The sequence below is a fragment of the Gossypium raimondii genome, chromosome 1, assembly GCF_025698545.1.
Source record: "Gossypium raimondii isolate GPD5lz chromosome 1, ASM2569854v1, whole genome shotgun sequence".
Classification (NCBI taxonomy): domain Eukaryota; kingdom Viridiplantae; phylum Streptophyta; class Magnoliopsida; order Malvales; family Malvaceae; genus Gossypium; species Gossypium raimondii.
In genome coordinates this window covers 20508909-20580997 of record NC_068565.1, presented here as the reverse complement: position 1 = coordinate 20580997, position 72089 = coordinate 20508909, and the positions used below count along the sequence as shown (strand labels likewise).

Here is a 72089-nt window from a genome sequence, read left to right as displayed (position 1 = left end):
ATTCCTTTCTGGTGTTTAGGATTTAATTAAGGGGCTGGTGGTTTTGAACCGATGCTGTGATTGCACAAAGTCGTGGAAACTCAAGCCAGGTAAGGGTTTTGTTAGGTTTTTAGTCGAGTTCCTTCCAAAATTGGTTGATTAAAAACGAATTAAGTGATTAATCTAGAGAATTGTTGGTTGATTTTTAGGTTCTGGAGGCTTAGGAGTGCTTACGCATCAGAAATGATACCAGATGTGTACCCGAAATGCAGAAAATACGATTTAGCAAAAAGCCAAAATTGTTTGCTGTCGAGAAATAAGAGAAATAAGACAGCAGCAGTAGTTTAACTTTGAAAAATCATCAAAAATAGTTGAAATTGAGTTAGAGGTTGAATAAAATATGAAATTAAATTTTATTGAGTCTAGTTTTTCATGGAAGAAACAATCTAAGCAATGAAATTGTAAGCTATGAGATATAATGAATTTTGTGAGACAAGGTCAGAATGCGTTTGGGTTCCCCTGTTCTGACTTTTGAAAAATCATCGAAAATTGTAAAAAATTAATTAGGGATTTAAATTTATATGTTTAAATCCTTAAGGAGTCTATTTTAAAGAGAAATAAACAAAAACATCATATGAATTCCGTACTAAGAGATAAATAATTTTTAGTAAGGAAAGGTTCAAGCTGTCAAACATTAGAATCGAGATAGATTTGAAGATTTTACTGTACTTATTTGATAAACTATAAAATCTGAAAATTTTATGGTAGAAATATATTTGAGTCTAGTTTCGGAAACATCAAGTGGATCTTAATTTAGAATTTTTTAGCTTAAGATATAAATAATTTAGTGACAATGACTCAAGTAGACAGCTTTGAATCAACATGTAAGTAAATAGTGAAAACATATATGAATATTTAGCTAGCTTGGGTTACATTAAAAATGGATCACACGGCCAAGGCCAATTTGGGCCGAGTGGTCACATGAGCACACACGGGCGTGTGGGCCCATTTTTACCGAAATGTTTCTAAGGTTGCACGGGTCGCCCAAGTCGACTGAATGATATTTGTACTAAGCATGTTAATATCTAAACCGAATATATGTACTGAAATTGTATAATAGCATATCATCCATTGGATGTTGCATTGCATTGGGTTTGGGGTTGTTATTCGGAGGAAGTGTACTGAAAGGCTTTAAGCCTAATTTACTGGCAGCTCGGCTGTAAACTACTGTTTTGTGCCGCATTCGGTACTACTTAGAGTGTAGGGATGGGTGGGTTGATTATATCCCCACATGGAGTGTAGGGTTGGACGGAGATGGTGTGTAGAGGCTGGATGGGTAGGATTTTGTTACTGCATAACTGTTAGTACTACTGATACTGTGATGGGCTAAGGCCCTACTGCATTTTTGACACTGTTCTGAGATGGGCTAAGGCCCAAATTGTCACCAATACTGAAAAGGGCTTAGGCCCAAGACTATTCAACTGTGCACTGTGAATACTAATTGTTTGTTTGTTTCTGCGGGATTACACACTAAGTTTACATAAACTCACCCTTTTTTTTAATGTGCACAGGTAATCCCCAGAATTAGACAGATCAGTGCGACGGAGGACTCAGCAGTGACCACAGAAATTTTTAGACTTCATGGTTTTCAATTTACGTTTTATGATTTAATTATTATTGATTATTTGGGTTGTAATTTAAGAACCCTCTGGGACTTTGGTTTTAAATTTTGGGTTTTTATTTATTTATTTTACTTTATCGATTTTTACCTACTGGTCGTAGGAAATTCGGTTTTCAAAAAGTTAAAGTAGTTTCTAAACGCATGATCACTTAAACTGTTTTATTAAAACTTCCGCAACGAGGGATGTTTCAAAACAAATGTTTTAAATGAATAAGGACGACTTCCTAAGTTCTAACAAAGGTTTACAAAATATAATAACATGGAATGTTTTCAACGTAACAACGAGCTTTCAAAAACACTATCGTGTGACATTGCCAGATACGGCCATAACGCCTAGGCTGGGTTTGGGGTGTTTCTTAAATGTAAGTTTAAAAACCTTTTAATCACATTGAAACTAATAGAAAAACACTTTAAAATCACATTTTTACCCAAAATCTCGGAATCCACCGTTAATGAGTCCATTTTCAGCTTTTATTAAAAACTTGTGATTCAATGGCTAATACTTCAATTGTAAGGACTAGATATCATGAAAAACTCATAAGATTTCAAAATATTACCTTTAATGGAAGATTAGACGAGTTTTGATGCAAACCTGAAAAACCCACATTTGGAGAAGATGATAAAATCTATGGAGATTTTAAGTGTTTTAAAGAGATTCTATGGACGTTTAAGGCTTGGGTGTTGACAGAAATCAAAAGCTTACAGTTTGGTAATCAAAATCGAGTGGAGAGAGCTAAGGAAATCAAAAGGATGAAAAGCACAATAACGAGGAAAAACTAATGTGAAAACATGTTGACGGGGAAGAAATGAGTTCAATTTTATAAACTGGTAAAACTACAATAGTCCTCTTTCAAAAATTGAAGGTTTCTAAAACACTTTTTCAAAAATTGATTTAACAATTATAATGACATAGTTGAATATAATTCTTGTTTACCATGCTAAGAAATTTCGAGCACTCTAGAGCTAAAATTTATAAAATACCCTTAAAACTCTTAGGCCAATTTTGGGGGTGTTACAATAACCTTTACCCAGCAACTATGTCGAAACAACAAACTAGTTTACACTTAGTTGTACTTACGCTTTCCAATTTGTGAGTTCCGAATGTCCAATCGATCAAGAACGTTTTTCCCTAATTGACATGGGTTTAAAGGATGATTATAAGGGTTCATGCACTCAAATTAAGGCTGAAATTAGATGGTCAAGATTCAAGAAACAAAACAACCCCCTTTTCTACACATATGCGCATACACAATCACCCATGGTGGCTAAAATTGAGGCTGAATTTTAAAATGATTTGAGATCTCATTAAAAGCTAGAAAAATACCTTTAAAAACATTAAAATTCCCTAAATTACATATATGGAAATTTATATTTTTAAATTGCAAGATTACCCAAGAAATTAGAATAAAAAGTGGTCTTGCACAAGCTAATAGAGATGGGCGGCAATTGCACTTTCTTGGCAAGGTTGGAGTTGATCTTGGAGTTAGAGGCTGATTATTTTGAGTAAAAATTATATTTATACCTAGGCTTACTAGGCTTTGACGATAGCACATTAAAAACAAGGGAATTTTGCATAAATTAATTTATTTTGCAAGAGATGGGACTTGAATTTTGGACCTCTAACTAACTTTCATACTTCCACATTTAATAACCAACCATTGGGCTAATTCCTTATTTTTGATATATTTCTACATTTTTATTAAGATGAATTTTGGAATGTTACAGCTCTACCCCTATTAAAGTAATTTCGTCCTTGAAATTACTTGATTCAAAAAGATGAGGATACTGAAGCCGAATTGAGTTTTTCTACTCCCAAGTAGCTTTTTCGATGCCATGATTTCTCCACAGTACTTTAACTACTGGAATTTGCTTTTGTCTTAACACATTGATCTCACATTCTAATATTCGAACTGGTTCCTCTTCAAATGAAAAATTGGGTCTATCCTCAATCTCCTTGACTAAAGTAATATGTGTGGAATCGGATCGATACCATCTCAACATCGAGACATGAAATACATAGTTAATACGATCTAACTCAGGAGGCAATTTGAGTTGGTAAGACACAGGACCAACCCTCTTAAGCACTCGATAAGGACCAATAAACCTAGGGATTAAGTTACCATTTCAACCAAACCTAAAACTTTCTTCCATGGAGAGACTTTTAGGAAAACCAAATCACCCACATTGAACTCAATGTCCTTACGCTTCAAATCGGCATACAAATTTTGTCAATCAGAAGCTACCTTTAGTCTTTCTTGAATTAACTGAATCTTATCTTCGGTTCTAGTGACTAACTCTGTGCCAATCAACTTCCTTTCTCCCACTTCAGTCCAACATAAAGGTGAGTGGCACTTACAACCATAAAGACCTTCGTAATATACCATTTGGATACTTGAGTGATAACTGTTATTATAGGCAAACTCTGCCATAGGTAAATGTTCTTCCCAACCACCTTGGAAGTCGATTACACAACTCCTCAACATATCCTCCAATATCTGATTGACCATTTCTGACTAACCATCAGATTGCGGATGGAAGGTTATACTGGAATCCAACCAAGTACCTAAAGCCTTGTGCAATTTCTTCCAGAATCGAGATGTGAATCTAGGATCCCAATCTAAAATAATAGACACGGGTACACCATGTAATCTCACTATCTCAAAAATATAAAGCTTAGCTAACTTCTAGAGAGAATAATCAGCACGAACAAGAACAAAATGGGTGGATTTAGTCAATCTGTCCACTACAACCCAAATCGAATCTTTCTTGGTAGGTGTCAAGCGCGACCCACTAACAAAATCCATTGTCACTCTCTCCCACTTCCACTATGGTATTCGAATCGATTGTAGCAACCCTGATAGGTACTGATGCTCCGCTTTAACTTGCTAGCAAGTTAAACATTTAGATATGAAGTCAGTCACTTCACATTTAAAACTTAACCACCAAAATAGTTCCTTCAAGTCTCGATACATCTTAGTACTACCAGGATGCATAGCATAAGGGCTGCTATGTGCTTCCTGAAGTATAGATTGTCTCAAATTCTGATCATTAGGCACACAAAATCACCCTCTAAAGCACAAAATTCTATCAAAGTTAATCCCAAAGTCCTCAGTTGATCCATCCTCAACCTGTTTAAATTGAGGTGCTAGAGTTCTATCCAAACTCTGCTTATATTTAATTTCCTAAACCCAAGTAGGCTTTACTTGCAATTCTACCAAAATACCACTATCACCAAAGAGAATCAAGTGAAGAAACAGAGCCCTCAAGTCAAACATTGGCTTTCTTCTTAAGGCATTGACCACAACATTGGCCTTACTAGGATGATACTTGATTGTACAGTCATAGTCCTTTAACAACTCAATACATCTCTGTTGCCTCAAATTAAGTTCCTTCTAAGTTAGGAGATATTTGAGACTCTTGTGATCGATGTGAACAATACACTTCTCACCATACAGGTAGTGTCTCCAAATTTTAAGAGCAAACACAATAGCTACCAACTCCAAATCATGATTGGGGTAGTTACCTTCATGTGGCCTAAGTTGTCTCAAAGTATAGGCTACCACTTTACCATCTTGCATCAAGATGCAACCAATTCCAACATGCGAAGCATCACTATACACAACATATTCCTTACCGGGTTCTGGTTGAATTAAAATGGGGGATTCTGTCAACACGAATTTCAACTTTTCAAAACTGACCTACTATTCGACTCTCCACTTAAAAGGATCATTATTCCTCAAAAGCTTAGTCAATAGGTTACTATCAAGGAAAAACCATCAACAAACCTTCGATAGTACCCAGTAAGACCCAGAAAGCTCTGAATTTTCGAAACATTCTTCGATTGCCTCCAATCTTGGATAGCTTTAACTTTTTTGGGATCTACGCGAATACCCTCAGTCGATACTACGTGATCCAAAAACATTACTTCCTTCAACCAAAATTCACACTTAATGAGTTTAGCATATTTTGTTTTTCATAGAGTATCTATAAAACCACTCTCAAATGCTCATCATGCTCGGCACCTAGCCGTAGAAACCAAGGTAGGTTGCCTCAACTCGACTCAATTCACACATTGAGTTGGTGCTCTTTGACCCCGATTACAATTCCTATTTCAATTCTGATTACGGCCCCTCTGATCATCTTGATTACCTCTCTAATTTTGATCCCCAACTGGGCCTTGATTCTAAGTCAGAGCTTGCATCTGATCTTGACGGTGAGGACAATCCCTAATCTTATGCTCCATCAAACCACATACCAATCAAGCACCCATCCTCCTCCAGCACAAACCCAGATGGCACCTCTAACAATACTGGCAAACCCCGAATCTGCCCTTCTCTAGGGCCTACTACTTCTGTAACACCCTATACTCGGCCTGATCTCCAAGCCCAAATACGGGATGCCACACCACTGCCTCATCTCACTCACAATAAGTGGAAAGCCTATTCTAAGCAACACGTCCTTTATTATAATATGCTTGTAAGTTTTAGCTCACTTAATTGGTTAATTATTATTACATGAAAAGCATACCATAAACAGTCCTCTCAATGAGTGTTAACATGCACAAGGTCCATTTAGCAAAATTTTCAAAATATGTTCATAGGTATCGATACTGACACTAGGGTATTGATATTTTCTCTGTGTGGAATCGATACCACCTGGAAAAATGATACCATGCTTGCATTATGTTTCTCGTCAAATTTCAAAACATCAGAAAATATAGGAACCTTTCGAAAGGTATCGATAATTACACCAGGAGTATCGATACTCGGGCCAAGATATCAATACAAAATCTCTATTCTAACTTTTTACACATTTTAAAACACAAAAGTATCAATTTTAAACCCCAAATATCGATTCATCTACCCCTGGGCATAAAATACAACATACGTATGCAATTAGCTCATTCCAAAATGGTTCCAATGCGTCATGCAACAAATACTTTGATTAATACTCATTCGATGGCTAAATTTAACAATTCAAATCATCAAAACGTGGCCAAACGAGAAACATTGTGCCAACATCTATGTTTATAGTCCTAAGCAAATATATATACTTATAAAACAAAGAACAAAAGCAAAACCATTAAATAGTCCAAATACATCATGGCAATAACCAATCATAAATCTACCACATTGCCTTATTCCCTAAAATGTAAATAAATAAACGAATAAACACCTACAGAAATAAACGAGACTTCCTTGGACAACCACACCGCTCACACCGACACACAACTAATTTGCAACAGTTAAAAAAGAGAGTGGGTGAGCTTAACAAGCTCAGTGAATGCCTCGAACAAGTACCATGCAAACAGTTCATCAAGCATTAACTAAACAACCATATAGCATAACAGTAACAGTTCCAACTTTAGTGTCATAATATACTTACTCGTGCATTTTTATTAGTTCTTTTACATAGTAAACATATTCACTTTTAAGCATATATCCTATTACACATTTAGTCACCTAACATACAAGCATATATCACCATACTCATATAATCTCATGACGTTTAAGCATATGTCATATTTCTCGTAAAATCACATAACATTCAAGCATAGACGACAATACTCTAAAGCATCTTTATAGATAAATTGCATAATGGTCACATGTCATATAAGCACACATCACAATACATACATATTCATAAGTTAAGATAATTTGGCACTTGAGCTATGAAACATAAAAGTGAGTTTTATCATCACTCATTGGATACACGAATCTACAATACACCAAACATAGACTCATAGAGTCAAACAAGGCCCAAAAGTGAAGCATAAAGCTAACACTCTCCTTATTTCCCTTCACATGTCCCGTTGAATGAAGCTTAGCTCACATTCCCTTATCCCTCCAACATGTCCTAGGGCCAAAACGCTCAAATTCACTATACATATAGGTGAGTACTTACAATCCTATGGCTTGCCAACTATATTCAATGGTTTCAGGATTGCAATGCTAAAATATCCGGAGTCAAACACATATCACTTACCGATTATCTGTACACAATCACTGCATATTTGCATCTTTTAACAAAACACTGTCAGTAACATTTAACATATACATAACATGTACGTATTTGCACTTTCACAACAGTTATCATAACCACATATCACATGTTATTGGATCTCATCTCAATTCACATATTAACAAGCACAAAAGTATTTCATTCACAAGATAACATAGGTATGAGAAAGCTTACACTCAGAATTTAGAGTAGGGGTTTAGGCTACTACTAAATTCCCAAATAATGCATTGAATCATGTCCACAAATTATTCCAAACACTCTCCAATTATGCTTTTGCTGAAAAGCCGAAAGCTTAAACTAGTTTTTCTTTGCCTTTATATCTACTCTTACTAGGTCCTATCGAATCTAAAATTTCGATGGAAGCAATATGAGCTTTGACACAAATCTGAAAAAACCCACGTTTGGAGAAGTTGATGTAGATGATGAAGTTTTTTGGGTGATTTTCTTGGTCTTTATAGAGGTTTATAACTTAAAAGATGATAGAACTCAAAAGGAATCAGGATTTGAAGTTCAAAATTGATTAAAATATCAAAAGAGAATCAAGGGATGACAAACACAAATTTTGGGTACTTTTTACGTGAAATAACTTGGTGAAGAGAGGTTATTTAGCTTGGATTTTAAAACCTTGTTAAATTGCTTCATAAAAAATCTCAATTTTGACTCTTTTAGAAAGCAATCCTATTTTAGAAATTAAATGGATTTAAAACTCATTTTTAGAAATTGATTTGATTTTCTAAAAAATCATAATTGAAACATTACCAGTATACCCTGTCACAAAATTTTGAACACTCAAGTTAAAATTTCTGAGCCCTATTTTGGAGTGTGACAGCTTTTCTATTCTATAGTGTTTTAGCCTCTCTGGCCCGCTTAACAGGTCACAAACTTGGGCCAGTAGGGCCCGTTTCTCTTTTGGGCTAATCTCTATGTTTCCCTTTCTTCTCGTGCACCACTCGCTTAATCTCGTCAATAATCTTGGTCTCTTTGACCAAAGCCTCAAACAAACGCTCTTAGTGTGGAGCTACCTAAACCTTGAGATCATACCTTAGGCCCTCCTAAAAACAAAAACTCTTTTCCTGCTCAGACGCCACCATACTAGGTATATAGCGGCTCGACCTTAGAAATTTTGCCTCACACTCAAAAATTATCTTGTCTCCCTGTTTAAGTTCAATAAATTCCAAACAACAGGCCTCCACATAATGAGGGCCCAAAAAATTACTCTAAAAGACATCCTAAAAATAAGTCCAATTAATTCACTCTAGGAGTGTACCACCAATCACTGATTACCACCATCGATAAGCCTCATCCCTTAACAATGACACAACCCCCTTAAGCTTCTGCTCAAGAGTGTAGTCCAGATCCTCCAAAATCCATTCAATGGTTTCTATCCAATACTCAAATACTGTAGGAGTAGCTTCAGCAATACGCCTAAACAATTCTGCCTCACTAGCAATTGTCCCACGACTAACTCCTCCTATTGGAGCCCCAGCAACCCTATTATCCTATTCTGGCCCTAATGATGCAATCAATTCAACCGGAGCCCTCAGAGGTTGCCCCCAACACCCCTCCTACCAAGAGTTATCATTCCACGTGTGCTCATTTCTATGTTTTATGAATCTACAATTTTCAAGTAAGAGCTTTTAGTACTTTGTTTAGCCTTTTACGCACTCACATTTTATAATTATTTCATTAAAGTATTATGCAATAGTCTCTATACTCTTACTAAAGTTTCGTTACTATTTTTATAAACTTGGCATTGGACCTTTGGACTCTGTCATCCCCTATAAAAGGTATTTTCAAAATTTTGTGGCTTTTTTCTTAAAGATATGCCTTTTTCATGTATGCATACATATAGACCCGTTTTGAAAAGGTTTGAAAATTTAGTCTGATGTTTTGAACCTAAGCTCTGATACCACTAAATGTAACCTCCAAAACCTGGCCTAGACGTTATGACAGAATCGTGAAGGCCAGATTCGACACCTTAGTGTCGAACCTACTCTAATGACAGTTTCAAACCTTCAAGTACTCTTTTTTTATAAAATCGTGGTTTATATTCTTAACTTTGAAAACGTTCCTTTACTTAGTCCAACTATGCTTTAGACAAATTAGCGAATTAGGTAAATTTTCATAAAACCTAATTGTCAACATTGCTTTAGAAAAACCATTTTGAATACCTTCTTAGCAGCGAAAAAATATCATTACTAGTACAATTATTAACTTAGCCATGTATCATGCATAGTCCAATTTCGATATGCAAGATCCGTAAAACTAATCCAAGTATGAGGGTCATGCATGCATGCTAATCCCCAAAACACAAATAGTACCAAACTACAGTTTTAAATAACTTACAATCTAAAAACCAAATAACAAAAATAATGAGAAAATAAACCAAAAATAAAATTAAAGTAATATAATGAAATTGATTCCAAAGTCCGTCGTACGTCCACATGCCAATTTCGATCCTAAGGTTGTTCAATACCTGAGAAGTTAAGGTAATGGGGTGAGCTTAACAAGCTCAATGTGGGACTGAACAAATATGCATTAGGCATTCATTCAAGCAATTTTATAGAGATACCCATAGCACATTCAAACATTATCAATAACAATCTAAATGCACAAGATCGTGACAAATGCACATGTGAGATCCTACCCATACCACCCGCTACACACCACGAGTTCCTTAAAACCCGTCTGCCAAACTCTAACAAATGTGAGCATAGCTCGATGTGGCAAAACCACCAATAATCAATAATGTAGAAAATCTGTCGAATATCAAATAGTGCAATAAAATCGCCAATAACATATAATATGCGATAAAATCGCCAATCCCCTCGATACCAAATGCAGTGCACTGACTACTAATATATGTGGACTTAATATACCGTCGATACTCCACGAAACTCCTCCGTCAACCACAATATATCCAACCCAAATGCATATGCAATATGTCAGACAAAGCCATACATATTCATATTTCAATACTTTTCATATTTATTTGACATGTTCAACATGTCCTCAATAATCACATACTTTCAGTAAAAGGAAAAAGTGTTCCAACTTTTAAAATACCATCAAGATGGTATCTATCAATATCATTCAATTTCACATACTTTACGAATTTCATTGTGCATAAATAGCAACCCCATGAATATACATCAAAGCAAATATTTCATGCATTTAAATCATGCATAAACCTAATATCTCAATAATTCATACCATTCAGTCAAACATTCTCATATCACATGATACAATTATGCATAACAATCTCAATCACACATTCATACTATCAAACTAGCAATTTTTTCAACACATTAATCTTTTAAGGCTCGAAATGTACCTGGTTTGGCCAATCACAAAACTAATATTTTGGCTATTAGGCCAATCCAATCAGCAAGCTAATTTATCAAATATAACATGAAATTTATCATTATCAAACAAATTTACGAGTTTAGGACCCACGACTTATTTCTCGCTTCCTCGCAGCACACTAGCAAATCTTCTAATTTTCCTTAATAAGTTCTTATACAAAACTAAACCAAAATTCAATATAAATTCATTGAATTTACCTTTAAACCAGGCCCAAAATATCCCTTTATGGGTTCAAACCAATTATCAAAATTATAACTATTTTACGAATCCAAACTAGTTAGATTTCTTACATTGTTTTGATGCAAATCGTATGTGCAATCGTCCTTCGGCTTTACGGTTGATTTAGGACGTTTGTGCCAGCACCTAATTTAATAATATACTAGAAAATTGGTAGCTAATAATGATTAAATTCCTTCATCTAATCAATCCATAACCTTTACCCCACAACTATGTCGAAACAACAAACTAGTTTACGCTTAATTGCACTTACACTTCCAAATTTATGGTTCGGAATGACCAAATGATCAAGAATGTTTTTCCATAATTTACATGGGTTTAAAGGATGATTATAAATTTAAAGAACTCAAATTAAGGCTAAAACTAAATGGGCAATATTCAAGAAACAAAACAGCCCCCTTTTCTACACATATGCGCACACACCACCACCCTCGTGGCTAGAATTAAGGGTGAATTTTAAAATAATTTGAGGTCTAATTAAAATCAGGAAAAATACCTAAATTAAAAATTCTCCAAATTCCAGATCTAGAAATTTAGGTTTTTAACTTGCAATATTACCCATGAAATTAAAATAAAAAGAATCTTACACAAGCTAATGGTGATGGGCAACAATAGCACTTTCTTTGCAAGGTTGGAGTTGATCTTGGAGATTCAAGATTTTAGTTTTAGGGCTACTCTAATTGAATAAAAATGAAATAAAGGTGGGGATGAAGATGATGCTCAATCTTGAAAACAAAGAAAGAAAAATCAATAGTTAATGGTGGTGATAGGTGCGACGACAACAATGGTAGGAGAAGGAGAAAAGAAAAAAAATAAAGATCAAGAGAGGGAGAGGAGGTTAGGGATGGCAAAGGTAGGAGAAAAGAGAGTTAGAGGCTGATTATTTTGAGTAAAATTTTTATTTATACCTAGGTTTACTAGGCTTGGACGACAACACATTAAAAAATAAGGGAATTTTGCAAACATTAATTTTTTTTCCAAGAAGATTGGACATGAACTTGGGACCTCCAACTAACTTTCATGCTTCCATATTTAATGACCAACCATTGGGAAAATTCCTTATTTTTTATATATTTATACATTTTTATTGAGCTAAATTTTGGAATGTTACAAAGGAAGCTCTGCATGTTGTAACAAAGGCGTGAATCTAAGCCTGGTGATGGAGAAAATTTAGAAACTAGTAGGTTTCCTTATCATCTTCTATGTTTAAGAATTGAGGAAAGAAGTAGAGTAAGACTCTCAAAGCTTTTGTATAAATTAAGATTCTGGGTTTCTAAGAATTTACCTTATTGGTTTAACCACAACAGAGTTGTCATGCTTAGCCGCTAGGACAAAGGAGGTTTTTTATTTGGATTATCTAAGCTATCAAGGATGAGAAAAAAATGTGAGTAAATTCACTTTGTCCTCTAGTTGCTATATGCAATTATGAGAAATTACCATGTTAATGTTGATAGTAAGAGCAGATGATTGTTAAATGAATATTTGGTGTAGTATATTTCTTAATGATGTTCTGTATGGTATGTATGATTAGAGCATGTATAATATGAAATGGGTGACTAACTATGGGTTAGGTAAAGTTAGGAATGGAAAAAGGGGATGGATTTGTTAGATACCACTATACGATCTTACTGAGTGCAAACCGTGATTTGCAAAGCCCCAAGCCTTGCAGAGGGAACACTGAAGTGTTCGAGCATCAACGTATAAGACGGTGAAATGGAGGAATGGATGGAATGAAATGGGAAGAGCAAAGATCATGGCTAGGCCACAAGACCGATCAGATGCTATACGCCTAAACTGAGTAAGACAATAGTTGAAAGACGCTATAGTATCAAGATAAATATGAGTAAGACCATGGCTAAAAGATGCTATGGCATTATGGTAAACAAGACTAAGACCATAGCTAAAAGATGTTATGGCATCCTTTGATAGTCCGCCGGGACAGTAAACACGGGAAAACATAAGGTGTAAACTATAGTTGGACTATGGCTTCTAGTGTAGTCTACCGGGAAGTTAAACACGGGGTTGTAATGTGTAAGACCCTAGCTGAAAGACACTATGCCATCATAGATAGTCTGATGGGATGAGAAACATAGGATAGTCCATCAGGATAGAAAACACGGTATGGTCCATCGGGACTATAAATGAAGGAAATCCTATAAAAACTTAGACATGCGAATCACACTAAAAAAATCCATTATTTAGGAATGATGTCAAGGGTGAGAGTAGATATCGCCTTGTGCTTGGAATGACAAGTCATAATAATAGATGCATTGGTGCGTCTAAGAAACATAGACTACTGGATGAATGGGGGTGTTGGGGATGTGGCTTTAATACTCGGACTCGACGAATAGGTTGAACAACGGGGTTACAATTTAGTGGTATCAAAACTTCAGTTTAGTTGATCCTCTCGATGTAGGTGTTATGAGATAGCCCCTATACACATGCTTGCAATATATCTGGCTTAGTCCTTCGAATGGGGATAGGCGATGGTAAGCATGACAAAGATAAGTACAAAATTAACGGATTATAGTCAGAATGATGAAAAATATAAAACAAAAAAATAATGAGAATGAAAATTTTTATTCCAATAGGGAAAACTAGTACAAATGCCAAAAGGCAATATGATATCCTCCTTAGAAAGTGGATCAGCTCTTCTACATTTTCCTCCCCTCATCAATAGCCTTTTCGATTGGAGCAGGAATAGAGGGCTTAGGATCGAGTGAGAAAAAGAAACCACCATAATTTTTCCATTTGTTCTAAAACACTTCCCACTTGATGCCAAAAGGATTCATTTCATTAAATCCTGGGTTCTCGTTAAGGGCGCGGGTAGTTGAAGTCCACTCGACTCACATCAAAGGGGCCCACACTAACTTGGGCATAAAGAATGTAATTGGACCTCAACTTGGAAAGATAATCTACAATCCCAGCCACAATCATTACTTTGTATTGCTCCAGAGCTTCAATGTTTTCCTCTTGGACCCTCTCCAAATCTGCCAAGTAGTGCTCCTCTTGCACCTTCAGTTGGTCATGCATTTGATGGACCCTATTCTCAAGCTCTTTTTTTAAGGAGTTGTATTAAGACTCCTAGCTAGAGGCAGATTCGGCGATCTCCTAAGCCTAACAAACTGCAACCTCCTACGCCTAGTGAAATTGAACTAGTTCATGATTTTGAGAGGCTAGGGTCACCTCTAATTGAGCCTGATTTGTTTCACTCTTGTGACATCGATCACGGAGGGCCCAGCCAAACAAACCAAATTCTTTCACCATGATTTGGTAGGTGTCTAGCAACTCTAAGAGAGTTATTTTACGAGCTTTAGAGGAATAGAGGAGAGTATATTCTTTCAATTCCTGGGATAGGTCCCTCTCCCAACGTTGGCTAATTCCAATTGGGGAGAAAGTAAGTTGACTTGAAGAAAAATGGCCCCGCCAAGGGAGCAGACTTGACGTCCTGCTAAAAGAAGTGGGATTTTGCCTTGGCCCAACATAGAGAGATGGCGGTGTAGAAGGGGCAGTTCGAAGCGTGGACTCCTTAGGCGGTGTAATGTCCATAGAAGTAATGGACTCAGTTTGAGTCTCTGGGTGAGACGAGAGGATAGGCGGAGTAAGCTCCCTCTCGAAATTGATTAGTCTCTTACCCCGCTTGCTATGAACCAACGCACTAGATTTCCCTTCAGTCCTCGGCCTATTATGGTTGCTACCACCCACCTGCACCTTTGTATTTGCATTGGCGATGAAATTCTGTACTTTCTCCATAATGACATTCACGTCCATACTGCTCAAGGTTTGAGATAGGGTGGATGATTAGATAGCACTTGCAAATAAATATTAGAGATTAGTCATACAAGGAATAAAATCTTTATTTAAGAGACTTACCAGCAACCATTGTTGGTGGATTGGACCAATGATTCACGCGTTGCCGATAATAAGTATAAAAGAAATTAAGAGGTTCTTCCTTCCTCCCAACTAAAATAGCAGCTAAATCATCAATAGCAATGTAAGGCCACACCTTGTCAGAGGGGTGTGCACCTCGAAAGATAGTCTCAATACCAGAATCTGAGGGCTTGTAACCATTTGAGCTATGGTTCTTGAAACATAATTGAAAGGTGTTTCCAACAATAAAAAGGCTCTTCGATACGAGAGAGATATCTGACTTCAAGTAATTGAATTGATCCCCCGCAGCCTCATTATATAGTTGTTGCTTACAGGTACAAACAGATTCAAGAGGAATAAACCATTGGGTTGGGAACCCAAATTCGCTTCTTAGATTACACCTTACCTAGATGAATTTATTTCTGTTGAGGTGAAGGTTAGAAGCTCAGTTTTTTATAATGGGCTCATGCCCTAGCGGGTGCTAAAGTGGGCCAACCCAACAGAGGACCCAAGTGAAGTCATCTTCAATTGGTAGATTCTTTGGAAAATGCCAGGGATGGGTAACTCACCCTTCAAACTGTAGTCGATAAAGTAGGCCATTAAGGTCCACAAAGATAAGCTGGCGAGTTACCTCTGTGCGACCCCATACACGTTAAGGACAGGGCAAAATAAGGGATTTAATGGTAGATGGAACCTGACTTCAAACAAATAGAGATGATGAAAGATATTGTTAGAATGATCGCTTAATCGACACTCGTCTAGGACAAGACTGAAATCGTAGGTGAAGTTGGGAAGTTGAATCCCTCTAACACCTAGGAAGGGGACCATTTCCCATTGATTTATGGTGCAACGAAACAGAGGGATCTCCACTGGGGTTCTTACCCCCACGACCACTGGGTCTGGCCCCATTGCCTTCCCTGTCACCACTACGATTTTTTGTGCTACCACTACTGCAATGGCTAGTACCCTCACGATGACTCTGTTTAATTCTTACCATTTTGGGGGAAAGCTAAAAGAAACAGAAAAAGATTAGAAAATTACCTGAGAGACTTGCTAAGAATTGATCAGAGAGGAAAGAAAGAGGAGCTCGGATGAATGAGAAATAAAGGCTAAGGGAGAAACTAGGGATTTCAAAGGAAACTTAGTTGGCAAGGAATTGAAGAGTAAGTTTTAACGAAAGACCTCTCCTCTCGGTGCCTTGGTTTAAGTAGCCAAACATCTAAGGGAGGTTTAGGAAATTTTTGAAATAAACTATTCAAATCCTTGAACCCATAGATGACACCTGTCGAGCTGGAGAAGGTTTTTTCTTAAACCCCTCGATAACCAGAAAACTAAAAATGTCTGCCAAAGTTGATCGTTTATCAAGTATTTGTCATATGACCCATTTTAACTCTGAAAGTATCTAATAATGTTGTACGGAGATACGACTAGCTAACGGTATAAGTAAAAATCCTCTAGAATAGGTACAAAATGGTCCTTGTGCCACAAAATTCCTTAAGAGTTAAGGTAGAGTTGCAGATGAGCTAGATGAGACCTAGACAAAACTTAAGGCGACAAAGTAGTGACGTGTCCCCAAGAAAGACAAAAGTTACTGCCCTTAGGTATGCAAAGAATTTCCTAAGAAAAGAGAAGATAAAGTGGACATTACCTCGGTAAACTTAGGTAAGAAAGGAAATTTCAAGGATGAAATTTTCTTTAAGGGTGGGGGAGTTGTCACACTCGATTACCATAATTGACCCAGAAATTCAGGAAAGCTAGGATTAAATTGAAAATACTAGCGAATCATCAAAATCTATTGGGAAATTAGGAAAATCCTAGGCCAAATTTTAAATAATTGGATTCCAATTCCAGTTCTATTAGACGGGAACCAACTGGTTCCAAAGTGGGAGACAAAATGATTAAGAATGGATGGTGAGAAAGGGCGGTAAAGACCGTGCCCAAGGTGTATAATATGGGCGAGAGTGGAGACAGAATTCCATGAATTTTGTTTGTAAGTCTTCACCTCCCTCTAGCATAATCTTTTTCAGTCATTCTGAAGAAAAAGGGAATGCTGATGAAGGAAGCTCTACATGTCGTAACAAAGGTATGAATCTAAGTCTAGTGGTGGAAAATTTGACGAATTAGTAAGTTTCCTTATCTTCCTCTGTGTTTAGGAAGTGAGGAAATAAGTAGAATAAGACTCACAAATATTTGTATAATTTAAGATTTTGGGTCACTAAAAATTGTCCACCATTGGTTTAACCACAACAGGGTTGTCATGCTTAGCCGCCAAGACAAATGAGGCTCTAGCATTTGGATTAGCTAAGCTATCAAGGATGAGAAAACAAGGTGAGTGACTGCACTTTATCCTCTGGTTGCTATATGTAATTATGAGAAATTACCATGTTAATGTTAATAGTAAGAGTAGATGATTGTTGAATGAATATTTGTCGTAGTACATTATTTAATGATGTTTTTCATGGTATGTATGATTAGAGCATGCATAATATGAGAGGGGTGACTAACTATGGGTTAGGCAAGGTTAGGAATGAGAAAAGGGGATGGGTTTTTTAGATACCACCATACGATCTTACTGACTGCAAACTATGATGTGCAAAGCTCTGAGCCTTGCGGAGGGACCATTGCAGTGTTCGAGCATGATGGTACAGGACGGTGAAATGAAAGAATGAATGGAATGAAATGGAAAGAGTAAAGGTCATGGTTAGGCCATGTGACCGATCAGAGGCTATACACCTAAACTGAGTAAGACCATAGCTGAAAGATGCTATGGCATTAGGATAAAGATGAATAAGACCATGGCTGAAAGACGCTATGACATCATAGTAAATAGGACTAAAGCCATAGCTGAAAGATGGTATGCCATCCTTTGACAGTCTGCTGGGACAATAAACACAGGTAAACATAAGGTGTAAGACCATAGTTGGACTATGGTTGCCAGTGTAGTCCACCGAGACGGTAAACATGAGGTTGTAATATAAGACCCTAGTTGAAAGATGCTACAATATCATAGATAGTTCGTCAGGACAAATATCATGGTATGGTCCACCAGGACTATAGATGTGGGAAATCGTCTAGAGAGTTAGACATGGAAATCATAATAAAAAGAAATCAATGTTTACGAAGAATGTCAAGGGTGAGAGTAGATATCGTGTTCTACATAGAATGACAAGTAATAAGAAGAGATGAGTTGGTGCGCCTAATAAACATAGACCACTGGATGAATAAGGAGTGTCGAGGATGAGTCTCCACACCCGACAAAGTGAAAAGGGAAAGAAAACTCTTCGGATAAGGAGGTAAACATGGTACCTGTAAATACCAGCCAGCCAAGAAAATTATGAAATTTTCACATGATTTAAATAGGTAAAGAACAATTTCGTATTTTGTAAGACAATAGAAAAATTAGTTGAAGTATTTAATAAGCTTATTAGAATTCTTAAAGGAAGAAACATATGTTCAAGGCCAAATGGCTAGCGAAGTCTATCAAAGAATAATGGAAGAAACATATGTTAAAGGAAGAAACAAATGTTCAAGGCCAAATGGCTAGCGAAGTCCATCAAAGAATAATGGATGGCGAAGGTTAGATATAGCCATGAGGAATGGCAAGGATTTTGTGGAGCTTTCACAAGACAGAACTACATGTTCTAAGAAGCCTCCATAAGAAATAGATCGACAGTGCAAAGGGAAATCTAGTACTAGTAGTGAAAGTTAGTGATCTAAAGCAAAAAGGACCATAAAATAAGGGAAATGTCTGCAAACTTCGAAGCTGCTTGGGCAATTTCCCAGCGTAGCTCACCAGGGATACTAAATGCAAATATTAGAGAGTTGAATTTTTGAGTTGGATGTTTTTCACTTTTCTTAAATTCTATATGTTGGTGTCACTAAGTTCTTCTGAACTTATAAGTTTTCTGCTCAAATATAGACTAGTTAAAGATTTAGACATCGCGAGTGACCAAGCCAAACTTCGCTAGGAGTGAGGCAAAACGTAGGAGGCTGCATGAGTACAGAGGGGCACCCGTAGAGACTCCACCTCAGGGGCTTAGTGGTCATTATATGTTTTTGAGTTTTGGTCCAAAAACTTTGTAATTTAGTAATGAAAATGAAACTCTAAAGTTTTATCATTTGTCAATATAATTTGATTAAGTAATTTAATTTTAGAAAGGAAATTCCATTAAGAAATTTGGGTTATTGTGGCATCCAATGCCTAGACTCGACGAACGGGTCAGGCAATAGGTGTTACATGATGTAAATGAGGTTTTTTTTGTAAATGATTTGTAACAATTAGGGTTGGTGTTGGGGATGCAATTAACTTTTTGTGTAAGGGTAGATTAAGCTAAAACCAATAGGTGATCTGAAAGATTGTTGAATAAGATTCATTCACTAAGCCAGGTTCTACTACATATGATTATTTCTAAACCGCATTAATAAGCGACTATGTGTGAATCTCTCTTTATTTTCTTTACTTTCATTTTTGTTTTGTTGACTGATCAATCTTGTGACTAATCACGTATTTGGACAGTTAGGTTAAACTTATAGTAAATTGACGTAATTTTCAAGTGGAATTAGAGCTTGACTTCAAACATACTTAAAGGTGATCATATGTTTGGCTTGCAGTAATGAAGTCTAAGAAGAAAAATCATTCTAGCACACGTTCACCTTCGGTCAAATTTAAACAATGACAATAATGTTCCATTTAATATAGGGGATGCGTTTAGTTAGATTGATAAATAAGATGGAAGTGATGTTGTAAATGAATAAATCTTTGAGGAAAAAAATTGTAATCCACAAAGGAGAAAAAGAAAAGCTCAAAATAGTGATCAAAGAGAAAGATGATGCAACTGTTGATCTCAAAAATGCTAATAAGATGCTTAATGAATCTGCCAATAAAAAGGATAAGATGATTGCTAAAGCTTATGCAACTTTGAAAGCAAAAAAGCAAAAGTTATATGATGTTAAAGTTATTCTAAAAAAATATAAAAGGCAAAGTGATGATATCTTAACTGTTGGGAGATTCAACCCTAGTCATGATGAACTTGGTAAGAAACTTATATCTCCTATGATTTTTGTTAAATGTAAAGAGATAATTATTTCTTTTTCCTTTAAGACAAGTAAAATATATAATAAAAGACATGTTTTCTACCATTATGGAAAGTCTAGACACATTAGATCCCATGTTTACAAGCTAATGAAAGATCAAAAGACGAAAAGGAAGAACAAAATAAGGATGATGATTTGTCATTATTGTGCTAAGACTAGTCATTTAAGACCTTATTATTACAAGTTGCAAAAAGACATGTAGAAAGTTAAAATTAGTGCAACAGATGTTTAAATAGTTATTTCAAAAAAATAGTAGAACAAGACAAGTTATTGTGAAACAAGTCTGGGTGAGAAAAGATCGATCATATTTGAACTCCAAAGATCAACAAGATATTGATTCTCATATGAAGCATGAGGTTGCAAGTCATGTTGATTATATTGAAGATATTTCAAAGATCAAACATACTCCATTTCATGAAAAAGGTACTTGTTCCACAAGCTACAACCATTGTTATTGAAAAGGTAGAATCCTATCCCCTGAAAAAATACTTGAAGCAAACAGGTAAGGGGAGCATAGAGTAAGGGGAAGTTTGATGATTTTAGTATGGTATGGTTTATGCTTGTGTTGATTACGATTCATGCTCATGCGTGAGCATAGAGTAAGGGAGAAAAGCTTAATAAAGTTTGCTCATGTATGAGCAACCCCCTTAAAGATTTATGGTGGCTAGTGTGATGGGGAGCTGATTTGAAGATTTACTGTTGATGTGTTGCTACCTTATTGATTTTTCTTTTTCTATTATATAAACTTGTATTTGGGTAGATTCTCTATTGTTTTAAACATCTATGTTGCAATTTTATTTGTATATATTGAAAACTGATGGCATGTTGATAAGGGGAGCATATACCATTTGTTTATTTCTTATTAAAAAGTCAAATGGGGAGATTGTTAGGACCAAGGTTGTCCAAGAGTTGAGTATTGAAGAATTGATACCTGATTAGTTACCTAATCAACCAAAACGTTGGGATAGCCTAAGTGTTTTATTAGCTTATTTGACTTGGAATTTTACATGTGGTGTTTCCATAAGCAAATGGACTTCTAGGATGTGATTTATGGATGATATCTATTGTGCATTATACTTATGGTCTCGTTTGAAGTTTTAAAGAAGTTGAGATTGACTTAACTTTGTGGATAAGACTTGTGAATATCCTTTGCCTTATCTTGGTAAATTTTTGGGCTAATTTTAAGGAGATTAATTCTACTTTATTTTGAGATAATTATTGGGGATAATTCAAAAAGATATATTCAAATTATAATTGAGAGTTTTGCTTAATCAAGACTACTGGCAGAAGATGTCGATTATAGCCTATAAATAGGTTGTTGTGTCACACATTTGAAGTGTCTTTTGAAGTGCTTTTGGTTGGTTATTTGTGTACTTTTTGCATGATATTTTTGCAATAACGTGTTAGGATTTTATTGGAGAGTTTATACTTAATGTAAATGAGTTTTTTTAGGTGAGTGATTTGTAAGAATTGGGGTCAGTGTTGGGGTTGCAATTATTTCTTTGTGTAATAGTAGATTGTGCTTAAACTAATAGGTTATTTGAAAAATTGTTGAATAAGAATCATTCACTTAGCGACGCATTACAGATTTGGATTGTTTCTGAACTGCGTTAACAAACAATAGTGTGCAATCTCTCTTTATTTTCTTTGTCATTTTTGTTTCATTAATTGGTCAAATCCTGTGACTGAACACATATTTAGACAGTCGGGTTAAATTTATAGCAAAGCGACGTGTTTTTCAATTAGATCTTCAAAATTGCATTTTATTATTAAAATGATTGCTTTTATTATTTTAATATTTATTATCCTTTAGGTTTCGAAAACTATAAATCTATTAAAATGATTATTATCTCTTGAAATTATAATTTAATATTTTAAAAATAAATCTTTTAATTTTTATTATCCATCTATAACTATATAAATAATATATGTTGTGATTTTTGTTTCAATTTACAAATTTTATTTTAAAAGGTGCACATTTTATTTATATATTTCATTTTGAAATTTATGATTTAAAAATAAATTTTGGTTAATAATATTTTGTTTCTTTCTATGTTTTAAGTAATATGAAATTTGTTAATGTATTAATACATTTATTTATATGTTTCTATTATTGGATTACTATTATGTTCATTATTTACTAATATTTTTGTTATTTTTAATGTTATATGTTTTTATTGGATGAATGCACTAAAGAAGAAATTATAAAAAAAAATTGGTGTAAAACAAAACCTAACCAACCCAACTACCTAAAGGTTTAACAATCGTTAACCCTACCATTCCAAGACTCTCCTAATACATCAGGTTCTAAATTGAGGGTGAGTTTGGATGGGCGGCTAGTGTAAAAACAGCGTGGCGGTGAGATTAGATACTGTAGTGATATTGTAGCGTGAGACAAAAAGTAAGCTAAATGCACCGCACCGCACCGCACCCAATCGCCCATCCAAACCCACCCTGACTCTTCTAGACACTTTTGAATTATGCATTGTGTTGTACTGTTTTACCCAACTTACTGAAATCTTAATGGTGTCTATAAAATTTCAAGATATACCTTGAAACACAAAGAGATTCCTATTTTTCCATATGCGTCATACTAGTAAACTAAAAAGAGTAGACCAACACACCCCGTTCCCCAACGTCCAACCAGACATCTCCAGATTTGTTTCAACCCACTCTGAGAGATTTTTGGAAAAAAAAAACTATGGCTGATAATTCCTTGACACAAAGTACTTCCAAATATTTTTAGTATATGCGCAACCTCTAAGGACATGTAGAATATCTTTAATCTCGTGATGGCACACTAGGCAGGACATACTTTGTCCAATTCCCCTTCGCACCTGTTCCTGGTCAGTAAGTAGTCTTTGTTTGTAGACGAGCCATAAGAAGAAGTGAACATGATGCAGTCCTTGATACTTCCAGACGAATTTTCACTTAATTTCTTTTGCATCCCACGTATATGCTTTTAACGTATGTTAGGCACTTTTAACCAAAAATCTTCCATTTGTTGTATGTACCTAAAAGATTTTATTAGGGCCAGCTAAAGGGTGTGGTGGAGGGATACTTGCAATCCTCTTGACAATTTCTTCAGCAATCATTCCTTAAAAGCCTACATATTCCATGCTCTATCCTCTGCTACCATATCATTAAGAAAATAGTCCGTTATAGGCCTATCTGGGGGGTACATACATTTTTAACGGCCCTACTTTTAGGATCCAAGGATCTTCCCAACAGCGAATTGAGGTTCTTGTTCCAATAGTCCGGCACAAGTTTTCCTTCAGTAGTGGCCACCCTTTTGTGATCCTTCTCCAAATAGTTGAGCAACTCCCTCTCTTGATATCTTCAATGATCTTTTCTTTTATCTTATATTTGGATCGTAAAACCCTGACCTACAAATCCTCTTCTTTAGTAACAAGATTAAACCTTAGTTCCAAAAAAAAAAAAGAGGCATTTTGGTTTTCTAAATGTCGCAGCCCTAGGTCACCACATAGGCGAGGTTGGCATACAAAGCCCCAATCCACTAGTGCTAACTTTCATCTACTAGTATTAGAACCCCATATGAATTGCCTTGCAAAATGTTCAATCTCCTCTTATACTCATTTTGGGGCTTACATAGATTACATAAAGTAATTTAAAATATATAAGACTGATTGCACCAAAGTGAACCTCTTTGCCATACAGAGTTGTTTTGCACCCCAATTGCATAACTTAGCTCTGACCTTTTTAACTACAACTCTTAAGGTAGCATTAGTAACTCTTTTGTGAAAAATCGGGATTCTGAAATAAGAGCTCAACTTGTGAACCTTTTGGAACCCTAGTAGCCTACTCAATCTGTTACTGAAGTTATCATCCACCCCTCGGAAGAAGAACATATTAGTTTTCTGTGCATTAACCCGATGCCCTAAGAAGCTATAGAACTGATCCAAGATGCTTTTGAGTAGTAAATCATGCTTTATGTCAGCCCTTGAGAAAATCACCAAGTTATCCGCAAAGAAAAGGTGTGATAAGGGAGGCCTTGTCCTTGTTAACTTAATAGGAGTCCATTCACTGGAGGCCTCAGCTGCTTTGATGCTATGCCCTAAACACTCTATACATAAAACAAATAAATAAGGTGACAGAGGGCATCCTTGACGTACTCCTCTTTCTGGTTTGAATTTCGCTGTGGGTACTCCATTCCACAAGACTTGCATTATGGACATTGTAATTGCTGATATAATCACTTTTCTTAGAAATTCCCGTATACCTGCTGCCTAAATAGATTTATCCATGAAGTCCCATGAACCTTATCATAAGCTTTTTCTAAATCAATTTTAATGGCCAACCACTTTCTACTCTTTCCTCTCATGGAGTGGATAACTTCTTAGGCAATGACAATACTGTCAGAAATATTCCTACTTGCAATAAACCCCACCTATTCTGGTGCAATAAGCTTAGGATTCACTACTTTGAGTCTATTAGCTATAATTTTCATAAGCAGCTTGTAAAGAACGAAACAGAGATTGATAGGTCAGAATTGCGAGATCTCTTCAGGTTGAGAAGTCTTTGGGATAAGAACAATGAATGTATTGTTTAATTCCGAATCAATAGACCTGCCTTTGAAAACTTCTATAACCCAATCACAGATTGTGCACCCAATGTTATCCCACTAGTTCTGAAAGAATACGGCATGGTAGCCATCACTATCGGGAGCTTTTAACGGGGCCATGTCAAAAAGTGTCGTTTTAATTTCATCATTTGAAACTGCTTTCTCTAAAAAATCAATATCACTCTACTTCAGCTAAGGAAAATGACTGATTGGAAATTCCCCCGTCCCACTTGGTTTCTCCCAATACAGTTGTTGAAAGTAGCTTACTACTTCAGTTTGGACTTCTTCTGGGTCGTAAAGTCATTCCCCGTTTCTGTTACATAAGTCATTAATGCGATTAATTTCCTTCTGTGCAATGTACGGCATTGAAAAAACTTCATGTTTTTATCTCCCATTTTGAGCCAATCATACATCGACTTTTGCTTCCTAAGTAATTCTTCATGGTTAAGTACCTTCTCAAGTTTCTCTCTAATTTCCATCACCTTTTCAATTATCGATTTTGATTTTGACCTCTCTATTTCCTTTTGAATATGGCTTAAGGACTATAGAAGTTTTCGCTTACGCATCCCAATGTGTCTGTACACATTCTTATTCCACTTTTTCAGGCTTGCTGTGAGGTTTCCTACAGTTTCTGACATATCTCCACTATAACGCCACAGATCATTAACAACACTTGAAAAATTTTGATGTTGTGTCTATCTAGCCAGAAAATGAAAGGGGAGTCCCTTTAGTAGAATAAGATCCGAGCAGAGATTAATAAGCAAAGGTCGATGATCCGATTTTATTCTTACAAGGTGTGTTACTAGGCACTTTGGAAAAGTTTAAACCCAGGTCATATTCCCCAGAGCTTGATCTAATCTTTCCAATGTCTCTCCTCTTTGTCATGTAAATGCTGGCTCTCTATATCCCAGCTCATGAAGGTCATTTGATTCAACGAATTCTCCAAAATAAGAGCATCGTCTTCCCATCATTCTACCCTTTTTTTCTCCCTTTCCGAGAAAAAAACATTAAAGTCTGTCCAAGAAACAAAGTCAACAGGGATGGTTCCCTTTAACTCTTCCTGAAGCATCTTCCTTTTAGTTTTATTTCGAATACCATATACGAATGTGATTAAAACGCTCTGTGTAGGGAGCCTAGAAAACACCTATGTTAAGATAAATTGCAGATGATTCTTAAAAATTTCAAGGAGAATTGGGTCCTTCCATCCAATCCAAATTTCTCCAAAAAATGCTCTTGCTTCGACCCGATGTGAATGTAGGAACCCTAGCTTCACAATTATTCCATCTACTTTGTCGACACTGACATTTGTTTCTAGTAGACTAACAACATCAGGTTTGTGCTCCGTATTGTATTCTTTAAAAATACGGGGGAACTTAACGTTGCACACCCTTGGAAATTCCAAGAAAAGATGGAGAAGTTGAAAGTCATTGATAATTAATTAAATTACTAAAAATACCTCCTCTTATTTTCGCACACCTTCCTGAACCTCTGAAATCGTGGCCATACCCTTAGAGATTTTCTAGTCCTTGTTGGAACTGACTTTGCAACAAGTCAACAGTATTATAAACAGATTCGATCAAAGAAACTCTGGGATAGGAAGCCTTGAAGGGGCCCCTATCCTTAATAGTTATATTCAACCTTGGACCATAATTATTATTATTTTTATTATTCATTTTTTTACTTCCACTATTTCTTCCCCCACAACCGCGCTAAACCCTCTACTTCTGCGCTAAACCCCATTTCTACCGGGCTATTTGTGCTTACCAAAACCCCAGGTCAGACGTTCGCTTTAAACACGACGATCGAGTGCCTGCTTGGGTCTAAGATGCCCTCCGTAACGAGGACAAGGTTGTGAACTGCTCCTTGAGGCATCACCGTCTTAGGCTCCTTCGAACAGCCCCTCGTCTGTCTATATCCCAAGCATTGTTGGACTACGTGGGTGACCACCAGCGTGTGAAACTTTTTCTTTTCCAGCCGGGGCCCAAATCAAAACTAAAATTAAAGACAATTACAAATCCAATAAAACACCCCAGCCCAATGACCAAATTATAAAACCCAAAAAGCCCAATTACATCAGCCCAAATGCAGTGTGGCCCAAATTAGCCAAACACAGAAACCCTAGGACGCGCCGCACGACTCCCTCGCATGCCTCCGCGAATGTCGCCCTACGCCGCAACTGCCCACGTTCTTCCCTCGCCACAACGCCCCACGTCGTAGCAACTCCCGCACAACGCCCATACACCTGCAAACCACGAATAGCACTAAGAGGATATACACAGCAAAAAACTTGTAAAATGAGGGTGGGCTATATAAAGGGAATCGATTTATGTTAGGGGGTTAGCAAATTTTTGATAGAAAAAATAAAAAAGAAAATGCAAAAGAAAAGAAAAAAAAACAGATTTTGAAGGTGATTTTCTTCATTTTTTTATTTGTTTTCTCTGTTATTTTTTTCATTTTTTTGGATGTGCGAAACAAAAATAAAGAGGAAGAGAAGAAAGAGAGCTTACCTTGGCACTCAGATATGCTCCAACGAGGTTCAAAAAACCAAACTCGATGAGTATCCGGCCACCGATCGCGGTGGAGCCGTGGTGGAAGGACTGACGGCGGCGGCCTAAAGGATTTGAAACCCTAGCAGAGGAGGCTAGGGTTGATTTGCTTTTGAAGAGTAACAGAAAATGAAAATTTTAACCAAAAAAAATGGTTTTATAAGGAATCAAAACGGCGCCGTTTTGAGCCTTTGATCCCAGCGTCCAAAACGGCGCCGTACTGACCATGCCCGTATGCGACCCGATCCGCGCATTTCTTCAAAATGGGATATTTCTCAATTGGTCCCTTTTTTTACAATGCTTTTAAATTAAATTATTTATTTCTTCTAAATTTCGCCACATGTTTTATAATGGTTTCAATTTAGTCCGTGTTGCTGCGCAGTGTTTTAGAGGAAGGGATTAATTTTCCTTTTGGTCCTCTCTTGTTAACTGCGTGTTCTATTTGATCCATTAGTGTTTTGTTTTGTTTTGTTTAGATTCGCCCCTTGAATTTTCATTTATTTTGTTTTTAATCCTTAATCTGTCATTTTTTATTATTATTATTATTATTATTATTATTATTATTATTATTATTATTATTATTATACCTATAGATATACACGCGTATGTGTTTTATAATATATATGTATATATTTTAAAGGTTTTAAATACATATACATATTTTTTATTATTTTATTATTTTATTTTCATAGTTTATATATATATATATACATTTATATTTTATAATAGTTATACATTGTCCATATTTTATAATCTATATATGTTTATACATTCTTTATAATATGTACATATATATATATATACTCTATTCAAAACTTATTATAAATATATTTTTCGCTTGTTTTTTATGTATATATTTTCATATTTTCATAATTTACTAACATATTATACTTTTATTTTATTTTTGTAAATGTATGAATATACTTTATATGTATTTTATTATTGTTTTATTTTCATGATTTTGTATTCATATATATATATATATATGCACCAATATTTTATAATACTTATGCATTTTATTTCAGATTCATACACATTTTCAAAATTCACTTATATATCATTTTATATATATATATATATATATATATATATATATCATATACAAGTATAATTTAAATTAAAATATTTGTTTCATATTGCATTGTTTTTTAACACATTTTTAAATACATTTTGATTTTGTCAAAATATTAAAATCATTTTTATGATTCAAAGGTTCTCAAAATAAAAAACGATATTTAAAGTTAGGGACTTTCGAGGAAAATTGAGCCCTAACATATTGGGTTCCGATTTTCTTTGTTAATTCCAAATAACCGAGAATATTCGTTATTTAAAATTTATAAACAAAAATTATTTTTGGGAATTCAATATGTTATGTCCTAACGCATTGGGCATGACATATAGCTTCCTCGAAATGAAGATTTTCTTTAAAAAATTAAAAAGCGATATTCAAAGTTCGGGGGGTTTTGAGAAATTGTACCCTAACGCATTGGGTCTCGATTTCTTTATCTAACTTGAACATTTGATTATCCTTTTCAAGTTTCATCATTGGAATTTTAAAAACAATCTTTTTAATTTTCGACACCAAGACATTAAATAATCAAATTCGGTACCGATTTTGGGCGTTACGAGGGTGCTAACCCTTCCTCGTACGTAACTGACTCCCGAAATCGTTTTCTCAAATTTCGTAGACCAGAATAATTTTTAAGGTGGGCCGATCACACCTCAATAAAGGATCGGTGGCGACTCCAATTTTTATTTCTTTTAAGTCGACAACTAAATTTTTGTTTTCAAAAAATGGTTTCGACAAATATAATATAAAAAAATTAATATGAGATGACCAGGCCGGGCTCAGGTTTTAGCATTTTTATCCAGGCAGGGTTTGGGCAAATTTTTAGACCCATTTTTCGGGCCGGACTTGAGGATAACAAATGGGCCTAAATTTTTTCTTGAGCTCAACCCATTATCACCTCTATTTAATACTATTTCCAAATGTATATAATAATGTTTTAATTATACACGCAAACTAGTATATAACAATGTTTAAATTTTATTTTATTAACTTATGATTTAATTTTAAATCCTTAGCCTTTAACAGTGACTAATCCATTATATCTCAACCTCCAAAGATTGTGTATAAAGAGGAGTTGAGTTGAAATGTTTAAAAAGATAAATAGAGAAAGTGGTTGGTAACACAATTGTTGGGGCTGTGGGCGAAACGTGTTTTGTAGAATTTATGGAACAAAATAACATTTAATTTTAAAATATAAAATTATTTAATCTTCTTAATTTGACATTATTCTTCAATTATTTAACTTTTGCTCCAATTAGTTGTCTGTTCCTTTGTTCAATTTTATAAGAAATAAGATAGATAGATAAATGTATAATTAAAACTTTTGTATTTGTTAATAAATTCTTGACTTAATAGTAAGAGCATTTTGAATTTGATTTTAAGCAACTCCAAGAACTTTTGTATGGTAATAAATCTATTCAACTCATTCACTTCAGTGGACTTATTTTTAAACACTTATGAAACTACAAAAATAATTAATAAGAACTTACTATAACAAATAAAAATATGGATTAAATTGATATTTTGAAATCAATATATATAATATAAGCAATAAATGGAAGGTAATGTTGAGTATGGTTGTTGAATACTCCAAAGTGTAAAAGAAAAAGTTTGAAGAAGCTAAATCAGCATATGGATAATTAGCATCTCACCAACCATTTGATCTTCAACTTTACGGGAAAAATGACAAGCAATGCAGTGCTAAAGTAAGATTGTGATTGAAAATTAACTGCTCAATCGATTTATACCACTAAATTTTATTTATTATAGTTTTTGTTCTTCTGTCTAACGGTGTCGTTTAGTTTTTGCTCTTTTGTTCACTTGATGAAAGATGAACAAATTAGCAGGGATTAAAATTTTCCAGAAAAAAAGATTTCTTCTTATCCCAAGTGTTGTGATTCATTTCTATTTGATAGTTGTATAAGATTAATATTATCTTCTTTCCCTTTGCAATTTTCCCATTGCACTAGGAAGCTTTCATCTTGAGTTTACAGGTAATTTTTTCTTCCTTGTATATTTTTTGATTGGTTGTCAATTTTAATATTGTTAACTTTGGGCATTTTGATTTGTTGCTTTTCAGTTTAGCTTTCATCTTGGATCGGTCTTTGTTCATGGTTGATTTTACTAGACTGAAAGAGGGAAAGATTCTTACTAAACTTATTTTGATGCCTTTACTATCCGTCTGCATTTGGCTGCTAGAAATAATAATTATAAGATGATTGGCTTTGATTCTACCTCTTTTACTAGGACTAGTCTTTTTAGTGCATGCTGAAGGTAAAAGTAATGGGTTGTGAGATGAATTGCTTCTTCTTCTTCTTCTTCTTCTTTTTGATGTGCTATTATGAATGAAGTTAATTTCAATTGGCAATGTGTAGTGTCAAGCAAGGTTGGTTCTGATGGCTTTTTCCATTAAAAGATGATAAGAAAATGAAAGCATAGAAGCAAACTTAACAAAAAGAATAGCTAAAAGCTAGGATTCAAATAGCGGTCCGATACCAGAATAGCGGCCGTTATATAGCGGTAGCGGCACGTCCGAAACCGCTTTTGCTGAAAATAGCGGTGTGAAGCGGAGTCACGCCAATAGCGGTGGGTCGCGGCTGCAATTTAACGGGTAACGGCCAATTGCGGCAATAACGGGCCGCTATTCCCGTTATTTTCCGTTACAGTAAATTAAAAAAAAGTCATCCCCTCAAACAAAAATATCAACAGAAACAATGAAAAACAAAAGGGAATATATTCCCCTACCCGCAAAGTGCAAAATCAGAGAGCTTTCAATCAAAAAAACTAAAAAGAAGTAAAAAACAGAAAAAAGTAATCAAAAGTTTCAAAACTCAAAAGCAATAGAAAAAGAAATATGAAATTCTGTTTCTTATATATGGGCAAACAACAAGCAGCAGATGAAAGCAAGGAGGAGCCGACTGCCGAGGACTTGAATCTGAAAAGCAAACCCTGCCGGCCTGCCCTAATCACTTGCACATTCAGACTTCAGAGATCGATAATTTTCAAGTAAGTAGTACCTGAAATTTTGTCTTGATTTTTGCTTGTTTGTCTTGAATCTGCAGTGCAGTGCAAATATGTTCTTTAGAATTAACTATTGAGGACACCATTTGAAGCTTGAAGTTTCAACAGCAGTAGAGATAGAGATTCGGCCATTTTTGTTGAGATGAGTTGGAGACTTTTGGAGCCTTGGAGGCTACTGGTTAGGGTGTTACTTGTTAGGGTTAGGGAATAGATTAGAAAGAAAAGAATCGTTTCATTTTCTTTTATTTTTTCTGTTTTTTGTTTTGGATTGTGGCTTTATTGATTTGGCAATTGGCATGCTGCTGAGCTGCTCTGTTTTGTTTCTTCTTTGACTCTTGTTTTACTCATTAATTAGGGGCAGCCACCGTCCATTTTAACCACTAGAAAATAGGCATGTAAATTGTGCTTTTATCCACCTGTCAATTGTTAAAAATTGTCTTAAAATAATTATTAGAAAATTTCTTTATTAAATTTAAAAATACATATATAAATTTCTGGACACAATTTTTAATATGACATGTACTTTATAGTTAATTTTCCCCTTAAGTCCCTTGAGTAAATATAAATGTACTTTATAGTTAAATTTCCAACGAAATTTATAGTTAAATATGACATGTACTTTATAGTTAAATTTCCAATGAAATGGTACCTTCAAATATAAATGTTAAGCAATTTAAGAATCTAATTGTAACAAGTAAATAAAAAAGTAAAACATATCTAAGAAAAGAGAAAAAAACATTCATTTTATTTAGAAACAATAATGAAAGAGCCCAAAATTTAAAGAAGAATATTGCATGACCCAAATATTATAAATGAAAGAGCCCAAAATTTAAAGAAAAATCTTGCATGACCCAAATATTTATAAATGAAAGAGCCCAAAATCTAAAGAAGAATCTTGTATTGACCCAAATATTTATAAACTCATATTAGAGAGAAAAGAAGAAGAAGCTTTAGAAAGACTTCTCATTTATTAGCAAAATTAACACAATAAAGAAAAAAAACTTTAGATTTAACTTAAGAAAGTTTAAAAAAGATTTTTAAATATAATTTAGTTTGCATAATAAGAAAATTTTGAATTTTTAAATTTGGTCCAATTTGAATTTAAATTTTATTAAGATGGAACAAAACAAACTATTTATACCAAAAACTTTGGAACCAAGTAATAATGGGTTATAATGTATTGTTGTTTTTTTTTTAAAAAAATAAATAATGTATGGATTATACAATAAATTTAAATTGTTCATGTTAATGATATTTACTTTTTTTTTGTACTATATTGTTGATAATATAAGAAATGAGTTGCTTATATTTCTAAATATATTTTTATGTTTCTTATATATAAATAAAAATAAAGCATGCCACCATGTGAAGAGTTCCCGACTAAAGGATTGGATGGTGCACCAAGTAATGATATAGGTTGGCACTTTGGAACTCAAGTGCCAAATGCGAAAGGAAATATCGTATGTAAACTTTGTGGTAAAGTTGTGAAAGGAGGAATAACAAAATTTAAAGAGCACATTGCTCATAAAACCGACAATGTTGCACCATGCCCTAATGTTACTGGTATGTGATACTTTATTATTATTTTTAAATGTTATTGTAAATTTATCAATAAAGATTATATATAATTGATAATAATATAAAACGTGAATTATTTTTATTTTATTAATAGGTGTCATTAGAGAAAGTATGATGAATTTGCTGAAAGAAGGAAACACAAAGAAAGTAGACAAAAAGAGGAGAAAAGATGAATTCTTATCTCAATTGAGAGAAGAGGAGGATGAACACGAGGAATTCATTGATGAGGTTTCTGCTATAAGGCAAGCAACTCGAGAAAGTATTCAATCACAACATGAGTGGCATAGAAGGGAAGAATTCAGACGAAGTACTGGTGCTTGGGATAACATTTATGAAGAAGGGCGATCTTCTCAAGGATTAGCTAGAGAATATCATAGAGAAAGAACAAGTAAATCCATCCCAAGTGAGTCTGAGTTTACCTTAAGGGGAGCTATACCTGAATTGGTTAGAAGCAAAAGTTCAAAGCAACCAAAGGTCAATGGCTCTTTTTTGAAGAGTTTTAGAAGGAAGATAGGTGAAGCGGTATCTAAATTTTTAATATATGAAAGACTTCCTTTTCAATTAGCAAGCTCTCCACAGTTGTATAACTTAATTCAAATGTCAATAGAAGTTGGACAAGGTGTAAAGTTCCCAACACCTTATGAGGTTTCAGATGTGTATTTGGAGTCAGAGTATCAACGAGTTCATGATTGGGTAAATAGACTAAAGACTCATTGGAAAGATTTGGGTGCAACTCTAATGTGTGATGGTTGGACCAACAGTTTGAATCAAATGCACATCATTAATTTCCTTATTTATTGCAGTAAAGGAACCATTTTTTGGAAATCAGTAGATGTCTCAAGTATCCGTAGTAGAGATGTTGAATTCTACTACTGTTTGTTAGATTCAGTTATAGAAGAAATTGGAGAAAATTACATTTTCCAAATAGTGACTGATAATGAGGCAGCAATGAAAGCTAGTGGAAAAAAATTAATGTTGAAAAGAAAACATCTATATTGGACCTCATGTGTAGCTCACTGTTTAGATTTATGCCTTGAAGATATTGAGAAAGAGCATAGTGTAGCAAAAGTGTTAGATGAGGCAAAGAAAGTGACTTGGTTTATATACAATCACATTTGGACTGTTGATTTGATGAAGAAGTATACACAAGGGAAACAAATACTTCGCCCCGCTCTTACTCGATTTGCAACTCATTTCATTCAACTTGAGGAGATAACAAGACAAAAGCAAGGTCTGAGAGAAATGTTCAATTCAAAGGTCAGTATTTTATAATTAGTTAATATAATTACTTAAATCTAGCAACCTTTAGTGATTTTATTAGTTCCAAATAATTTAAATTATATTATTTTAAATTTTTCTTATGAATATATAGGAATTTAAAGAATCAAAGTGAGGACAGCAAAAGTCAGGGCCTGCTTATGAAGCCAAAAAAATTGTTTTGGGAAAAGATTTTTAGAAAAAAGCCAATGACCTCATAAAAGTTTACGAGCCCTTAGTAAAAGTATAGAGGCTGGTGGATAGCGATGAAAAACCAACGATGGGCTTTATTTATGATGCTGTTGATAAAGCTAAACGAGCAATTCAACAAGATTATCGATATTTCACAGAGTATGAAAAGATTATTGACAATAGATGGAATTTTATGCTTTCCGACTTGCATTCAGCTGGTAAGATAAAATGTTTCATAAAATTAAGAACTATTTTTATATTTTATTATTTTAAGCTTTAGATTATTATTTGATGATATTCTTATAAACTATACTTAGGTTATTTTCTCAATCCTCAATTTCAATTTGGGGTGGAGCATTCTGAGAATGTACTAATAGAAACATTAGAAGGTACAAGATCAGTAATTGAAAGATTAGAACCTTCTCTTGACACTCAAATCAGAATGGTTAACCAGATTAGATTCAAGTACTATTATTTGTAACTTAGTTACATAATTTGAAATAGAATTTTTATTTTTATTTTTACTCTATCTTTTATTTATGCAGTTGTTACTATTTAGAGATAAACATGAGACATTCGGTACTCCACAGGCACAAAGAGCTTGGAAGCAAATGAATCCGGGTAAACAGTTAATTAAATTATTTAATTTAATTTATATTATTTAATTATATTGTACATTTTAAAGTTATTTTGAAATTTAAATAATATTATGCAGCTGAGTGGTGGATAATATATGGCACATGTGTTCCCGAATTACAAAAATTAGCAATTAAAGTGCTTAGTCAAACAACTTCAGCATCAAATTGCGAACGAAATTGGAGCACATTTAGCTATATTCACACCAAGGCAAAAAATAGGTTAAAGTATAAAAAACTTGAAAAACTAGTGTTTACCTATTATAATATGAGGCTTAAGATGATGCTTCAAAAAAGAATGAGCACTGATGATATAAATGCTAGTTTTAATCCTATCAGCCTTGATCATATCTTTGAAGATGTTGATCCACTATCAGAATGGCTTCATGAGAAAGAGAATCCATTGTTAGATGGTGAAAATTTGCCTGTGGATACCTCTAATGATGAAATGGATGTTGATCAATCTCAACAACAAATTTTGTCTCATTCAAGTTCTAGTTCAACTCCAAGTCAGAGTGGCGATGGACCCGATGGTGGTGGCTTAAGTCCAATTGATGAGGATGATGGATATAGTGGTGATAGAGGTGAAATTAGGTCTTCTAGTCAGTATGGAAGAGTATATGAGGTTGGTACCACTGGTGCACATTTTCGTGACAGATCAGAGTTTGATGGAAATATGTTTCCTGAACCTAGGAGAGATAGAAGTGAACCTAGAGCTCCATCAAAGGGAAAAGGCAAGAAGCATACTTCTATAGGCTCTTCATCTGGTAGGAGATCGAGTTCTAGTAACCTTGGGTGTAGTGATTCATCTACTAGCACTCAAGGTTTTTATCCACCAGAACAACCTTCATATTTTCAACCTTCACATGGTTATCCACAACCATATGGTTATTATCCACCATTTCCTAATTATGGTATGCCATACCAGCCTCAAATGTATCCTCCTCCACCAATGTATCACCACCTCCACCTCTCATGTATCCTCCTCCTCTAATATATCCTCCATATCAATTAAATGAAAACCAATGTGAAAATGTTACTTTTTTGGATATATTTTTGGACAAAGGCCAAGAGAATCAAGTCAAGAACGCTCCCAAAGTGAAGGTGAAGGATTTGATCTTCCTCGTCATTCGACTAATTGGTGAAAACTAAATCGTACCACTATCATTATTGGTAAGGTATGTTTTTTTTTAAAGAAAACTTTTGTTATTGTTCTTAATTTTGATTATATTAAAATATTTAAAATAATATATATCTTTAGATAAATGAATGGAGTATATTTTATGAAAAGATAATTAAGAATCGAAGCATGTTAAATTATATATGAAAGTAGAATGAGAGTGAGAATAAGTGGTAGGAAATAGGAATAATTAATGAAAATCTATACATTTATCTATTCCTTTTTCCTTTTGCAAGATGCAATGTTTATATCTTCACCATTTTCAAAACTGTCAAGAAATATTGAAGGCATCTCTCGTGTATGAATTTTCACTTGTTTTATCTATAAAACTTTCAAACTTATTAAATATGATAAATGTTTAATATTTCCTCTTTTTTTACTTTGTTATTAGTTAATATAACATTCTTAGAAAATTAGTAAATAAATGTAAGAATAATTAATGATTATAAAAGTTGTGTTCTCGTATCATATTAATAAAGGTTCATAAGTGTTAGAAAACACTCTAAAAATCATTAAAAGTGATTTTTTTTTATAATTATAATTATAATTACTATGTTTTACAATAAGTTGTGCGAATTTTAAAAAAATTCACGACCGCGATACCCGCAGTGACCGCAATAGCATCCGTTATGTCAGCGACCGCGATAAACGCAACGTGATCGAAAACGCGACTGCGACCGCAATTTGAATCTCTGGGGATACTTCAAGAGTCTCTAAAGCTATGCATGGGTTCTATCAGTAAAATGAGTTGATAAGTGATGATTGGATCGAATTTGTGGTTAAGGTCTCATCAAAGAGCAATGAGAATTCAGTTGGCAATTACTGAAAATAGGTGGGTGGTCTGTAATGGTATGATGACCTGTGTCATAGAACACACAAGTAGAGAGGAAAATGGTACACTTGCATTTTTCTTTACAAAAAGTAAAGAAATTACTACCCTCTCAAATCCTTAATAATTAGCTTAAGAATCAATATGCAATGTACTGCAAGTATAGATTTATACTGGGAAGTGGGAACATCCATTTTCTGGTGCTTAGTTTATTCATTTTTTTATTGTAAGTATAATAAGTCAACAGTAAAAAGTAAAGCCAATTTTTGTTATACAGTCTTAGTAGTTTAGCTTTGGGGATTTGTTTATTTATCTTTTTCAATGATGATATTTAAATGTGGTCGAGTATTACAATACCACTAAAAGCAATCATAAATTTGAGTAAGAGTACTATCATTTACTTTTATTATATATTTTAGAAGGATGAAGCTAGCGGTAGATATTCTATAGAAGCTTTGGACTCCTTAGTACAATTCAATTTTTTTTTAAAAAAATTTGAGCAAATGGAAAAAGAAATTAAGATAAAAAGAACGAAAATCTAATACATGACATCAAATTATTCGAATCATAACCATTATTTGCCTAGAATAAAGAACCTAGATGTACTTCTCTTGGATTATCAATTTTTTTGTCTGCAGATATTTATTATGATTGCATTATTTTTCATTGCTATTGAGTAGTGGTGGATAGTTTATCATGGATTTTGTAAGTGAATCGAAGCAAAATAGAGGTAGGAGATTAGAAAGAGTGCATATGAACAAATTACAAAGAAGACATTCTAGAGGAAAGACAAATAATGAGCAGATAGTTGTTGTGAATAATGAACATACAAAAGTTAATTAGGAAGAAATAAGAAAAGTTTGTAGGTCAGATGTTTATTGAAATGGTCCAATTCAACCTCATATAAGAGTGCATTCTATGGTTGGTCCAAATGGAGAGTTACAAACAGTATGCATTCAAAATTCCAAACGTTAATAAAAGAAAATCTGAATCTAGTTTTGAAGCTTTAGGGAGTAGTGGTAAAAAAAATTGTGCAGATTGGTTCGCATCATTAGTGAGTAATATTTAATTGACTTAACTAAATATATAAATCATGAATATTTTCTCTAATTGTTTTATTTATTTTGTTCTTATTGTTAATATATTTAGGAAGTTGTTTCTCATCTTTGGATTTTGATGGACCTAATTGCATTTGTCCTTTTTGTAGAGCTTTGGTGTGTTATGAAGAAAGGATTGATACATCAAAACGCACTAAGAATCTCACATTTTCTTTGTGCTATCAAGAGGGTTTAGTTAGATTACTATCTTTTGAGCCCACTCCAATATTGTTGGACGATTTACTTGATTATAGAAAGGGTTCTGCTTCAGAGATAATATTAGAGTTTATAATTCTATGTTTAAATTTAGTTCTATTGGTGGTAAAATTGGCAACTCCATTTGTATTAGAGTTTATAGGGCAGGTCCATATGCTTTCAAAATTTGTGGCCGCAATCATCATAGGATAGGGTCATTGTTACCTCCTTCAAGTGTTAGACTGAAATTTGCCCAATTATATATATGATATAGAAAATGAAACTTCTAATAGAATGGCCATATTTCATGAAGACAAGCAAGAGGCAAACATGGACAGAAGTATAGTTGAAGGATTGACTGAGATACTTAACTAATGCAATAAGATTGTAAAAAACTTTTGTTCCGTAAAAGATAGATTTAGGGAGTCAAATTATATCCCTTTAAAGCTTAGGTTGATAGGAAAAAAGAAATGATACAAAAAAACATATGCTCCTCTTACTAGATCTGAAGTAGCAGCATTAATTGTTGGAGATATTGATGACTTTGATAGACAAAGAGATTTGAAGCATTAATTGTTGAAGGAATGAAAAGGATGATTAAGTTGCACCCGCTTTTAATGGTAATGCAATATCCTCTTTTGTTTCCAAATGGTGACAATGGTTTTATTACTACTGATATTAAGTACGTTAGTTCACCCAAAAAAGAAAGGGGCAAGCCAAAAAGAGTTACAACTAAAGAGCATTTTGCTTATCTAATCCAACACAGAGTTTCAGATCGTAACACTTTACTGAGATTGTAGATGTATAAGCATCTACTGAAGGTAAAATACATTAAAGATGATCAGAAAAGTATAAGATCTTGAAGGAAATTTAGTTGTCTAATAACTTTTACGGGGGAGTCCTCGTTATTTGTTTCTAAATTATCAAAGATGCTATGGCTGATTGTCAATTTTATGGATACCCAGATCTGTTCATCACATTTACTTGCAATTCAAATTGAATAAGCTTTATCATTAATTCCTAGTCAGCGTGCTGAGATTTGGTAACAAGAGTTTCTAAAATCAAGCTTTGATACTTTATGTAGGACATCACTATAAAGAATCATTTTGGTCGTGTAATAATGTTTTGAATATTTATTAATTAAATGTATACTTCAACTAAAATACATAATATGCTAACATTCTATTTTCTTGGTTTTAAATAGTTACATTGTTGAATTTAAAAAACGTGGACATGTTCATATCCTATTGGCTTTACTCGAAAGATAAATGTTGTGTTGCAAGTGATATACCAAATAAGTCTTCTGATCCACTACATATCAGGCTATCATAAATTTCATGATGCATGGTCTATGTGACATTGAACTTTGCTTGGACACAATCTATAATGAATCTTATCTTATTGGTCGTGCAACTATCCTTTGATTTCAGATCGTCAAAGTTATCTTTTGACTCCATTATTTATTCTCCACCATGGGACATTCATAGCTTGGAGATTGGGTATAGCACAAAGTACTTGAAGATAATTGGGTGATTAATAAAAGATTCACCACCCCAAATTGAAGAAAGGAGTTTATCCCATGATTCCTATATCATACCATTATTCAAAAAATTTTGGCCAAAGTAACATGCCAAGTTTAATATGCTTCATAAAGACATTTAGAGTGTCACACCCCAAAATTTGGGGACCTGATTTGAGAGTAAAGTATGGCCAATAATTGTTTTGGTGTACTGTGCCAAGTTTAATATGCTTCATAAAGACATTTAGAGTGTCACACCCCAAAATTTGGGGACCTGATTTGAGAGTAAAGTATGGCCAATAATTGTTTTGGTGTACTGTGATAGTACGATCTACCACTCTACTGGTTCATTGGCGAGACTGAGTGTTTGCGTAGTCTAGCGTGAAAGTATCCGCCTGTTGGTTGTATCTAAAAATTTAATTACAGAGTATCTTCAAGTGAAGAAAGAATACACCTATGAAGAGGTATGCCTCAGAGTATTGTTTGAACACTAAGAGCCTGTCAAGTGTATGAGAAAGTTGTTGGAAACTTAATTGTCTTTAAGATCACGCCAAACGTGAGTCTTCGTCAAGATATAATACACCTGTTTTGTATAAGTACTGTTCAGTTGGATCTTATATTGAGTTTGGATGGAAGTTGTTGCGATTCTATAGCAATAAAAGCAGAGATCAGAGTAAAGAGAAAAGTAAAAAAATGTATGAAAGATTTCTTGTACACTAAAAAAAGCCAACTAAAAAAATCATCACGAGCAGCATGGCTGATCACTTCTCAACTAGAGTCAATTAGATTGATTTGACCCCCCTATGACTGGTCAATAGTGAGGTTAACCTTCGTCAAATTTTCTTTTACCTACCCTGGATTTGGTAGGGAAATTAGAGGGCCTAAGAGTATATTTATAGGATGGGACCCTTTTAAATGGTTTTTCTTTCTACTAAATATTCAAGTTCTTCTTTCTAACCTCGATATTCTCTTCGTTAAGGTTCAACTAAGATATCGTTTAATCAATGGATGATTCAGCCTTCTGGTAAGTCTTATAGCATATATGTTATGATTGTTGAAGAGTGAGGATGATGAAAGGTATTAGAACAATAGGGAATAGTGTTACAGGAAGGCCCTGCATGAGGGTTGCATGTAGTTGAAATGTTAGTAAAATGTTTGTAATGAGAATTCTAACGAAAATCTTATGATCTTTTAAGAAGTTGCTGCTTTTAGATTAGGAAATACAATCGAAACAGAAACCCTAGGTCGAAGTAAAGGTAGGTTTCTAGTGAGCTTCTGAACCTGACTCTTGCATGTCTTTTTATGTTGATTATGTTATAATTGATGCTATTGTGATAAGTTGGCTCATGGAGTCTCGGTACAGGTGATAAGTTGTGTTGCAGGTGAGTATGGTCATTGTCTAATACCTTCCTATTGTATGATTCCAATACTGACAAATTTGTCACAAGAAAATGTAGAAAGAAGCTTTATTTGTGACGCCTTTGGTAGGGCAACTTTATTGCAAACCAGGCTAGCAAATCACAGCCCAACCTTACAGGCGAATACAATATGTGTAAAACCATGTGGGTGAGGCCCTATGACATCATTTGATAATAAACCAAGATGGCGAGACAGGGTAAGACCATGTGCGTGAGGCTCTATGACACCCATTGTGTTGGTCCGCTAGAATAATAAACACGAAGGCCAACATGGAAAAGATGTAGTCCACTGGGGCCGTAAACACAAGGTCCGTTAGGACTGTAAACTCAAGGAATCTCTTAAAAGCCTTTCTATCGAAATCCCTAGAAAGCCTTTTTGGCGAAATCTCTGAAGACCAAATTCTTGTGGTAAAAATTCTTGATTGGAAGGGATACAAAATTCTTTGGGAAGTTGTTGTGGCGAGTTGTTATTCTATCCTTATGGTAAGATCTGGGCATACCTATGAGGCATTATCTGAAAGAGTTCTCAGCAGTAAACCCGTTTTGATTCTTTCCTGGTGACCGCCATGATAGGGAACTTGGGATATCTGGAATGTTGGTGGTATAAATGTCTGCCATATCTGGGAACTTTCATATTCTGTATGGCATAAGGTAACAAGTATTTTGGCAATCGTTGGAATATGCAAAAGAATCTACCAAGAGTAGAATCTGATGAATATCGTTTGTGATGAGTATCAATCTGTTTTCTTCAAAGGAATTATGAAGAAGGACTTGGAATATGGTGTGAAGTCTATAATCTTTCATTTCAGTGGAAAATGTATAAAAAGGCTAAGGGAAGAGTTGGTATATTATTATCCACCAATCTGAAATCTGAAAGTATCTGCCCTAGTCGAAAACGAAGTCAAGAATTTCAACCTCAGTGTTATAAGGTAATACTGGTTTAGACTCGCCAAGTGCTGAACTTATGGGTGTGCATTTGTGGTGCAGGTTCTTAGGTTGAACTAGTTCGCCAATAAGGGACCAAGCCAGGAATGGGTCAACGTAGTTGTTGAAGTGCGATATTATGCATGCAAATGAACATTTACAAATATGTTTTCAAATGGCAAATGATATTATACGACACAAATGAGTCTACCTTAAATAAATATTTAAGCTTCAATATCTTACACTATTATTTGAAAAACAATTGTAAACAATAACTTGTACTGTGAAATTTTTTAACTTAGAGTAATAAATAAGTGAGAGGTATATTTAGTAAGTCTTCTCAAGTTTTAAAATTTTGATTAAGTGTTTAAGTCTAGTGGCATCCTATATTTGGGCTCGATAAATTGGGTTGGGTATAAGGTGTTACAATTTTATTGGTATCAGAGTTTTCGATTTAGTCAATCCTTTGGAAGTTAAGATTAGAGTTAGCCCTATATGCATAATACACCAGACCTGGTTTAGTCCCTCAGGTAAAGTTAAAGACTTTTGTTTGGCGAATGCTTTGGTATTTTGTTAGTGTTGAAATAAGTAAGATAGTTGGAAAGAAAATTATAAATTCGTTAATAAGATAAGAAAGTTCATATAAATTGAACATGAAATTAAATACAATAAAACAAAAAATTCTTAGTTTCCCTCCTCAATTGGCGGGTCAGTTGGTCCAGTGGGGGCTTCATCTAGTTAGAGGTGTTCCTTGGGGACTTCTTCCAGATCTATTGAATCCTCTAAGTTATCCTCTTTTGTTCTAGCCCAGAAAAAGTGATAAAGTTAGTCGATTGCTTCCATTCTCTCTGGAACTTTACCCAGTCCTCACCTTTAGGATTATAAACATTGAAGTTAAAAAAATCAAAGGTGACCTTCTGTAGACAATTGAAGTTCACCTAACTCAAGTTGAGGGGACCTGCAGCCACTTGGGTGTGTAGGACCAGATTTGCTTGCAAAGTGGTGAAAGCCTCCACCAGATTTTTCTTTATGTCGTCTTGATACTTTTTCAAAGCCTCTTCATTGATTTGGCAAACATGTTCTAACTCCGATAAGTGGCGTTGTTCTTAGGACTTAAAATTTTCCTCCCAAGAAGATTCTTTGGCCTTCAGCCAACTATTTTCCTTCATCTGCTAAAATCAAACTTCTACCTCTTTATACTTGGCCTTTCAAGCTGTGACACAAGAGTTGAGATCTTAGATCTTGCTCACATTGAGTATTGGTCACTGCGATGAGGCCAATTTAGTATGTTGCGTGGTAATAAGGAACCCCCAATATCGCGACGTCAACCTAAAGTTTTCTAAACACTACAATTTAGTTCTAATTCAATCTCGAGTTAGCATTAAAACATTTGTAAGCTTGTATAAGACCCGGAAATGAATATATAATTTTATATACCTAATTTACTTGTATTTGAATGTTTAATTATATGAATTGGATTATAAATTATTCGTAGTTGCTTCGAAAATAAATGTGACACCTTATAGTTTAGACTCAACGATCGGGTCTTGTATGGGGTGCTACACCTAAGTTTGTAGTTATTGTTACCCAAAAAAAATCATACCACTATAATCACCCACTACTACTCCCCATTTTTATTCAATGATTGCAAAGGGATCAACAAAGCTATTTGGCCAAAATATCCAATGTCATGGCCAATAGCTTGCTATTGCATGATTTGAGGTCCTTGATATGCCCCACATTCGTAGCAATTTCATCAGGAAGCAACTTAAGGAGCCTCTAATCAACAATAGCTGATATGCTTGAGGAACCAGGAACTGTGTCAAAATCTGTGCCGATAGTTCCAGACATTGTTGTGTCTTTAGTAGAAGCTTCTTCCTCTTGCATATTCCAAGGTCCATGATAGTATGCCTTCCTTTTAACCACTTGTGAGAGAAATTTGGCTCAAGAGGCATCTTTTCATACTTCTCAATAGCCTTGACATTTTTTTTCATTTTGCAAAAATAGTATTTGAAATATGAGAGAAAGATAGGAGAGATTGAGCTTATTATAAAGATTTTTAACATGTTGGCATATCTCAATGAAGATCAATTCTCCAATATCAAATTCGATTCTAACTTCCACCTTCTTCAAAAAAGCAATCATCTTCTTTGTCGCATTGTGCCTCTAGCTGTTGGGAAGCCAATTCCTCGTGGCTATGGCATAGAGGGTAGCATATGTTGGTTCCAAGGTAGAAGAGTGATGTTATTAACCAATAGGCCATGTAAGGTGGACTCTGTTTGTAATATGGGCAGCAATGGTATCTTTTGATTCCCTAAATTCCACATCCTTAGTACAAGGATAGTGAAGCAAGTGTCTGATTTGCGCAAGCCGAAACTTGTACCATTTGCCTCGCATATAATCTTTGCGATGCAACTTACTAGTGGGGTCATCGATACTCTTAAGCAAGTTGGCATAGAACTCTAATACTATTTGCTTGACATAAAGCTTAAAAAATTGAGCAAAGATCAAAAGATAATTCTTCTCTAGAATGGTGCCAATAGGGTTCGTGACTATCTCTCTTAACAATGTCGTTTCCAAAGTTCGAGCCTGTGTTCTTCTCTTAAAATTTAATGTACCTTATTTTCTTCTTCTTCATTCTTCTTGACCTCACGTAAGGGAATGAGATAGTCATGGCTGCATGCAAGGGAAATCAAAATAACCCTTATTTGGGAGCTATCTTATCAAGCTTTGTTAACAAAGAAGGGGATGGACAAAACGTTAAAGGGAAGGAAAAAGTGGTGTAGGCTGAGTCAACTTAGGAGAATTTTTGGTAAGGTTCTTGAACCTTACATTTTTGGTTTTACATTTAAAATTTTAATAAACATGATTAAATTGCATAAAGGTAAAATAAACCTTAATCTCCTTGAGCTTTCATGTTTTAGTTTTTACTGTTGTTCTAAAATGCACAACTTGAAGCATGTTGTACTTGGGGGTTAATTGCTATTCAAGGCTAGACAATATCATGGTATATTGTTGAGTTGGAATACATAACTTAATTAAGGATTAAATATTGTAACAGTTGGACATTCTCATGTCATTTTTGTTGTATAAAATATATGTTTCAATTGAAGTTTAATGTTGTCCATTTTAGGACATTATCATGTCATTTCGGTGGTATAAAATATATGTTTCAATTGAAGTTTAATGTTGTCCATTTGAAGATATCATCATGTCATTTCGATTGTATAAAATGTACGTTTCAATAGAAGTTTAATGTTATCCATTTTAGGACATTATCATGTCATTTCGTTGGTATAAAATACATGTTTCAATTGAGGTTGCAATGCAGTCCAAAACAAGACACATTCATTACCTTCGGCTTAGCTTTAATGCATGTTTCATTTAAGGTCTAATTGTTTTTGTCCATTGTTATTTACTATTGGAATTAAGCTATCAAAAAGGGGTGTTTAGTTTATTGTCCATTGTTCTTTATTATTGGAATTAAGCTGTCAAAAAGGGTGTTAAAAATTGTTGTTGTTCAATGACGATTTATTACCAAATTTAAGTTGTTCAAATGGTAAATAATAATTGTTAAAATAGTATTTGATATCAAATAAATCATTCAAAAGGTGAATAATTATTGTTGTTTAAATGGTGTTAAGACTTATTTAAGTTGTTCTAACAGGTGAAATTGTTGATGTTCGAATAGTGGTTAATTGTTTCGTTTATTATAATTAATTGTTGTCAGGAATAGATGTTTAAGCAACTCGTTTTGTACATGATAAAACTGTTCAAATTAGTATTTAGTACAATTCACTGTATGCATTATAATATGGTTCAAAAATGATGTTGCTGCTCAAATATCTAATAAATGATGTCAAGTTTGAAAAGGTATAAAAAAATGAGAATGATACAATGATGGGAACCAAGTCATCTAAATGTCGGCTGATGAAATTTAAATGAATGTAAGTTTATGATGTCGGTAAGTTCTCTTGAATTTTTATTTATACTTGTTAAACTGATAAATTGTTATGGAAGGTTCGGCAGTTTTAGTATCTGAATATGTTCATAAATCTTCTTGTTTATATGATGTCTTAAGTTAGACAAGGTTCAATTTTTAACTTGAATGAATGTCGACTGTCATTGGAAGGATTGATGGTAAAACATTGCTTGTTGAATTTTAGAATTTGCACCATGTTAATTGTTGTCTAATTGGACAAGTTCAACTTGAAGTTGTATGATCAAATCTTATGTTAATAAGTCCATTTATGTTGTCCAAAACATCCTACTTATGTTAGATTTTTAGCATTTATACAAATTTTTAATTTATTCTAATTATTTTGTTCGAAAAACCCTATGCAAAATAAAATATAGTAAATTATACAAGTGATTTTTATTACATATTCACGTTGTCCGAAATAACTCTCATTCATGCAATGTTTTAGTATTTACACTAAACTATTACGAGTCCTCTTAGGCTATCCCTAACACTGCCCTGGGAACTAACACTATTCCAAAATTTCATGAACTGATGATGTTATGATTAAATTAAATTGAGATAATTTCTGGGTGCAACGTAGGATTTGTGAGATTTTCTTATCTCACATTTTCTTGATCTCACATCTATTTAATTATTAATTTTTATTTATTTTATGTGATAATTTTTAATGTCAATAATGTTAATTAAATATGGATGTTGATCGAATATAACATATTTTTATTAACATCTTTAACGATGTTGTCCTAGTTTGTTAATTACATTGTCCAAATTGTTATAATGATTGTTATTCAACTAGTGAATAGAAGTCTTATATTTATATTATACTAAGTTCGTGGATATTCTATGATTGAATTATTTTACTTAGGGTAGAATTGTTAATACTTAAATTATGGAAAAACTACTAAGTGTTTCACTTAACATATGGTTGTTCACTCCATGTGCAGGTTAGATTTAATTCGAGATTTTCCATACATCGACCTCAACATCCCATCCACAATCTTGGTTTCAACAATTTTTGTTTGTTTCCAACCTTATTTATATTTGGCATGTACCTAATAGGTTAGGCTTTGCAATATTAAATGATGTTACAATCAGATGTTGCATGTTATTAGATGCATATATATTAATGAAACTCAGACTTACTTTAGTATGTTTAAGAAATGCATATTTGATTGATTTTTCATACTAATTGAATAATTTAATCTTAAACTAATCGTAGTTGTCTTGGCTACGAATATGATATCCCACAACTTGGGTTCGACAACCGAGTCAGGTAATGGGTGTTATGCATAAGGCCTTTATTAATATGGATTTGATCAAAAGTATGTGAAAGCACGTAAAGTGCCCCTATATGATATGTGTATGTGTAAATAGCCTAGATGGATATATGTTAATTATAATTGTAATATGCCCTAGTAAAATTAGTGAAATGTTAATGATACAGTTGGCCTGCCAATTAGGGGCTGTAGCATGTTGGAGTTCTGTCGAAGGTTTCAAACTTATGTGCTCTTTATATCGCTTTCAGGCCTTACACTTATGTGTATTTTGGTGTGGTATAGTTTAATCTCTCATGAGATCCTTGGTGTGGTGGAGGGATGTTTTACATTATTTTACAATTTAGCACTTCGATGCTCATTGGTGTAGTGAAAGACTCAGGTGTATCCGAGTCGGTTTTACTAGTGTTTACTTGTTGGATTTGGTGCCCTAAGTGTAGTATATTCCTTTGTAATCTTATAATTTTTTCGAATAGATTGGTTAATAAAACAAATTCATTGGTTACATTAATATACTTCGTATAATTGTCCTCATATGGTTTTTTCATGCAAAGCAAAATAGAAGGAAATGTTGCTCACTGGTTGTCTAATGATTAACTAATACTAAGCGGTATTACGTGGTCGAATCGTAATACAGAAAGAAAACTTATATTAGTAGACAAACCTAAACATGTCCTTAGTCTAATCGGAAATGAGTAAACCAATTGAAAGACTAATATATCGTCTATCAAGTCCAATTAGGGAGATGTTTTGTCATGGGCATCGGAGCGGATGACTCCCAAAAGATAGAGACATAGATGTGACTAAATGTACTGAGAATACATCAAAGTAGACCCAAGGAGAATAGATCCTGAATTTGTTTATGGTTTTATTCACTTGTGACGCTTATAGTATGGCATACCTAAAACCTGAGTGGATAACGGACTATGTATGCGTGACTCATATATTTTGATGTAAGTAAAAGTCAAACTTCAAATAGATAAGGAACTGAAAGATTGTGCGTTGGGTATACGACTTTTCAGTATGTAACATCATTCACAACAGTGGAATTCATAGCTCAAGACATAGGTAAATGATATCCTCTCATTGACATTACATGGTTGATGAAAATAAACGTGGCCACGGATCATTTATTTTTGTGATGAATGACTTAATTACTATTTAATAGTAATTTACTTTTCATAAAGGAAGATGTAATGTTTACCATAAGGTAAAATAGGATCATATTGGGAGATCGACTATTATCCCAAAGAGATTAAATGTAACACCCCAAACCTGGCCTGGACGTTATAACCAGATTTTGAGGAATTATATCAACTTGTTTAAAAAATCTTGTCTTCATCAAATTCAGTGTGCATTTCGAAAGATAAAATTTGGCAAAACCTTTGTAAATGTTTATGAAAAACTTAAGTCTGGAAACACTTATTTTAAACCTAGAATTTGAATTCAAAATCGTGTGTTTTAAAAATATCAATTTCGGCAAATAATTTCCAGTTCTAAGGCAAACATTCATTAAAAACTATTTATTTATAGAAAAACACTTAAGTGATTACTTAATTTTTGCAATGGGAATTTCCAGAGTTTTAGTTTTGAAAACCGAATTTTAATTTGATAATTTTTACGATTTGCAGTTTTACGATAAAAATACCAAAAGCCGTCAAGTAAAACAAAAACCAAAAACAAAATCTAAAAATAGGTTTACAGTCCAAAAGTCTAGAAAAGTTAAAACAAAAACCATCTTATCTAATTAACCGAGAAATTAATCCAAGCTCTCGCTCACCGTCTGGCCCTAAATTTGCTGATTACCTAAAAAGAGAAAATACAGAAAAGTGAGCTAATAAGCTCAGTTTGTAACTAAACTCAAACAAAGAGCACCAATATCACAAAAAAATTAAATTAAAGTATCACAAAGAACTTTATAACAAACAATTGAGCAAAACAGGAAAAATGCATGTTGATGCCAATGCAGTATTTTTCAGAAAATCATAATGCAGATTTTTCAAAAAAACTTCCTATCCAATACTACTGCACACCAAATCAGAGTTCCCCAGAACTCATTCATCCAAAATCACACCAACAGATATTTGTGGACTATGCCACCAGAGTTGCAGTTACAACTGCCAAATCAGAGTATATGTGATTGAGCCACTATATTGTATCGAAGCTATCAGAACAGATATATGTGATAAACCACCAGATAAGGTAGATCATTAAACTGCCAGAACTTCCTCCTTACCATATTATCCCAACCTCATGCAATGTGACATGGAATGCAAATACAGAATCAAAATGATAAGAATGTTAAACATGTATTCATATTCTTAACAGAACCAATAAGCATGAGCTTTCATGCTTTGTAAACAGATATATTAGATTATGAATCACTTTAACCAGAACAACCACAATGTCACATGCATGGTCAAATAACAAATTCGGATATTTTTAACTTAAGATTTTCAGATATCATACACTCGTACACAACATTACAACACGGATACATGCCATCAAATTTGACAAAACACGGATCACATATATATATTTCATGTACCTTAAACACATCATATACAGAAGCACATTAATAGATACCTTATTTTCAAGTCCTATTTAAGCAGTATGGACCCTACGAAGGGTCTTATTACGAATCGTACATCATAAACGAGCCTAGGATAAAATTTCAAAAAAATGGCTCACACGTTCATATGGCCTACACGACCCAACTAGCTAGCTCGTGTGGCCCACACGACTCACACCCCTATGTGGTCCACATGACCCAATTAACTCAGACCATGGCACACAGCTATGTGACTTCAATAGTGAGTTTTTTGGCTTTCTATAGTTCGCTATTTTTACAAGTTCGAGTAACACACTTCATTAGTTTTCAATGTCGATTCACAAACGAGTATTCTAGAACCTAAAACGTTAATTGAAACCAACCTTTTAGCAACGATTTAAAAATTTAAAGTCACTAAATCGGCCTCAACCACCAATCGTTAAGCGTTAGCAAACTAGAAAACCAGCCTTATGGAACTTGCTTACTTACCCAAAACCACAGCGGCAATACCAAATAATCTTCCTAAATCTTCGAAAGGACGTCGTGCATCTCACTAATTCCTCCTAATAGTACACAAAACAATTAAAAACTCAAAAGAAACCTTATTCCAAAATCACTCATTATCCCATGAAGAATACACCCAAAATGGAGTTTACAAAGGCATACAAGAAAACTTACCCAACAACAAATCAACTGTCGAGCCCCAAACCAACACTAATAGCAAAAAGGTAGCAGGCTTACAACCAATTAAAGCTTCAAAAAGGAAATTAATAGAGCAAGGAACAAAGAGTTTTTCTTTAGCAGTAATTTTGGCGAAACTCAAAAGAAGGTAAATATAAATAGGGAAATGTGAAATGAAAGAAAATAAAACAATGTAAAATATGAGAATAAATTTTCGTAACCAATAGTATTTTCAGAAAAAAAAAAGTAGAAAGGAGAAAGAACAGGAAGAGAAAATAGAATAAAGAAATAGAAAAGAAGAAAAAAAACGTGAATTAGTAGACAAACTGGATGACAAATTTTTAAGAACTTTTTGGGGGTAATTTCAAAAATTAAATCCCACTAAATCTTATTCTCTAACCACTTATCAGATTTTTTTCTCCAAGTTGACTTTAACTGAAATTCTGACAGCTTGGACAGCACAGCAAGGAGAAGCAAAAATTAACTCATTTATTGCACACCACAGGATTTGAATAGGAGATTACAAGGTAAGCTGAAGCCTTACCACTGAACCAACAAGCTCATTCTTGTTAAAAATCTAACAAAAATTAAAGATAAGCTAGATACGACTAGCCAGATATAAAGATAAAACAAATAAAACCCAAGGGAAGGGATTTGAACATAGGACCTCTCACACATAAACACGACACTTAACCACTGAACCAGATCAATTCACTTTACAAAATTGTCACAAACTTAACTCAAAATCAAGATGTGACTACTCCTGGTTTCACTAACCCAATTTCTATTAATTCAGTTTTTGGGATGTGATATTAAGGATATCCTATGAGGGTAATACACTTATGACAAGGTCATTGGACGAGCACTGGTCGAGTTGTTTTCATAATGGTATGTCATTGGGGAGAGCTTAGTTATGATACTATAGTGGAATGACTTCGTGACTAAATAAGTTTATAATTAATAGGTGAAAAACTAACACTTAATTATAAATCATTTGAGCCTCAATTGCGTATGTCCAATCAGTCCCTCCACTAGCTCATTGAAACCTGAAATGAATTGCATGTTGAATCAAATGAACACAAATGAATAGGAATGGTGAAAATGGAGAAATGAGAAATATTTGGAAATTATTATGGTTTTCTCCTAAACGAAAATGAAAATGGAGAAATAGAATCATTTGAAAATGAATGTGGTTTTCTCCAAAATGAAAATGACTTGGAAATAAATTTATGTTTTTCGAATTAAATGGAGTTTGAAACTTGAGAAAAATCATTTGGTCATAGTGAACCGTTGAATGTGGAAATATTAACTATATTTTTTCATGGACTCTTTTATGGTAAAGTTGACATGATTTTAATGGAATTAGAATTGGGTTGAGAAGATTATTTAATTTGAAATATATTGAAAAGTTTATTTTGAGAAATAGAAAAATAAAAATTAGGTTGAATCAAATTAGAAAGTATCGGATTAAAAGTTCGGGAAGTACTTATAATTAAACCCAATATGGGAGAGGCCCAAAAGCCCCCCATGTTAAAAGAGGTGGACGGCAATAACGACAAACCCTAGTAAAATTTATGTTTTGAAAAGCTAAGAAACAAAAGTTTAAAGAATTACGAGGGAGAGTGATCCCCATACGAACTTTTCATAAGTTATTGCCTAATGAATTGTTAAAATGCAAGTTGAGCCCCACAATGCGATTAATTTAACGGAATTGATTAGTGACACTAGAACGCGACTTAAGTGAATCTTATATGACATGTCTAAGGGTCTCAACATTAACAATGATAAGTAGGTTTATCTCAGGGTACTTACTGAGCTTTTAAAGCTTGCACGTTTGTTATTTAAAATGGCTTCTTAGGTTTTATTTAAGGAGTTTCGATGGAGAAGAAATAAAAATAAAGATGATTGTAATGCCCAATTTTGACCAGGGCCCACACAAAAAAAATATATAAACCAAATCCAAAATTAATAACAGTCCAATAGTAGTCCATTTACAATAGCCTGTGTGGCCCACTACCCAAAACACTAGCCTAGCCCAATATTCGGCCCATTAGCCTAAATACCCAAGCCCAAACTAGCCTAAGCATTGGGAAATCAAAAACCCTAGGCAGCAACATTAAGCCTCAGTCGCTGTAGCAGAGCCAGGCCTCCTACTCGCACGTGTTGCGCCTGCGCGCATGTAGCGCCTCCGTGCCAAATTCACGCGAGCCTCCATGTCCACTGCTCCGTACGCCTGCAACAAAAAAAACGAACAAAGCAGCAGGCAAAAGAAGCAAAATAGCAGAAAGGGCTAGTGAATAAATAGATTTATTTTATTTTATTTACTGTAATTTTTCGATTTTGGCTATAAAAGGGCCAAAGGAGTATGTACTAAGGATCTTTTTTTACGCATATTGAATACAAAAATTGAGAGAAATCAAAAACTGGAAAGGTGATTGCAGATTTCCTTTTTCTTTTCGTTCTTTCTTCTGTTTCGATTTTTTTTATATCTATTCCATATTCGGTGCAAATATAAAAGAAAATAGGAGTTAGAGGGTCAAAGCTTACCTGGTGGCCGACTTTCCTTCTACTCCGTCGCGATCGGGGTCGGTTGGAAGAAAAATGGCCTTCGGTTAGCTTAGGCATGGAGCGGCACAGAGAACCTTTAGGGTTCTTCAGTTTTTTTCTTAGAAAATGATAGGTTGCTAGTTTTAGGGTTATTTTCGGTCTATATGTGAAGGAAACGGCGCCGTTTTAAGCATGCTTCAGTAGCTTTAAAAACGACGCCGTTCAGAAACCTCCGACTCGCGTGGTGACCCGATCCGAGGGAAGGATCCGCGCGTTTTGCTTGAATGGTCCATTTGCGCGATGAGTCCTTCTATATTTCACCTTGTTTTTATTCAATTTTTATTATTATTTTAATCTATACCTTATATTGGATTTCTGTTTCGATTGGATCCATGTTTGAACGGCACCGTTTTAAATATTCAAATCCACATGCCGGAGAAGATTTTTGCGTTAAATTGCTTTAATAACCCCTTTGATGTTAAATGGTTTTCAATTCAGTCGTTTGCATATTTATTTCAAATTAACCCTTAGAATTTTGTTTGAGTCCAAAATAGATCCACTTTCATTAAATTAATTGATTTATTATCATTAATTTCATTTGTTGTTATTGTATTTAATAGTATTTATATATATATGTATATATATATTAGTTAACCTAATTTTTATATAAATTCTTTTATTATATAATATTATTTTATGTATTCATTACTTAATTTTATAAATTTTTTTTATGTTTCAGATATTATCTTAATATAATTTATACATACCTTTTTTTGTTCATGTACGTATATATATATATATATATATATATATATATATAATTAACTTCAAAGTTTTTAATAATAATACTTTATATTTTTATATACATGCATATAATATGTTTTTTTAGTATACGTACGTATATATATAATAATATATTATTTTCAAATGATATTTTCTTGTGCATAAAAACCTTATTCCTTGTTATTTTATTTTATTTATTTAAATTTTATAAATTATTACTATGTATATACTATTATTTTTACTAGGTTTTATTTATATAAATTAGAATATAGATATTAATTTTAAGTTATTCACTTTTATTTTACTTCATTTTTTATTTTTATGTTTTAAAATCTTTCATCAAAATTCATTCAAACCTTTTATTTATTCATTTTTGATTTTTTATTCCTTACCAAATTGTATCAAATATTCGTATTATTTATTGTTATTATTATTTCTTTATTTTATTGTCTCAAGTTTTTTATATCGATTATTAATTTTTAGGTTTGCAATTATTAATATGAATGTTTGTATAACATGATTAAAGAATGTTTGTATTAGCATATTACTTGCTTGATGGCTTCTAGTATAAATTTAGCTTGCTATTTATCTTTTGCTTTATATATTGCTTTTCAATTATATTGTTTGTAAGAATTAAAATTCATTAAAGTGTTATAATCATTTTATTTCATAATTCCTAAATAGTGTGGTGTTCATAAGTTCTCGAGAGAATCGTGCCCTAACTTACTGGGCTTCAATTCTTTTCGATGTATTTAGATAATCAAGAATTTTTATTAAAACCATACAATTGTTAAAATAAAACTTTCGAGATTTCAAGATGTTGGATCCTAACTTACTGGATATGACATTTTGTTATCTCGATTTTAAAATAAAGGCAATATTTGGTGTCTAAGAATCTCGAGAAATTAAACCTTAACTTACTAGGTTCTAATTTCTTGATTGACCCAAATAACCAAATATCCTTCTCAAAATATATGAATTTTTTAAAATAAAAAAATGAATCTAACTTCGAAAATTGAACGGTTGCACTCTAACTCACTGAGTGTGACGATTATTTTCTTTGAAATGGGTCCGTTTTATCATCCGATTCAATTGCTTAGATTTTATTTCATGGGATCGTATTTAAAAATCTTTTCAAGTTTCGACACTAAGACATTAAACAATCAATTCGGTACCAATTTTGGGCATTACGAGGGTGCTAGCCCTTCCTCGTAGTAATCGACTCCCGAACTTATTTTTTAAAAATTTCGCAAATCAAAATCATTTTCAAGGTGAGCCGATCACACCTCCAATAAAGATTGGTAGCGACTCCATTTTCAAAGTCGATTCCCATTTTTCAAATACCTTAAAAATGGTTTCGACAATGATAGCTTTTTATTTTCCTTTTTTATACTTTGAATAAAACTTAATTAATAAAAATTTAGTTAATTAAACCTTAACTAATCAAACCATAATCACAAATAGCCAAATCATAATCACAAATAGCCAAAGTTAGTGGAACTTTACCTCGTTTTCCACTAAAAGATGGAACAGAGTGGCTTAATTACCATTTTGGACATTTAGCTAATTAAAATTCCATAACGATAAGATTTTTACAATTTAGTTCCTAAACCTTAGTTAAACAATCAATAGAAAAAAATTGAAGTACCAAACATTCATATTCCATTACACCAACTCCGTAAATATTTATATTTAATATTTACGTATCTGGATTATGAAAATGGGGTTTTGAACCACGTTTTTTGGCGCCATTGAAGATTTAATTGTTACAACTAAATGTAATATCCTGTATCTCGGACCCAACGACTGGGTCAGGCGAGGGGTGTTACATTTATCTTCATGTTAGAGAAAGATTTCATGATCTAAAAGTTCCCAAAATAACTCATCATACTCAATCGAGTATCGCGAGTGCAAATAGAAGCTGAGACTTCTTTGAAATCCAATGTATGACCACTAAGAATTTTAACCATTAACTCTTCAGATGAAATGGGAGCACCTACAATAGCAAGTTCATCAAAGATCGTTTTTATCTCAAGTAAATATTGAACAACTCCTTTTGATCTTTTGTAACGCGAATCAACTGATCTCTAATGTAATAGGCCTATTTTGCCCGGGCCCGAAACCAAATAAAAGCCCAAAATTAGTCAAAGTCCATTACAAAGAAATTAGACCCAAATTACCAGCCCAAATCTAAAACCTATTACCTAAATTATAAAACCCAAAAAAGAAACTAAAAACCCTAATGGCCCAAGTGGCCCAAAAACCTAAACATCTTCAGTAAACAGAAGAAACCCTAGCCTCCCTTGTGCGCCGCACCCCTCCACGTGCCGTGTTAGCGCGCCTCTTGCTCGAGGGCTGCCTCCCTTGAACCAAAATGGTAAGGGTCAGCCTTTCTCCTCTGTTGACCTTGCCTGCAAGAGCAAAAAATAGAAAGCAAGCAATACAGATAGCAAAGAAGCAACAAAAAGCAATATAAAAAAATAAAAATATTGTATCTATTCGACTATAAAAGCCCCAATGCAATGTAATTGTTTTTTTGACCAAGAAGGAATACAAAAAAATACAAAAATATTTCAAAAATAAAGATTATCAAAACTAAATTTTGAAGGTAGTTTATTTTCTGTTATTATTCTTTTTTTTCTTCATTTTCATTTATGTTTTAGAAGGAAACATAGAAAATAAAAAAGGATCGAAAACTTACCGCTTTTTCATGTCTTGGGCCGTCGTGGGAGGCCAAGGTTCATCATTTTTGATGAAAAATGACGTTTTTTTGGGGTCGGGGAGTTGAAAAGCCAAAAATATAGCCTTTTCTAACTTTCCGGACACAAGGGAGAGGGAGAGGGTTGAGAGAAAGCTTTTGTTTTTTTTAGATGGGGGGAAGAATGATTTTTTTTTTAGTTTAAAAAAATTTTATAGCTTATTCGAAACGGCGCCGTTTTGGGCCAAAGAATGAGTTCAAAAACAACGTCGTTTCACTAATGGCAGCCCGACCCGACCCGCTCTGGATGAATGATCCGCGTGTTTTTTTAAGCGGAAGGGCTAATTGCGTTTTCAGCCCTTCCTCTTTCGCGATGCACTTTAATTTAGTCATTTTTCGCCTTTTGGATGTTTTTAAATTTGGACCTTGATTTTTTTCGTGTTTCGATTGGGTCCCCAGTCCAATGATCTACAGAGGAAAGGACACGTGTCCTGGGGATGGGGCTAATTCCTTATTTAGTCCCTGCTTGTTTTTGCGCATTTAATTTTAGCCCTTTACTTTATTTGATTACTTAATCTATTTATTTTAGTTTAATTTTTTACTTTAAATTTTGCTTAGATTCTGATTTAGTCCTTTCTTTCAATCTTTTATTTTTCTTTGTATTTATTTATTCATTTATATTTACACTTTTTTTCCTTTCCATATTTTTTTTCTCATTTACGGTTTGTTTCTTTTACTATATTTATTATTATATCTATTATTACTATCTATTTATGTATTTTATTACAAATCGCACCCATAATTTCATTTACATTTAATTAAGCCCTTCATTTTCAATATTATATATAATATTTTCCTCTTTTATTTATTTACATATTTATTTATCTATTTGTCTTCATTATATTTAAAAATTGGTATAGTCATTTCATGCATATTTTGTCATTAGAACTATCATTTATTTTATTATTGATTATTATTATTTGATTGTTAATATTGATATTAAAGTGATATGTATTATGAATTGCTTATTAGCGCATCTATGTTGTTGTCGTTCATTAGCGTAACATTTTATTCATATATCAATTTTAATACAACATTAATTTTTACCCAAATTCGTAAAAATGAAAAATTTGAAAAATAAAGGCAATATTCCGTATTTGAAAATTTGAGAAGTCGTGCCCTAACTTACTGGGATTCGATTTTTCTCGCGTTGAACCTAAACAACTGAATATCCTTTTAAGATTAAAATAAATGTGGTTTAAAAAAATATATAAAGGCGAGCTTATTCTCAAAAATACGATGTGTCGTGTCCTAACTTACGAGATGTGACATTTAGTTTCTTCGAGATAAGGAGGCATTTTAAAAAGTATGATTTATTCGAGTAATTTTAATTAAATAATACGATATAAAGAGGGACCGTATTTTAAATTATTTTCGAGTTTTTAATTTTTGACACCAAGACATTAAGTAATCAACTAGGTACCAGTTTTGGCCACATCGAAGGTGCTAATCCTTCATCATGCATAACCGACTCCCGAACCTTTTTTCTGGATTTTTGTAGACCGAAAAATAATGTTTTAAGAAATCAAACTATTTATTAAAACGATCAAATTGCGAGGTGATCCGATCACACCTAATAAAAAGGATTGGTGGCGACTCCCATTTTCATTTTTCAAAAATAAAAGTCGATTTCAAAAAAATGGTTTCGATAGCTTGGCAACTCCACTAGGGAATCAAAATAAAAGAGTCAAGCCACGTGTTGATTACTTTTTGTCTTTTTTGTCGAAAATTTAAAACTTGGTTTAAATTTACGGTCATTTTGTTGCATTTCATCTGTTTTTGTTACGATCTTCATCATTTTACGATTTGCACATTGCATCACATTACCGCTCGGTTATACCCTTCTAAGTGGGAGTGAGAAACTACACCTTCGTGAGGTTTTGACCTCCGCATGGGATAGTGAATCACTTCCAGGATACATCTGTACCTATGTCTTAGTGAGATTTTCATCTCCGCATGGCCATAGGGATTATTCCCCTGAATTGAACTCGGTCCGTATGAGCTTATAATGGGTGAGGATCGAAGAATCTGCCGGTTCAGGTACCTTTACTTTAGAACCAAACTGTATGTAATGAGCCCTAAGAGCTTACCTAGGTAGAACCACGCCAAACCCTAGCGGTTACCCGAATAGGCATTTTATTTATTACTTTTCGTTTACTTTGAATCCTAGCTTTATGTCTACTACTGGCTTGCTTTGTTTGTCTTTTATTGTGATTGCATAGCATTTTCATTATAAAAGAGGTGTTGATTCACGTTCGATATCTAAATAGAGAGCTTATCATGGAAAAGGGGTTTCTTGATAAAGTAGAAGATAATGCGGCTGTCCGGATATGGGCCGAGACAATGCAGTAAGAGAAAGGGGATAGTCTTACAGAGGGATACGTGTCAGAATTATAGGATTTCACTCGTGTCAGCGTAATCCAAAATAATCTTCAAGAAATGAAAGAAATATAGGATCAATGGGATGATGAAATCAAGCAGCTATTCTACTGTAATTATGGTGATTTTCCCTATCTACTCAGTATCAAAGTGGACAAGCACTTATTTCGAGCCCTTGCCCAGTTTCAGAATCCTGCTTATAGTTGCTTTACTTTTAGAAGGGTGGATTTGGTGCCTACCGTGGAAGAGTACACGACCTTGCTTTGGTGCCCAAAGATTCAAATTAACAAGGCATATTCTAGAGTTGTCAGTGTTCCAACGTTCGTAAAAAAGCTGATAAACATCACAGGGATGAGCGAATAGTGGGTTACAGCCCGAATCCAACAGAAAAGTGATAGTAAGTGCATCCCTTGGAAAAGCGTGAGAGATTTAATACTAGTACTTCCTGATGTGAAGAAAAGAGTTGATGTCTTCGCCTTAGGTATTTATGGATTAGTAATCTTCCCCAAGGCTTTAGGGCACATAGATGAGGCCGTCTCTGACTTATTTGATCAGCTTGATAAAGGGGTCACGCCCATTCTGGCAATACTGGCCAAAACCTTCAGATCCTTAAGTGCATGCCGAAGAGCAGGCGAGAGAAGGTCTATCGGATGTGCACAACTTTTATTAGCATGGTTTCATACCCACTTTTGGAAAATAGAAAAAGTTTCTTATCGAGTATTCTCCGAGAACTACTCTCCTTTGAAAGAATTAGTGGCTCCATCGAGGCGAGACGACATTTCAGAAGAAAAATGGATGGCGATACTTCAGAATCTCCTAAATAAAGACATCGAATGGAGAGCCCTTTGGATGATCCCCGAAGAAATTTTGTACCGATGTGGACATTTCGACTGGGTTCCTCTACTTGGGATATGGAGAGCTATGGGATAAGCTTCTCTACTCGTGATGAGGCAGTATAGATCGAGGCAATTCATACCGGCAACGCAAAGGCTGGCCCAGTATGAGTTTTCCTACAAGGATGACAATTACAAGAAAAAGGTTCGAAAAATGTTTAACACCTGGAATCAAACCCGTCGAATGAAAAGCTTGGTTGCAGGTCCAATGACGACCCCCGAATATAGTTGGTGGTGGAGTCAAAGAGTCAATGACAATATTCCTATGTCGAATCCAGAAACCACTCGATCATTGAAAGAACATCTACCAGTAATCCCATCTGAGCCAGAGATTATCAAGCAAGACTTTGAAAAAAGAAGTTCAGAACTGGGAAAGAAGATAGAGCAGCTAGAGGAGGAGAATATGCGTTTAGGATTAGACATTGATATCTATAAGCTAGAGGCCGAGAGATTAAGAAAAGGAAAGAACAAGGCCGAAGAGGATTTGGACGGTTTAAAACAAACTATAAAAAGTTGCATCTGTCGATAAGAAATGTTGGTCTAGGTAAAACGTCAGAGCAATGACGATAGGAAATCAAAGAGGAAAAGACTAAATTCGATCAGTGGGAAAAGAAATTCCAAGACACTCGAGCTCGAGAAGATGCTTTGGAAGAAAGTATGTTAGAATGCTGAAATGAGAAGACGGGGTTAAGAGCTCGGGTAGCCAAGTTAGAGAAGTCGCTTCACCAGTATCGTAGTCACAATTTCGCGATCGAGCTAAGAGAAAGCTTAGGTAAAATCGAGGAATTGAAGGGAAAGATAGGAGAGCTCGAGGATGCATTGCAAAATTGTGAACTCCGAGTAGAGCTTATTGAGAGGGGTAATGAATAGTGGAAAGAGTAGCTTGATCGTTCTCAAGGCCAAATTAGAGAAAGAGACTACATCATGGGCGAAGCTGTGGCTCAAGTACGAGAAGTAGCCGATCATCTGCAAACCCTAGCAATTCAGGCTGATGTATTAAGCTTAAAATATGAGTCAGAATCGGACCGAGGTCGAGAGTTAGCTTGGCTTCTTAGAAAGGTCAAGGCTTTGAGTATAAGGGCAAAGACGTATATGTAATATGTTTTATGTAAAGAAATTTGTTTTCTAGTAAAGTTTTTGTAATGAAATTGAATCAGATTCAATACCTCTTTTGCATTCATTTCATGCATTTGCATTACATTGCATCATATGCATTAAGTTTCACAAAAAGTCCCTAATAAAATGAAATTATTTCAGTTAATCTGGAAACCAACAAGAGTCAACCAACCGAACATCGTTACAGTACTCGCACCAAAACCAAAATAATGGACCAAAGATTGGAAAGATTAGAACAATTGCAGAAAGAGATGCAAGACCAGATGCGAGAACAACTAGCTAGAATTCAAGAAGACATGAGGGATCAGATGCTAGAATCCCAAAGAAATTTGATGAGCCAATTAGCACAATTATTGGCTGGAGGGAACGATAAAGAAAAGAGCCCTGTAGTCAATTTGAGGGAGAATCACGAGGACCTTGCTTATCCTCTAGGCTTTACTCCAACGAACACCCAAGCCCAACCAGATATGTGTCCACAAAGAGTACCTGTCACCATTAGACCCCAATATCAGGCAGGTGCCTTGGCATCGATGAATTTTTCAACAGGCTTAGGTTCTAACCCGGGGGATAATTCAACTAACCCCGTCGTCCCTGATCTCGATGACATGGCAGAAGTGGAAAAGGCAAGAGCAGACCTGCTAAAACAATTTGAGGACCGGTGTAGATCGTTAGAGGAGAAATTTAAAGCAATAGAGAATACCGATTATCATTGTGGCATTGATGCTAAAGAGTTGAGTTTAGTCCCTGATTTAGTACTCCCACCTAAGTTCAGAATGCCAGAATTTGAAAAATATAATGGGACTAGCTGTCCCAAAGCTCACATCACTATGTTCTGTCGAAGGATGACAGGGTATATCCATAATGATCAATTGTTAATCCACTACTTCCAGGACAATCTGATTGGGTTTGCAGCCAAGTAGTACAACCGGCTGATTCGTGCTAAAGTTAGTTCATAGAAAGACTTGGCGCAAGCTTTTATGAAGCAATATAGTCATGTGATGGACATGACGCCTGATAGAATCACACTACAGAACATGGAGAAAAAACAAAACGAGAGCTTCAGGTAGTACGCCCAACGTTGGAGGGAGGTGGCAATACAAGTTCAACCGCCCCTTTTGGAAAAAGAAGTCACAATATTTTTCATCAACACATTGAAAGCCCCGTTTATCAACCACATGTTAGAAGGTGCCACTAAGAGTTTCTCGGATATAGTAATGTCCAGTGAAATGATTGAAATGTAATAAGAAGTGGTAAGATAGACGCGGGGGAAAACTCCAAAAGACCGGCCTTAAGGAAGAAAGAAAGCGAGGTGAACAATGTAAGCACATACAACAAGGGTTATTCGAAATCGATTACCGTTGGCTCGCCAAGGACAGTAACCACTAGTCATCAGGGACTCCCAAGGCAGAAATCTAACACAAGGCCGAACACGGAAAGACTCTAATTTACACTTATCCCGATAACCTATAGGGAGCTGTATCAAAATCTATTTGACGCACATGTTGTAGCCCCTTTCTTTCTAAAACCCATGCAACCCTCGTTCCCTAAGTGGTATGACGCAAACGCCCAATGTGAATACCATGCAGGGATAACGGAGCACTCAATTAAGAATTGTACTACGTTTAAGAAATTGGTTGAAAGATTCATCAAGATGGGTATCGTAAAGCTTGATGACCCCTCAGGACCTAACGTGTCGGAGGTAAAAACCCCAATGAAATGGGTTTGGGAATGAATGGTAAATAGAGGTTTAATAACACAAGATTCAAAGGGAAGCCCAAAGGGGCAAGAACATATTGCGAGTTCCATGCCGAGGAGGGGCATAATATCCAAGAATGTACGGAGTTTAGGACCATAGTGCAAAATCTGATGAACAATAAAGAGATAGAATTTTATGAAGAGATCAAAGGATCAGAAAATGGAGAAGTTTATACCTTAGAGAAGGGATCAGCAGAAAGGGTCCAAAAGGTCAATCACCCGGTGGTGATTATTTCACTACCAAGAAACAATGAAGCGGGAATACAAATGGCACCGAGAGTCATAATCCAAAAACCTGTATCTTTTCCCTACAAGGATAGCAAAAGGGTTCTTTAGAACTATAACTGTAACGTGACAATCCAGGGAGAAGAGAACCCGATAAACGCTTCGAAACAGAGCAATGATGTAGGCTTCTATACACATAGCAGGAAATGCTACGATCTAGCAAGTTCAAGAGCGGAACCTGTAAAAGGAAAAGCCTTGGCGATCGAGCAAAAAAATGAAAAGGCGGTCAAACTCGAATCACCGATCAAGGAGCCAACGACCGAGAATGAAGCTAGGGAATTCCTAAAATTCTTAAAGCATAGCGAGTACAGTGTTGTAGAACAGCTACATAAGCAACCGGCTCGTATCTCAGTGCTAGCTTTACTCTTAAGCTCGGAGGTACATCTAGCACATTGATGAAAGTATTAAATGAAACTTATGTCACTAATGATATCTCTGTCAGTAAGCTAGACCATCTGGTTGGTAACATAAGCACCGATAATTTCATATTTTTTAACGATGATGAAATACCGCCAAGAGGCATGGGATCGACCAAGGCTCTGCACATCACAACCTGCTGCAAGGGGTATACGCTGTCAGGGGTACTAATTGATAATGAATCAGCCCTAAACATCTTACCTACCCTAAATAGGCTACCCGTGGATAGCTCGCACATGAAAACATGCTAGAATATAGTAAGGGCATTTGATGGTACCGAAAGGAGGGTGATGGGAAGGATTGAAATACCCCTTTTGATTGGCCCAAACACATACGAGGTGGACTTTCTGGTGATGGATATCAAGCCTTCTTACAATCGCTTGTTGGGAAGGCCTTGGATTCATTCAGCGGGGGCGGTGCCTTCATCATTACACCAAAAGCTGAAATTGGTAACTGAGGGTCGACTGGTGACGATAAACGCAGAGGAGGACATCATCGCATCCGTAACCAGCAATGCACCATATTTAGGGACAGATGATGAAGCAATCGAATGTTCCTTTTGATCTTTCGAGTTTGTAAATGCAACCTTCATTGTTGAAGGGAACAAGATCCCGACACCTAGAATATCCAAAACAATGAGGATGGGCCTACAGATGACGACTGGGAAAGGAGCCTTACTTGGAAAAGAACTCAGGAAATACCTCCAATGGATGGTGGAAGTACCCAGGTTAATGGACAAACGAGACCGCTTTTGCTTGGGATATAGGGCAGATGCGAAGCAAAAGAGGAAGGAGTTCGAGAAGAAGCAGGAAAGGAGAAGAGTACGTTTGAGCAGGGAGGAGACCAAATAGGAACCCATGACCTTCCCCCACATATTCAGAATATTCGTGTCAGAGGGAACTATTCACCCTGAACGGAAGACATCAAGGAACGAAACTGCAAAAAAGATGTTGGATAATCTGAGCATCAACGCCATATCCGAGGAAGAACTTGGAGAAGGAAATTTATCAGACATCTGCCCTTATGAGCTTGAAAGTGTTCTGAACAACTGGAATGCAGAAGAGATTCCTGTAACTTTTAGAGCCAACTCAGAGTAATACTCAGAACACACTTGTTGCCCTAAGCCTGGGAGCAATAAGAATCTTTTGTAAAAGGTATATGTCCAAAATTTTATTTCAATGAAAATACATCGTTCAGTCTCATTTTGAGCAAATATTCTTTTATTCTTTCCATTTCACTCATAATCATACTGTGCATATAATTATTCTTAGATTTTTCTTTGAACCTTCATTCACCCCTATAACAGGTCTCCAGATATTAATGATGTGAGCAACACTGCTACTAACTCGGAGTCCCCTTTTGAGCAAGACATGAGTATGGAGGATTCTCAGGATTTTGAAAATGATCGAAGTTGTAACTTACCTCCTAATTTGTTAAGAATGGTAGAACAAGAAGAGAAGCAGATCCTACCTTATAAAGAATCAGTGGAAATCGTGAGCTTAGGAGAAGGAAAAGAGGTGAAAATTGGAGCTTGCATTGATATGGAAACAAAGCGAGATCTCATTGAGTTGCTTCAGGAATTCAAGGATGTCTTCGTATGGTCCTACCAAGACATGCCTGGGTTAAGTACTGATATCGTGGTACACCGATTGCCCATAAGAGAAGAATGTAAATCAGTTCAGTAGAAGCTCCAAAGGATGAGGCCTGATGTTTTGCTGAAGATAAAAGAGGAGGTTAAGAAACAATTCAATGCTAGATTCTTACAGGTTGTCAAATACTCAGAGTGGGTAGCTAATATAGCTCCCGTTCCTAAGAAAGATGGGAAAGTGAGAATGTGCTGGACTACAGAGATTTGAATAAAGCCAGTCCAAAGGACAATTTCTTATTACCCCATATTGACACCTTAGTAGACAACACGGCTAGTTATTCACTGTTCTCCTTTATGGATGGTTTCTCCGGGTACAACCAAATTAAGGTGCATCCTAATAACATGGAGAAAACCACCTTCATAACAATGTAAGGGACATTTGGTTATAAGGTGATGCCATTTGGACTAAAAAATGCGGGAGCAACGTATTAGAGAGTCATGGTAACCTTATTCCACGACATGATGCATAAGAAAATTAAAGTTTATGTCGACGCCATGATTGCAAAGTCCAGAATAGAGAATGAGAATGTGCAAGTCATGAGGAAGTTGTTCCTAAGGTTAAGAAAATTCCAACTAAAGCTCAATACAGCAAAATGCACCTTTGGGGCTAGATCAGGAAAATTGTTGGGATTCGTGGTCAGTGAAAAGGGGATTGAGATCGATCTAGGCAAAGTAAAGGCCATACAAGAATTACCTCTACCGCGTACTCAAAAGGAAGTTCGAGGTTTTCTAGGAAGACTCAATTACATCGCTCGATTTATTTCACAGTTGACTGAGAAGTGTGACCCCATATTTCGTCTCCTTCAGAAGCACAATTCAGGCATATGGGATGAGGAGTGCTAGAAAACTTTCGAAAAAGTCAAACATTACCTGCCCAATGCCCCAGTACTGATGCCACCTTGCCCAGACAAGCCACTGATACTGTACTTGGCAGTATTTGAAAATTTCATGGGATGCGTGCTCGACCAACATGATGAATCGGGACGAAAAGAAAGAGCAGTCTAATATCTCAGCAAGAAGTTCACTGAATGTCAGGCAAGATATTCGCCAATTGAGAAGTTGTGTTGTGCCTTGATTTGGACAACTCGGAGATTGAGACAGTACATGCTATACCATACAACTTGGTTGATCTCAAAACTGGACCCTCTGAACTACATGATGGAGTCGACTGCTTTGAATGGAAGAATAGCCCGATGACAAATTCTACTTCTGAATTTGATATAGTCTATGTGAACCAGAAAGCGGTGAAAGGAAGTGCAATAGCAGACTTTCTGGCCAGTAGAGCTCTGGAAGATTACGAGCCACTAAACTTTGACTTACCATGAGGATCTGATGTATGTTACAACCGCGGAAAAAGACTCCCGAGAAGGCCGCCCTTGGAAACTAAATTTTGATGGAGCCTCAAATGTTGTGGGAAACAGAATCGGGGCAGTCCTGGTATCTCCAAACAGCGATCATTATCCGTTCACTAGTAAATTGGATTTTGATTGCACAAATAATATGACAGAGTACGAAGCGTGCATCATGGGTACCTGTGTGGCCATTGAACGCAAAATCAAGGTGCTAGAGGTATATGGGGATTCTGCATTAGTAATTTATTAGCTCAAAGGTGAATGAGAGACAAGAGACCCCAAGTTGATCAATTATCGAAAGCTGGTTCTTGAATTAATTGAGGAGTTTAATAACATCAGCATCTGTTATCTCCTGCAAGATGAAAACCAGATGGTCGACGCATAGGCTACATTGGCTTCTATGATAAAAGTAAATAAACAAGAGGATGTGAAACCTATCCAAATGAGCATTTACGAGGCTCCGGCCCATTGTTACAACATTGACGAAGAAGTAGAAAAAGACGATCACCCCTGGTACCACGATATAATGCGGTATGCAAAGAATCGCTAGTATCCCGACCAAGCGACTGAGAATGATAAGAGGACATTGAGAAGGCTGGCCAGTGACTATGTTTTAGATGGAGAGATCTTATATAAAAGAGGAAAGGATCAGGTGTTGCAAAGATGCGTAGACGTTGTTGAGGCCAAGCAAATCTTGGAAGAGGTTCATGATGGTGTTTATGGAACGCATGCTAATGGCTTCATGATGGCCAGGCAAATCATGAGATTCGGATATTATTGGTCCACCATGGAAGAAGACTGCATCAAGTATGCCAAAAAATGCCATAAGTGCCAAATTTACGGAGATAAAATTCACATGCCTCCTTCACCTCTCCATGTCATGACTTCTCCATGGTCGTTCTCTATGTGGGGCATGGACGTCATTGGGCCGATCTCACCAAAAGCTTCAAATGGGCATCAATTCATCTTCGTAGTATTGACTACTTTACTAAATGGGTAGAGGTCACTACTTACCCCAACGTCACAAAGTCAGCAGTCAGTAAATTCCTAAAAAAAGAGATCATATATTAGTATGGGATGCCAGAAAGGATTATATCTGACAACGCATTGAATTTGAACAACAGCACTATAGCGAAGGTATGTAGCCAATTCAAGATCAAGCACCACAACTTATCGCCATATCGCCCAAAAATGAATGGCGCGGTGGGCAGCCAATAAGAACATAAAGAAAATTGTAGGGAAAATGACTGAGACTTATAAGGATTGGCATGAGAAATTACTATTTGCCCTTTATGCTTATCGAACGTCTTTCAGAACCTCTACCGGGGCAACACCTTTCTCATTGATTTATGAAATGGAGGAAGTTTTGCCCACTGAGGTTGAGATTCCTTCCCTCCGAGTTTTATCAGAACTAAAGTTAGATAAAGCGGAATGGATCCAATCCCGATATGATCAACTAAATTTGATCAAAGAAAAGAGGCTAAGAGCTATCCGTCATGGTCAAATGTACCAGAAGCGAATGATGTGAGCTTAAAACAAAAAGGTTCGTCCCAAAGAATTCCATGTGGGGGACTTGGTACTGAAGAAGATCCTTCCCATACAAAAGGACTTTAGAAAAAAGTTGATGCCAAATTGGAAAGGACCTTATGTGGCAAAGAAGGTCTTTTCTAGAGAAGCATTGATATTGACCGAGATGGATGGCAAAAACCTGCCTAATCCTGTGAATTCAGATTCAGTCAATAAGTACTTCACCTAAAAAAAAGAAAAAGGGAGAGGCCAAGGCGAAAACCCGCAAAGGGCACTTTCAGACCAAAGGAGTTTTGAATTGAAAACCTGAGAAAAGGGCAATTCAAATTTTGATCTAAGGTTGGGGCATGCGATAGTCTTGCTATGCTTGAATTAGCAAGAAAGAATGATGCTGCATCTTGGGACATCAATAAAGTCTTCTTGGACTTCTAAACACATATAAAGTTCAAAAGGATCATCAAGAAGTTTGGGCAGAGAAGCTCATACTATGATATCTAGGGAACCTATTTCCATTTTATTCGTTTTTTTATTTTGGCAAAATACGCCATCATGATTAATTTATTTTCATTTCGTATTCTAGCAAAATTTGCTATCTCGATTAATCTATTCATTTTTAGCTTTGCTCTCAACAAAATTTCATCTTGTCCATTGTGATAATCTTTTTCAAGCATTTTTTATTGAAATAACGATTAATGGAATGATAATATTCAAGCAAAAAGAGTTCTACATATTACTCTGAAAGCTTCTAAATAGTACGAGGACCTAAAACAGGACTATTATTTAGAACTAACCAAATTTAAGGGTTGGAAACATTTGAGAAAGAATAGTCTGAATTATGGTTATTTCTTCGGGTTTCTTGTCAAAGATACTAGCTGAACAAGAAGGAATGGTAACACATCAATGATAGAACCTTGATGAACAACGAGCAATGACAACCCAAGCATTAAAGAGGGATTATTCTCGAAAAATGACATTTTGCATTCATGCAAATATTATTCCTACACATCTAGTAAAGAACATTTGATTCATTTTGATCATGACATCCTAAACACTAGGTATAAATAGGTCCATGAAATGGATTCTTACAGGTATTGTTCCCCAAAGAACAAATCAGTGAAATCACAAATCCTATACCCCTGAGTTGCAGTTGGATGGATTGAAGTCATCACGGCGAATCTTACCTCCCTAAAGTTGCAGCGGAGCAAATTGGAGCCACTAATCTTATCTCCCTGAAGTTGCAGTGGAGCAGGATAAAGTTACAAGTCTTATTTCCCTGAAGTTACAGTGGAGCAAACTGAAGATAACGAATCTTATTTCCCTAAAGTTGCAGTGGAACAGATTAAAGTCATAAATTACAGATCTTATCTCTCTGAAGTTGCAGTAGAGCAGATCATATCAAGTCTTATTTTCCTGAAGTCATAGTGGAACAGATTGAAGCTATAAATTACGGACATTATCTCTCTGAAGTTGCAGTAGTGCAGATCATATCAAACCTTGTCTCCCTGAAGTTGCAATGGAACAGGTTAAAAATAAATCAATCTTATCTCTCTGAAGTTACAGTAGAGCAGATTGAAGACTGGCTACAAATCTTATCTCCATGAAGTTGCAGTGGAGCAGATCAAAGCCACGAACCTTATATCTCTGAAGTTGCAGTAGAGCAGTGAAGAGGATTAAAACGATGAATCCTATACCTTTGAAGTTGCAGTAGGTCGGATTAAATCTACCATGACAAGTCTTATCTCCTTGAAGTTACAGTGGAGCAGACTAACACTACAAATCTCGTCCCCCTAAAGTTGCAGTGGATTAGATTGCAATGACAAATTCTATACCTCCGAAGTTGCAGTGGGTTAGAAAGAGGCTACTTGAAGAAGATGAGCGCCAAGAGGTCAAGATTTAGTGAAGTCGGGCAAAATCGGCCCTTTTAAAGTCTTTGCTCTATTCTCGTTACAAGACAATGAGTAAAGAGGGGCAGCTGTAATAGGCCTATTTTGCCCTGGCCCGAAACTAAACAAAAGCCCAAAATTAGTCAAAGTCCATTACAAAAAAAATCAGACCCAAATTACCAGCCCAAATCTAAAACCTATTACCTAAATTACAAAACCTAAAAAAGAAACTAAAAACCCTAATAGCCCAAGTGGCCCAAAAACCTAAACATCTTTAGTTAACAGATGAAACCCTAGCCTCCCTTGTGCGCCGCACCCCTCCACATGCCGCCTCAGCGTGCCTCTCGCTCGAGGGCTACCTCCCTTGTACCAAAATGGTAAGGGTCAGCCTTTCTCCTCTGTTGACCTTGCCTGCAAGAGCAAAAAACAGAAAGCACGCAATACAGATAGCAGAGAAGCAACAAAAAGTAATATAAAAAAAAGAAAAATATTGTATCTATTCGGCTATAAAAGCCCCAACGCAATGTAATTGTTTTTTGGACGAAGAAGGAATACAAAAAAATACAGAAATATTTCAAAAATAGATTTATCAAAACTAAATTTTGAAGGTAGTTTATTTTCTGTTATTATTCTTTTATTTTTTTCTTCGTTTTCATTTATTTTTTAGAAAGAAACATAGAAAATAAAAAAAAGACCGAAAACTTACCGCTTTTTCGCGTCTTGCACCGTCGTGGGAGGTCGAGGTTCGTCATTTTCGATGAAAAATGACGTTTTTTAGGGTCGGGGAGTTGAAAAGCCAAAAATATAGCCTTTTTCTACTTTTCGGCCACCATGGACGGCGGCGCAATCGCCGGCGACCAGCGGCCGCCGCGGCGGTCCGACAGACAGAGCCATGGTCAGACTCAAGGGAGAGGGAGAGGGTTGAGAGAAAGCTTTTGTTTTTTTTTTAGACGAGGGGAAGAGTGATTTTTTTTTAGTTTAAAAAACCTTTTATAGCTTATTCGAAACGGCGCCATTTTGGGCCAAAGAATGAGCGCAAAAACGGCGTCGTTTCACTAATGGCAGCCCGACCCAACCCGCTCTGGATGAAAGATCCGCGTGTTTTTTTAAGCGGAAGGGCTAATTGCGTTTTCAACCCTTCCTCTTTCACAATGCACTTCAATTTAGTCCTTTGTCGCCTTTTGGATGTTTTTAAATTTGACCCTTGATTTTTTTCGTGTTTCAATTAGGTCCCCAGTCCGTTGATCTGCAGAGGAAAGGGCACGTGTCCTGGGGATGAGGCTAATTCCTTATTTAGCCCCCCGCTTATTTTTGCGCATTTAATTTTAGTCATTTACTTTATTTGATTACTTAATCTATTTATTTTATTTTAATTTTTTACTTTAAATTTTGCTTAGATTCTGGTTTAGTCCTTTCTTTCAATCTTTTATTTTTCTTTGTATTTATTTATTCATTTATATTTACCCTAAAATAGAGATACTAAATTATACCTAATTATATTAGAATAATTAAGCTTCGAATTTAGGTATAGTGAAGGGTTATAACCATGATTAGTCCCATCAAATATAAACAATAAAGGAAGTGATATTCGTATATATATGATTTTAAAGTAATACCAAATTTAAGTTTTACAAAAAATTTTAAAATAAATTTGTAATTTTAAAATAAATTATTTTTAAAATCTTATTGAAATCCCATATAATATATTTTTAAATAATCTTTCTTAATTCTTTTAGTCGATAGTATATTTCAGTAAAGGACGCGATTTTTAAATATTTACTTTTTATTCTTTTTAATTTCACATTGTTTTCAATTTTTTGTATTTTTATCTATCATATTTATAAACATTATGCTAAAATTACTATGCAAAACATGATTTTTTTCATTGCTTTGATTAATTTTTATTTTTTTCCTTTTTCGATAATATCTTTGATGTTTTGTTCAAAATAACCACTACCAACTCTTAAA

The 72089-nt window shown here is 34.9% G+C and overlaps 1 protein-coding gene across 1 annotated transcript; it reads left to right on the top strand.

The window, feature by feature from the left end:
- Nucleotides 1-30252: 30252 nt before the first annotated feature.
- Nucleotides 30253-34437, top strand: LOC105786887 (uncharacterized). Its single transcript, XM_012613360.2, has 5 exons — nt 30253-30439; nt 30526-31451; nt 32821-33029; nt 33139-34301; nt 34417-34437. The coding sequence occupies exons 2-5, from the start codon at nt 31300-31302 to the stop codon at nt 34435-34437; spliced, it is 1545 nt and encodes a 514-aa protein (XP_012468814.2). The 5' UTR covers nt 30253-30439; nt 30526-31299.
- Nucleotides 34438-72089: the final 37652 nt, after the last annotated feature.

Excerpts from the sequence above, each read along its gene's own strand:
- LOC105786887 (XM_012613360.2), top strand. The coding sequence starts at position 31,300 with ATGAAATTCTGTTTCTTATATATGGGCAAACAACAAGCAGCAGATGAA. Across the intron at positions 31,452-32,820 it reads CAGAGATCGATAATTTTCAA|CATGCCACCATGTGAAGAGT; the intron begins GTAAGTAGTACC and ends ATAAAAATAAAG. Across the intron at positions 34,302-34,416 it reads GAGAAATGTTCAATTCAAAG|GAATTTAAAGAATCAAAGTG; the intron begins GTCAGTATTTTA and ends ATGAATATATAG.